Source organism: Oncorhynchus kisutch, linkage group LG10 (genome assembly GCF_002021735.2).
Source record: "Oncorhynchus kisutch isolate 150728-3 linkage group LG10, Okis_V2, whole genome shotgun sequence".
Taxonomy (NCBI): Eukaryota; Metazoa; Chordata; class Actinopteri; order Salmoniformes; family Salmonidae; genus Oncorhynchus; species Oncorhynchus kisutch.
Window position 1 is genome coordinate 38,686,979 of NC_034183.2, and position 72,089 is coordinate 38,759,067.

A 72,089-nucleotide genomic window follows, 5' to 3' on the forward strand; every position below is an offset into this window, starting at 1 on the left:
TCACTTCCCCCCTAATCCCCCCCATCAGGTTCCATAGAGTCAGGCTTCCCCATAGTATCACACTGGCAACTCAAATATATAATAACTATAGCTGCAATACAGGGTGTGGAGGGGACAACCCAGGAAATGTGAATATGAAAATACTACAAGCATGTGGCTGTAAGAATGTGTGTGACACTGATCATTTTCAAGCCAGAGCAAAACAATGCGTATGCCAGACTCCAGATAGAGCAGAGGTTTTTTTCTTCTGTCACTGTGGTCTAAGAGTCAAATATGTTTGTGTGTGTGTGTGTGTGTGAGGGACTGGGAGGAAGGCCAGGCAGAGTTACGGTTTGGCCTTAGAGACGAAGCAATACCGCGGGCTTTCCACACACAGTACATCCAAAACAAAGCACTGTCTGTAACTATTGAGCTATTCTCCACTGTTCTGGATTGTGGTCCTCTCTCCCCTAGGAGTACTACGTCAACATTGTAAACATTTCTTGCAGAGGGAGACCAAAAGGCTCCTCTGGTGTTGATTTGTGTTCATTTTAGATGAATGTTGGATCCCCTGCTTTTTTGGTCAGCATCTGTGATGGAACCCCCCCCCCCCCCCCCGTCCTGATGTTGTCTAGCCCTGTACTGAAGCTCTTTTCCCCACTGTGTCTATGCTCTTTTACTGCCTCACAACAATCTGGGTACAATGGGTAATACCCACCGCTGTGGTTGGAGTCTGATGGTTAGATCCCCAGGGCCAACACTTGCTGACACGCAGACGTCAACACAATCCACATGTGTTTAGCCTAGAGCTTTAACAGTGTGTGGGCCTTCTTGTTCTGTACTAGCATTCTTTATTAGCCCAGCACCTATGTTTTTTAAGGTGACCACAAACGTTTCTATAGTCTGTAGTTATACCACACATTATCAGATTCAGACACAACCACTCTGTCTCCAGATAGTTAAAATAAAAGGCCCTGAAATTACACCAGAATCAGCCAGCGTCAGGCATCAAAGTGACCCGTCACGGCTGTATCACTGCCTGGTATGGCAACGGCACTGGCTGCAACCGCAGAGCTCTCCAGAGGTTGGTGCGGTCTGCCCAATGCATCACCGGGGGTACACTGCCTGCCCTCCAGGACATCTACAGCACCATTGTCACAGGAAGGCCAACAAGATTATCAAGGACCTCAGCCACCCGAGCCACGGCATGTTCACCCTGCTAGCAGGTGGAGACAGTACAGGTGCATCAAATCTGGGGCAGAGAGAATGAAAAACATCTTCTATCTCCCGGCCATCAGACTGTTAAACAGCCATCACTAGCCTACCTCCGCCCAGTACCCTGTCCTGCACCTTAGACACTGTCACTAGTTGGCTACCACCCGGTGCTATACCCTGAACCTTAGAAACTGCTGCCCTAGGTACATAGATTCATTGAACACTGGAAGCCTAGTGGTTAGGGCATTGGGACAGTAACCTAAAGTTTGCTGGATTGAATCTCTGAGCTAACAAGGTTAACATCTGTCATTCTGCCCCTGAGCAAGGTAGTTAACCCACTGGGCGCCGTGGATGTCGATTTTGGCAGCACCCTGCACCTCTCTGATTCAGAAGGGTAGGGTTAAATGCGGAAGACACATTTTAGTTGAATGCATTCAGTTGTACAACTGACCAGGTATCCCACTTTAATAATGTTTCCATAATGTTCATTGTTCTGAAATCGTTTCTGTAGTTAGATACAGATATGATTAGCATTTCTGCAACATTCTGACATTTCATTTGATCTGAGAAATTAAGCTAATTGATTACTCACTTTATATGTACATACTGTATTCTCAACATAGCTCATCCTATATAACAACTGTACGTACCTTTTTCCTCCCTAAAAAGTGTCCATACTGTCTATGCACGCCACATATTTATCATTGCTGGTTCTGATATTGTTCGGATATATCTTAATTGCTTCCTTCTATTTTGTGTATTACTATTGTGCTGACATTTACTGCACTGCTAGAAACACAAGCACTTCGCAGCACCAGCTTTAACATCTGCTGATCTGTGTACGTGACAAATCAACTTGGATTTGATCAGTGACTGACAAGGCTGCATATGCTCTGTTTTTCTATAATGTGGCGTACATTCATCCCCGTTTACATACACAGATCACAAGCTCACCCTTGTCATCCCCCTAGGCATAATCCGGATGAAAATGTGATTTATAAACACAGTCAAAGAGCAATACACAGAGGTGCTTATCAGAGCTGATACAGTCTGTTCACTAAAAGCTACTCTCAAACGGATTAAACAGTCTAGTGACGCTATTACTGTAACCTCAATTCATATGTGCTGTAGGGCTAGAGGAAGGCTATAGTGCAGTATCGCTCTATCAATTCACTTTTCTGAGGTGGAAGGTCAATTCAGTTTGGTGGAGTGTAATGATGAACCCTTATAGTATGTAGCTATGGCATTGAGTGTCATGGTTGCCATGGCACTGTAAAAAGAGAAGCCTAAGCAGAAAGCTCTGTAAATATTTTAGTGATTAAGTGATTTTCTAAAATGTTTTTGATAACTTGTTAAGGGGTTGAGCTGGGATATATGTAAGGGATATATGCCAATGTTCTGTACATTACCTTGCAAATAATGGACAACACAGCGGGACAAGGCTGAGCCGATCGGATGTGTTTATGCAGCTTATATCACAATATTAAAGCACACATTTACCGGTAGAAAAATAGTGTTGATATTGTATCGAAGACGCAGGGGGTCAGGAAGCAGGTGCAGATGGTGATCTTAATAATAACAAACATGGAGATTTACAAAACAAGAGAAACATCTGGAAATAAATCAGAACCAATACTGCATCATGACTGAGGTTGGTGAGGGCTATATGAAGGGAGAGTAATTAGGGTGGTGAAGAAGTCCAGGTGTGTGCAATGATGGTTGCCAGGTGTGCACAATGTGGGTTGCCAGGACAGGTGGTTAGTAGACCGGCGACATCGAGCACCGGAGGGAGGGAGCAGGATTAGGCATGACAGAGCACTTCTCAAGACCATACCCGTCCCAGTCCACCAGGTACTGGAGCCAACCCCCATGATGTCGGGAGTCCAGGAGGGACCTAACAGCATAGGCGGGGGTCCCCTCGTTGTCCGGGGGGGCGGAGGGGTATCGCGGGAAACGGCATCAGCCGGGGGACCAGCAACCACTGTCCTGAGGAGGAAAACATGAAGAGGGTGAGATGTTGGGGAGTTCTAAAGGTTACCTCATTGACCCTCCGGAGAACCTTGAAGGGCTCCACAAACCTGGTGCTCAGCTTCCTGATGGGCAAGTGGAGCAGGAGGTTCCTGGTGGAGAGCCAGACGTGAACACCAGGATGGAACACTGGAGCCTCACTGCGATGGCGGTTCACCTGATCCTTCTGACTGCAGATGACACTCTGGAGCCTCATGTGGGCGGAGTGGAAGGGAGTCAGACCGATGGAGGAGTGACGAAGAGAGTTCTGGACGTATTTCGCCCAAGGAAGGAACCAGGCCCACTCCCCCTGCTGAACCTGGCAGTGACTCTTTAGGAACCTCCCCAGCTCTTGGTTGGTCGTCTCCACTTGCCCGTTAGACTGAGGCTGGTACATGGATGTGAGGCTGACCGTGGCCCCCAGCTTCTCCATAAAGGCTTTCCAGACACGCAACATGATTTGGGACCACGGTCGGGAACTATGTCTTACAGAAGGCGATAGTGCAGGATGACCTGCTGGAATATTGCGTCAGCAACCAAGAATTAGGTAGGTAGACCAGAGAGAGGGATAAAACGGCAGGATTTGGAGAATCTGTCAACAACAACTAGAATAGTGGTAAAACCGTCAGAAAGGGCACAATCCATTATAAAGTCTACGGACAGATGTGACCAAGGCCACTGAGTCACAGAAAGGGGAAGTAGTTTACCTGCTGGAGTGTGTTGGGGAGATTAGGATTGAGTACATACCGAACATGAATTGACATAGTGGGCGACATCCTGCACCAAGGTGGGCTACCAGTATGGATTGGATGGTGCGGGGGATACCTGGGTGTCCCGCGGGGAGGATGTGTGTGCCCAGGTCAACAGTCGATCTCTCACCCCAATGGGGACATAGATACGCTCTGGATGGTAGGTGGCAGGAGCGGGTTCCCTCTCCAAAGCCAGGTAGATGGCCACATGTACATCCCAAAACACAAGGCCAACAATACAGGAGGACCACTTGATGGGCTGGAGGACACTCACAGGGCCCTCCACCGACATGGAACCACAGGGTGCTTGAAAGCATGTCCTCTGCATCCTGGCCCCAGGCAGGGATTCTCATCTTTGACCAGAAAATGGTGGGGTTATGAAATTGGAGCCACAGGAGGGTAAGGTTGACCTTGTGTGCGGGTGTGGTGATGATGAAGGGAAGGCTTTCCTGGTGCTTGGGTTCCACGGTGAGGGTGAGTGGTGCTGTGACGTGAGTAATTGTGCCAGATCCCAATGGTCACATATCCAGGGTTTGGACAGGAAAGGAGCGGAGAGCGGGTATGAGGTTAAGTTCAGGGAGGAGGCGAGGGCCTGGTCGATAAAGTTCCCTGCGGCACCAGATTCCACTATAGCTGTAGAGACAACACTTGAGAGACAGCCGGCCAGTGACATGGGAACCAGAAAGGGTTTGGTGGAAAACAATGATAATGGAATACTCAAGCCTACCCAGGGAGACGGAAGGTCACGGGGCCGCCCCTCTGCTCAAGTGGACCTCGGGTTAGGACGCACCAAACACCACTGAAGGATCACCTGGAATAGGGACTGAGCCAAAGCTGTCTCTGGCGACGCCAGAGGTGGACACCGGCCCCTACCTCCATGGGTTCAGGCTCAGCCAAAGGAGGGAGGTGAGTGGCGAGGTGGACACCAACCCTCCTGAAGAAGGTTATCTGCCGCAAAAAAGGTGTTTGGCCCCTACCTCCATGGGTTCAGGCTCAGCCAAAGGAGGGAGGTGAGTGGCGATGTGGACACCGACCCTCCTGAAGAAGGTTATCCAAACGGATGGCCATCGAGATGAGAGAGTCCAAGGATATATTGTCATCCCAACATGCCAACTCCGTCTGGACCTCTTTGAGCAGTCCACTGCGGAATAGAGTGCGGAGCGCTGGGTCATTCCATCCGCTGGAGGCTGCCACAGTCCGAAAGGTAAGGGTGTACTCCGCAGCGGTGTGGGCACCTTGCTGAAGTTGGACAAGTTGCTCATCTCCCTCTCTGCCCTCTGGAGGATGGTTGAAGACCACCCTGAACAGAGCCCTGAACATCTTATAGGAACCCAGATCCTCCTCTCCCCTCTCCCAGATGGCCGTAGCCCACTCCAACACCTGTCCGGTCAGCAGGGAAATGACCGTGGCAACTTTGGACCTCTCGGTGGTGGGGCCTACCATCTCTGATAGGCGAAATAGAGGGAGTACTGAAGTAGAAAGCTACCGCATTTCGATGGAGTGCCGTCATACTTCTCCAGAAAGGATACTGGGGCATCGCTGACTTGGGTGGACAGCTGGGTAGGCCGGGGGACTGGCTCACTGTGACGACCATTGGTAGGAAGCCCTCTGTCAGAGGTATGGAGAACCTCGCTGGTGGTGTCGAGGCGGTGGAGAACGAGGAGGAACTCCTTCTTGGTCGTACCCAGTAGAGCCAGCTGGTCGTAGTGTTGGTAGAGTAGATGACCCTGTTCCTCGACCGTCTGGAAGAGGGCATAATCATCTGTTGCTTCCATTGTTTCTTGAGGCAGTATTTTATAAGAAGATGCAGGGAGTCAGGAAGCAGGTGCAGATGGTGAGTTTAATCATAACGAACATGGAGCGTTACAAAACAAGAGCAGCATTTGGACATGAAAACAGAACCAATACTGCCTGATGACTGAGGTTGGTGAGGGCTATATGAAGGGAGATTAATCAGGGTGGTGATGAAGTCCAGGTGTACTTAACGATAGGGAGCAGATGTGCTCAATGATGGTTGCCAGGTGTGTGCAATGTGGGTTGCCAGGATCAGTGGTTAGTAGACCGGTGACGTTGAGTGCTGGAGGGAAGGAACAAGGAGCAGGAGTAGGGGTGATAGTTTCTCATCTTTTGGTTGCTAGAGATGCGACCCAGTCGTCCGTTCGATTAGTTTGATATTTATGGACGCGACCCAGCCGTTGCTCGCAAGGTTCTTGTCCCTTGCTTGCTAGCTATCCAACTAGCTATGGCTGACACACTCACAACCTCTGCAACCAGAATAACAGCAAAGTAGCGTCATTTTCATTTGTATAAGCTGTTTACTATTGACATTCATTTGGATACATCCATAACAATGAGCTGATGATGCCTGATTTTGCATGTCATAGCTAGAAAAGTTTGTCGTCTCGTCAGGACAATGTTCATTACGAGGAGATCACATTGCATATCGAACACTAGTGTGAGGATCGACGCTGGAGACAGGAAGCAGGTACACATTTAATAAATTACGTACATGAAATGGGACAGGAACAGCGCCTGGACTGGGTACAAAGTAATGACATCATTGCAGACAAGGGAACAAACAGAGGAGACAGACAGATAATGGGGAGGCAATCAAATAATGACAGAGTTCAGGTGGGTCAAATGAAGCGCAGGTGCGCGTAACGAAGGGGACAGGTGTGCGTAATGATAGGCAGTCTGGCACCCTCAAGCACCAGAGAGGGAGAGCGGGAGCAGGCATGACAGCTAGGCTAACATTAAAAAATAGCTAAACAAGTTTGATGCTAGCAAACCAGCCAATATGGCAGCCAAATAAAAAAATACCTGGTCAAACTAGAAACATGGGTAGAATTAAGAGCATAGCGTTGGTTGTGTCAAGACTGTAACAGTAAGCACAAGAGAAATTCATGTTCATCACATTTGGTCCTCAGATGCTACAAAAAAAATATGTCTCTGCAAAAACAAATCAACGCTAGCTAGCTAGCTACGTTTTTCCTCGTTGGACCTGCGTTTATCAAATATAAAATATATTTTGATATGTTTAACACATTTTTGGTTACTACATGATTCCATATGTGTTATTTCATAATTTTGATGTCTTTTATATTATTCTACGAAGTAGAAAATCATTTTTTTAAATAAAGACATACCCTGGAAAAATTAGGTCTCCAAACTGTTGACCAGTACTGTACATCTTCAGTGTCATTCAGTCTATTTCTTCATCCTTTGCGGCTGCTCAAATGGACTTCTTCCCTTCTCTCACTTCCTTGGCTGCTCTCTCAAGCTACCAGCTCTCACAGTATCCCTCAGAACTAGAATCATCCATGTTTCTCAAACGTCAAATTTCAAAGTTGTTCCAAACGTCAATTTTCAGTGTTTATGGTTACGTTTAGGCATTAACTGTACATTTTTAAGGTTAGGGTTAAGTTCAAGCATTAACTCCAAATTCTTTAAGGTTAAGAATTAACTCCAAAGGATTATGGTTTGGGATAGGCTTAAATCAAAAATATCAAAAACAACTTGGAATCAGAGGGAGATACTTACTTTGGTCACATTATTAATTTTGTATATGGTTCCTAGAAACAAGGGGTGGCTCAACTAGCCTTTTGGCTAAACTTATCCCACTCTCCCCTATGAGTATAATACTCAAATATTGGTATTTCATATGAGCTTGGTCACTGACAGTAGTCTACTAGGTTGTAAGACATTTTTGCATTTTATTATCAGATGCCCAGTATTGTTTGTTTACTTATACAGGTGTCCAGTGTATAATGTTTGGTTTGACTCCAGGTGCCAAAAACTCATAATCTATTCAGAGCAGCAGGCAAACAGAACATAATTGTACACAGTAACAGATATCGACTCAGTTACCATGGGAATGATCCCAGGTTATACATATTAGAATATTAGTGGCTGTAATGTGTGTATATTGACTTTGTGCTACTAAACAAGACAATGCTGTCGTGCCCAAATGCACAAAATAATGTATTCCCTATCCTAGTAAAGTACAGTTTAAGGAAATGGAGTTGTCTTCATGCTTGCCTCCTGGATGGTCTTATCAGTGACGTTGCCAACAGGTTGTCAGAAATGTTCACACCAACCATCATTCTATGAACCTGTAGCAGCTCGTGGAAGATATTATCATCTCTGTCATAGGGGAAGCGTTTAACCAGTAGCCTTTCAGCATCGGGTTGCATACAGTATTTCCCACATTCCAGATTAGAAATCCAGGCTGTGTTTCAAACACATAAAAGACACACCCTCCTCCACTTACCCTCACCTTATGCCCTTTGGGGAATCCCCGGGGCCATCTTTGCCGTTGGTCCAAACAATTAGCCAAGCAAGGGAAGTTGGCAAAGTAAACCCCTCAGTCCTCGTTTGCGATCGAGTGTGTGAGTGTACAATTATTTTCACTCCGGGGCCTTGAAAGCCCCATAATTCACTTCACGATGATTGTACATCTGCTAAGAAAAGTCAGACAAAATTGAAAACCAACATCAATATGGAGAACTCAACATACAAGTGTAAGTAAAAAGCAATGTAAATGAGTTCTAAATTGTGCTACTAATGCACATGACGGCAAAAACACGTATCGTAAGAGTAATGATGAGAAGGAATCTGATGACGGACCTTTGGTTGGTGGATGATCATTAGAAATCAGAAACAAACGGTGAGTGACGAGTGAGAGACAAGGGGGGAGTTAACATAGAAATACTCCTAGACGTATGCCTATTGGTTGAATGAACGGAAAGGGATTATTTCACGAGTAAGTTATTCAGGAAGCGTGGTGGAATTGCCTTAGTGCGCCATGCTCATAGGCTGAAGTTAATAGGTGAATGACATTCTGCACGCTTGCTAATAGTGAAGGAGGAGAGACGTGATGCTATGCTGACGAGGTCACATTAATATGTAAATGCCTGCTAAGCTGATTAGGCAATGTTAGACACTACCATAAAAATACCTGCTATGCTGATGAGATAGCATTATACACTACCATAAACATACCTGCTATGCTGATGAGATAGCATTATACACTACCATAGAAATACCTGCTATGCTGATGAGATAGCATTATACACTACCATAAACATACCTGCTATGCTGATGAGATAGCATTATACACTACCATAAAAATACCTGCTCTGATAATGAGGTAACATTACAAAAGCTACCACATGAATATCTGTTATGACTGTGCGATACGAAGTGATGTGAATTATGTGAATTATATTGTGCTTACTAGACAATTAAAAGTGACGAGCCATTCAGAACAGCCTTACTGATTGAACATCCGTAAACGACATTTATTGTGTTCATCTTAAGATAGCTGGGTGAGACAGGATACGAACATTCCATTCCATCCAAACAATGGATATATAGCATTTTGCAACAAACCTAATTTTAATGCACATCTAAAATCTATTCATAAAAAAATCTAAGAACAGTGATATTTTACACACATTAAGGTAAGCAAATCATTTCTGATGAAAAAACACAAATGTGAAAAATGTGTGTGTATATAGCTTTTTGGAACTAAACTCTTCATATATATTCTTACAGTGGGTCTTGTCTCAGTCTGTAATACAAGTTAAACCATTAGGAAAATATCTGGTATTTATATATGATCTGACATGTTTGATGATCATGTGCTCCTACACTAAGAATCTGTTTCCTCCATTTGGGGTGGGCTAATTTGAGAAGAAATCCACAAACTAGGAGGGAAACACTGACTCTTTGGCATGCCATGACTTAGTACCAGCCAACCCATCTGTTAAATACCATACATAACGGGACACCCAACATCTAACCATGGTCAGTCTATTACTTTACTTACAGGCATGCACATTCTATTTCTTACCATAGGCCCAGACAGAGAGAGAGAGACAAAGGAGACGATAGGGATTTAAATGATGCAGTCATGGGTCTGTAAGGCAAAACATAAATTTGGAGGCCAGTTTTGGCATAGTCCCCCCTCCTCATCCCCAGGATTGAGTTATGGCCATTGTATCCCCCTTCCAGTCCTTATCGTACCATGGCCCTTGAGTAGACGAGCATAAATGTGCATGTTGGCACTGGACATGTATTTCCAGCAAGTCATTGTGGTGGAAAGCAGGATGAAAAAAACTGGAGGAGGAGAAAGAAAAACACAGTTTTAAAGTGAAGGGGGTGGAGTGGGGGGATGGAAATAGGGACGGGTGGGTGGATGGAAGTGTGGCCAGTGACGTGTGGTGAGGTCAGCGGCTGGGTAAGGACTGGCTATTATCAAAGCCAGATTTACTCACAAATAAACCTTGATGAAGCCCAAGTTCACCATACAACATATAGCTCCAACAACCAGAGTGACATTGGTTATTAACCAAAATTGACAAAACAATTTTCACCAAATGTAGCCAAGGTACACAAGCGATAGTCTCCGATGGCGGCATATTCAAATTACATTCGATAAAACGACACACTGCTCAACTCAGCTCAGCCATAGACCGATGTAGCATCCACAGTTACAACTGAAATGTGGCACTAAAATACCAATATTGGCACATTTCATCAGAATAATTTGCAACACAAACTCCATAGTCTTTCACAATGGATTTACAATTCTTCCAATGCACGGCGTGCGCAAACACACACACACATAATAATATTATTATGTGAAATATTATTACACACACATATAAAATAAACAGGGTTCTAACGAAATGTCCATATCAACAATCGAAATGACTGAAAAATGCAGTTCAAAACATTTAAAAAGTGTCTCATCAAAACAAAACTCTAGCTTGATAAATCAAATGCACTCAAATGGATGTTGTCTATTCTCATGATTCAACAGTAGCCTAACCTGCAAATTGCAAAGGAAAATAAATTTAGTCCTACCTTGTAAATTAAGTACATATGTCTGTCCTTCAACATGGAAAATAGTTTGAGGTGCAATAGTGTCCATCTGTCAGGTAACATGTTGTTTTTGTTAGCTAGCTAGCTTTGTTCGGGGGAAGATGCGAGTGCCAAATTATGTAGATGTGACCGGTGTAGATTGTCTCTGCGTTGTGTTTTGATTGGCATACATATGACCAAAGGATCAAGGTTGATGTTGATCTTTTATTCTCTGATAATGACAGGAAATTGTATATTGTGATATGTACACTACCGTTCAAAAGTTTGGGGTCACTTAGAAATGTCCTTGTTATTGAAAGAAAAGCTAAACAAATTGTCCATTAAAATAACATCAAATTGATCATAAATACAGTGTAGACATTGTTAATGTTGTAAATGACTATTGTAACTGGAAACAGCTGATTTTTTATGGAATATCTACATAGGCGTACAGAGAAACTGAAGATCTCGTACAACACTGTGTACTACTCCCTTCACAGAACAGCGAAACACTGGCTCTAACCAGATTAGAAAGAGGAGTGGGAGGCCCTAGTGCACAACTGAGCAAGAGGACAAGTACATTAGAGTGTCTAGTTTGAGAAACAGACGCCTCACAAGTCCTCAACTGGCAGCTTCGTTAAATAGTACCCGCAAAACACCAGTTTCAACGTCAATAGTGAAGAGGTCACTCCGGGATGCTGGCCTTCTAGGCAGAGTTCTGTCCAGTGTCTGTATTCTTTTTCCCAACTTAATCTTTTCTTTTTATTGGCCAGTTTAAGATATGGCTTTTTCTTTTCAACTCAGCTGTGCTAACATAATGGCAAAAGGGGTTTCTAATGATCAATTAGCCTTTTAAAATGATACATTTTAAATTAGCTAACACAACATCCTATTGGAACACTGGAGTGATGGTTGCTGATAAATGGGCCTCTGTATGCCTACGTAGATATTCCATTCAAAATCAACCATTTCCAGCTACAATAGTCATTTACAACATTAACAATGTCTACACTGTATTTCTGATTAATTTTATGTTATTTTAATGGACAAAATGTTTTGCTTTTCTTTCAATAACAAGGACATTTCTAAGTGACCCCAAACTTTTGAACGGTAGTTTACATATCACAATATATTGGTGGAAGACCATTATAATACACTGTCAGTGAACATATAAACTCATTAGAAGTGTTTTAACATATACAATTGATAATGATTTCCATGGGACAGTTTTACAGTAACCTAACTCTTCTGCATACAGTTGAAGTCAGAGGTTTACATACACCTTAGCCAAATACATTTAAACACTCAGTTTTTTCTGACATTTAATCCCAGTAAAACTGCCCTGTTTTAGGTCAGTTAGGATCACCACTTTATTTTAAGAATGTGAAATGTCAGAATAATAGTGGAGAGAATGGTTTATTTCAGCTTTTATTTCTTTCATCACATTCCCAGTTGGACAGAAGTTCACATACACTCAATTAGTATTTGGTAGCATTGCCTTTAAATTGTTTAACTTGGGACAAACGTTTTGGGTAGCCTTCCACAAGCTTCCCACAATAAGTTGGGTGAATTTTGTCCCATTCCTCCTGACAGAGTTGGTGTAACTGAGTCAGGTTTGTAAGCCTTGCTCACACACGCTTTTTCAGTTCTGCCCACTTTTTTTATGGTATTGAGGTCAGGGCTTTGTGATGGCCACTCCAATACCTTGACTTTGTTGTCCTTAAGCCATTTTGCCACAACTTTGGAAGTATGCTTGGGGTCATTGTCCATTTGGAAGACCCATTTACGACCAAGCTTTAACTTCCTGACTGATGTTGCTTCAACATATTCACATAATTTTCCCTCCTCATGTTGCCATCTATTTTGGGAAGTGCACCAGTCCCTCCTGCAGCAAAGCACCCCCACAACATAATGCTGCCACCCCTGTGCTTCACGGTTGGGAGGGTGTTCTTCAGGTTGCAAGCCTCCCCCTTTTTCCTCCAAACATAACGATGGTCATTGTGGCCAAACAGTTCTATTTTTGTTTCATCAGACCAGAGGACATTTCTCCAAAAAGTACAATCTTTGTCCCCATGTGCAGTTGCAAACCGTAGTCTGGCTTTTTTATGGTGGTTTTGGAGCAAGCTTCATCCTTGCTGAGCGGCCTTTCAGGTTATGTCGATATAGGACTCGTTTTACTGTGGATATAGATACTTTTGTACCTGTTTCCTCCAGGATCTTCACAAGGTAAATTGCTGTTGTTCTGGGATTGATTTGCACTTTTCGCACCAAAGTACATTCATCTCTAGGACAGAAAGCGTCTCCTTCCTGAGCAGTATGACGGCTGCGTGGTCCCATGGTGTTTATACTTGCATACTGTTGTTTGTACAGATGAACGTGGAACCTTCAGGCGTTTGGAAATTGCTCCCAAGGATGAACCAGACTTGTGGAGGTCTACATTTTTGGGGGGGCTGATTTCTTTTGATTTTCCCATGATGTCAAGCAAAGAGGCACTGAGTTTGAAGGTAGGCCTTGAAATACATCCACAGGTACACCTCCAATTGACTCAAATGATGTCAATTAGCCCATCAGAAGCTTCTAAAGCAACAACATAATTTTCTAGAATTTTCCAAGCTGTTTAAAGGCACAGTCAACTTAGTGTATGTAAACTTTTCACCCACTGGAATTGTGATACAGTGAATTATAAGTGAAATAATCTGTCTGTAAACAATTGTTGGAAAAATGACTTGTGTCATGCACGAAGTAGATGTCCTAACCGACTTAGTAACATTATAGTTTGTTAACAAGACATTTGTGGAGTGGTTGAAAAACGAGTTTTAATGACTAGTTTTTTTGAATGACCTAAGTGTATGTAAACCTCCGACTTCAACTGTGGATACAGTAGACAGGGAAGAGGTAAGGGGGGCAGGGGATGTTGAGGGGGAATGCAGAAGTAAAAGGAAGTGTGAGACATTTAAAAATCCATTACAACGACACATGGAATGTACACTAATATCAGACATGGGAACTTTTCAGATTTTGTGTAATTATATAAGATGAAATGTAACACTCATCACATGGACATGGCCAAATATGCACAGCTTACCCCAGGGCAATACCCACACAACATATTGAGGCACTACGCACGCACAAAATATGACATCTGTCTTCAATGAAGCTACTTCAAACTAGGCAAAGCTGAACCTGTCCATTAACAGTGACTGGGATGGAATCGTGAAAGGCAGTGCACGTCAAGGATTTCAATGGTTTTGATGGATGGAAAAGCATGGATACCCTGGTTCCTTTCCTGAGGTTTTGATGCAGTTTTAGGAAGTTATTTGACTTTTAAGCGTGTATAATTATTTCGCAACAGCTTTTTATTTTATTAGACTATCACAGGGTAAGCACTGCCTACCCTCGCTGAGGTCTTTAAGTGAAAACTCATCTGAAACATATTAAAAGGTTGCTCTGATAGGAGTGCTGAGTGGTACAGTACTGGAGCCACGCAAGCAAAGACATCACACAGAGACAGACACCCTAAAACCATAGAACTAAGACAGCCAACAAGGAAGTAAAGGCATGAGTATACAGAATTCAAAACATCACGAAGGGAAATCCTAACTTAATTCAATTGAAAACACTCCTTCCTAAATTGAATTGTTACACTAATCACGTTCCATGATATGCAGAATAGATCTGATAACATTCACAATGCCTATGCAATACACAAACCTTATCTGGTATCCATTATCTAACAAATACAGTGCATTATATGACTAATGGCGACAGGGTAGAATGGGATGGGATGGGAGAGGGTGATGGGGTGAGACAATTACTATTCATTTCTTTTACATGTTTGATTCTTACATACAACAGATAGGTGCAGTGAAATGTGTTGTTTTCCCATGATGAAAAAGAAGGGGATAGCCTAGTAAAGAACAGCCCCTTGAGACACCTCCATCCACATCTAAATCTAGCAGAGCAGCTGTGCACAGCAGCCAGTTGTAAACACACACATGTGCACACACACACATCAATGCATACACGTGCACTCACACGGACACACGCAGACATGTACACACACACATCAATGCATACACGTGCACTCACACGGACACACGCAGACATGTACATACACACGTGAACTCTCTCTCTCTCACCCTCTCTCAGTTGTCCTGGCAACCCCTCCCGTGGAGTGTTGAGATATTATTAGCTTTCAGTGGTGATGGTTCTGTGTGAGAGTGGGTTGTTTATAACCGAATACAAAAGGCTTCGAGGGAATATCGCTTTCCTTCCCTGATGATTGTATTAAGCTTTTCACACATTTTTCATGGTGATTTTTTTTTTACCAATAAACCAGTCAGCACATGACATGCAATTTTCACCCACCCAAATTACTGTAATAATTTCACACCACTCAACACTGAGTAAAAGAACAGAGACAGTTGGACTCATTAAGACAGCAGAGTACTGAAAGAGGGCAAATCAGTCATTTAAACCATAAGGATTATCAGAAAAAAAGTGCAGTTATCTTGGAATGGGAGATACAGGCATAATAGTTTAGGATTACACCGATGACAACATCTGCTTTCCAAATGAAAAATACTGTATAATCCACAAAATAACAACACTAATACTCAGCCATATTGACACATTTTAACACATCCACCCACATAAGAACCTGATGCACAGATTCATTGCATTGCGATTCACTGATTATACATATTGCATTGACTGGTTAAGTACTTTAGGTAGTTTTAGGACATCCACAATAGCAATCATGTGCAAACAGTAGGAACATTCTAGATGCTCTTTGCATGCTATGGTATAGTATGTATGAGAAGGATTCAGGTATCTATAATTCATAGATAGGGTGTTTTACAATCATTTTGACATGGGATTGATCAGTAAGGGCAAACTTTGGTCATTAACTAGGTTCTATAGATGTGTATGTGTAACAAATACATTTTATTTTGGAAATTGTTCATCTTCTATGGTACTGTATATTACAATGCACACAGGAAGAGAGGGTAAACAAAATATCAACTTTATCCCAAATATAATACTGTCAATGTTCTAGAAAGTTAGTGCAGTCACATTTAGAGTGAATAGAACATAATGTAATGGTGTTGTACTCTCCTACTCATCCACACCTGATGTCTTGCACAATGGCAATGGTAGAAGTTTGTATAATAATTGCAATCAACCACAACACCAGTCCAAGACCCCTTTCTCTTAACCTTTGACCTGTTTGGTCATCATATGGGAGCAGGCTAAGCGTCTTTAGTGGCGTAATACATCCACCTCACAGAAATGTAACATCATCCTGCGACTGCACCCATCGCCAATGGGCGTCATACTCCAGGTGCATTGTGCCGTTCATCTTGCAGCCATCCAGGTCTATCTTGCCGTTCTTATAGGGTTTGAGTTTGGGGCTCTGGTTTTTCCCCAGCTTCTCAGCCAGGCAGGCCCGGGCCGAGTCAGCAAGTCCTCCTGCTTGCCTGACTGCCTTCTCCAGGACACCATTGCTCTTACTGGGCTGCTGCATTTGGTTGGAGTCCTTGGTGTCCTTGGTGATGGTGGTTCCTTTCACTACCTTTTTGGCCTTAGTCCAAATGGGAGGCTCTTCTTTGGGGATCTCTGGCTTGACTTGGGGAGCCCCAGGCCCAACAACTACCTTGACCCCTGTGCCCGGTCCTAACTCAGCTCCTGCCCCTCCTGTCCCAGCCAAAACCCCTGCCCCAGACACTGCCCCTGCTCCAGCACCTCTCCCCGCCCCTACCCCAGCACCTGTCCCTCCGCCAGTCCGAGTGGGCATCTCAGTCCCCAGTGGAGTAGAACACAGCGCATACTCAGAACTAGAGGGGCAGTACTCATCCATGTCGTCCGCCAGGGTGTCCAGGTAGCTACCTATAGAGATGTTATCCAGCTTGTCGTTGAGGGGGTCCTGCAGGCTGCTCCAGCTGTCTCTCCAGGAGGTGTCTCCTCCAGGGCCCTCTCCCAGGCTGTACTGGCTGCTGGTCAGGCTGCTGCAGCGGCTGGCCAGGGTGCCGCGCTCCTCCAGGAGCCACTTGCATGCCTCGATCCCCTCGTGCACCGCCAGCAGCTGCTGCAGGATCTTCACATCCACCGAACGCAGGTGGGCCTATGGAGAAGAAGATGACTGTACTTTATTGATCCAGCAGAGAGGAGAGAGGGTGGGAGAAAAGAGGAGAGGGGGTGGGAGAAAAGAGGAGAGGGGGTGGGAGAAAAGAGGAGAGAGGGTGGGAGGAAATCAATGGACCCAGGAGAGAGGAGAACCCTTAAAAAGAAAAGGTTCCTGGAGGATCCTTTACGTGTTCTTCAAATTGAAACTAGGGGGAACCCCTATAATTTCTTTGAAGAACCCCCATTAACAGTTCCAGAAACAACCTTTTTGGGGTTCCTTTTTTAACCACCCTCTCCCTCCCCCGTTATTATTATTATTAATAATCATAACAATCAGCACAAAAATAACAACAATAACACAATGTTTTACTTGTCAGTGTTTATTAGGATTTTAGTGGCAAAGCAGAATCTAAAAATCTAAAAATGAGGTACACTGCCAGCCCCAAGTCCAATTGGTATATCCTCTGGCGTGTTGATGTTGATGTTCTCTGTAGGCTATCCATAGCCAGAATGATTTTGCAGTGCATGGTGATCGAACAGGTTTCATGTTATATTCATCAAAGGTGTAGGCAGGGTGAAGTCTGTGAATACAAAAAAAATATCCAATTACACAGATGATTAACAAAATGTGCACATGACAGTAGTAATATCTTGGTTTTTGTAGTTAAAAATGATGCGAATGAAAAAATGGTCACGGTTTTCGTACACATACCTTGTCCATAATGTGAAGGCCTCTGGGATCTTCATTGAAAAGGTAACGGAGGAGGAAGATGGCTGCTGTGACTGAGTCCTATAAGGTTTTAGAGAAACCATTCATTCAAATTAATTGTAGATGATACATGTGCATAACATTATCAGACAAACCAATACCAATTGTTCATACCTTTGTGTGCCTCCTCGTCAGTATACCTGCAAACAGACACACAAATAAGTGAGCAATTCAGTCATCTGTGCTATAGCCTTCAACATATTCTTACCTCTTTGTTGAGTCATATCCATTGAATTTTCTGGTTTAGAAATAAAAAAAATTAAAGGGAGAAAGTCTCGAATAACACAACCATCTGCACAAATATAAAAAGATAGATGGTATCATCATAAAACAATATACATTTAGATCGTAAAGGGAGGAACCTTACCTGAAATTGAGGAGATCTTAAAATTTTTGTGCCTGCACCTGCAGTCCTTCAGTTGGGCAGTTAGGTTCCAGCAAGAATCCCCACCTCCTATGGGGTTCTTGGAAGGACTTTTTGGGGGCATTTTTCAGTGCCAAAAACAAAGGTTTTACAAGGAAGTTTGAGGATTTTAGAAGAACCGTTGTTGAACCCCTACTTTTTTTTGAGTGAGGGAGCAAAAGGCCATGTATTCACTTGAGTTGCTTACCAAGAAGACATTGAATGTTCCTGAGTGGCCTAGTTACAGATTTGACTTAATCGGCTTGAAAATCTATGGAAAGACGTGAAAAGGGCTGAAGGGAGCTATATGAGGACGGGCCCATTGTAATGCCTGGAATGGAATCAATGGAAAGGAGTCAAAGATGCTCCTCCCACCAGCCTCATCTGATCTGCCCTCCTGGCTTCATCTGTTCCTCCTCCCCTCTTCTCTCAACTTTGAAAACACTTGTTTGACACCGTTCGATTCATTCCATTCCAGACTTTATAATGAGCCCTTCCTCCTATAGCTCAACAGCCTCCTCTGGGGGAGATATACTTTTTCTTAATAAAAATAATGAAAAAAAGGTATAACGTGAAGGGTGGAAGATGAATGTAGTAGCAGGGTGATGGGAGCAAGAAGAGAAAATATAATTAGGGGTAAGTTTCATTCCTCACAGACAAAAGCAGTTGCCAACAGCAGTAAATTGAATTTTTTTTAAAGGGTTTATTTTACGAGTCTACTTATGGAAATAAGGAGGCACCACTGCTTTTTTAATGCATGTAGGAGGGATGTTGAATAAGCGAAAGGGAGAGAGAAGAGAAAAAGCAGTGCAAGATGGGAAATCCAACAGAACACAATAGCAGAGATGTGCTCCAGTCCAGTCAGGAGCTAGGGCCTCTCTCTCTCTCTCTCTCTCTCTCTCTCTCAATAAGTTACATGTATAAGAGTTGTTCTGCTGATGGCAAAGTCACACTGACTTTGCTGTAGTAATGAGTGCCTCCCTGTCTCTGCAGACCCTCCAAAGTATACTGTGCTTTCTGGACTGGCCCCAGGGATAGCAGAACCAACTGAATACATCACACTCTTAGAATGCAACTGTGAGTCTCATAGCCTAAAGTCTACAGTTCCAGGACAGTGGATTAAGCGCGCACACATAAAGCACACAAGATCTCTGATCTTTTGCAGTCTTTGTGTACCCCCCCCACCATGACCCTGCAGGTCAAGTCAATGAAAAAGCCTATTGATGGATTTCTAGAGCCTTAAAACATGGTCACTACATAGTATTAACGGCTGTACCTTCAGGTCTCTGCATCCCTTAGACAGAGCAATACATCGATCATGTGGATATAGATCCGCCATTCATCTCGGTCAGGCTGCATCATCATAACTAAAACCACAAAACACTCATTTGGAAATAAGAGAAATGTGATCATTAGAGTAATATGGGAAGCACAGACGTAATAGAGGACAATGTTGTTTATCAAATCCAATTTCTTTGGTCACCTACACAGGGATGTTACTGCGAGTGTAGCGAAATGCTTATGCTTCTAGATCTGACAGTGCAACATTATCTAATAGATAATATCTAACAATTCCACAACAAAACCTAATATCTAACAAATTCCACAACAAAACGTAATACACACAATCCAGTAAAGGAATGGGATGAGAATATACAAGTATAAAATATATGGATGAGCAGTGACAGAATGGCTAAGATGCAATAGATAGTGAAGGACACAGTATACAGTATATACATATGGAATGAGTAATGCGAGATATGTATACATTCTTAAAGTGGCATTATTAAAGTGACTAGTGTTCCATTTATTAAAGTGGCCAATCATATCAAGTCATCATCTCTCTGTACTAGTGGTGGCTGTTTAACAATCTGATGGCCGAGAGCTGTTTTTCAGTCTCTCGGTCCCAGCTTTGATGCACCTGTTCTGACCTTGCCTTCTGGATGAACAGGCAGTGGCTCGGGTGGTTATTGTCCTTGATGATCTTTTTTGCCTTCCTGTGACATCGGGTGTTACAGGTTTCCTGGAGGGCAGGTAGTTTGCCCCTGGTGATGCGTTGTGCAGACCGCACCACCCTCTGGAGAGCTCTGCGGTTGTGGGCGGTGCAGTTGCCGTACCAGGCGGTGATACAGCCCGACAGGATGCTCTCAATTGTGCACCTATAAAAGTTAGTGAGGGTTTTCAGTGACAAGCTACATTTCATTTTTTCAGCCTCCTGAGGTTGACGAGGCACTATTGCGCCTTCTTCACCACACTGTCTGTGTGAGTGGACCATTTCAGTTTGTCTGTGATTGTACACTGAGGAACTTTAAAAAAAACTTTCCACCTTCTCCATTGCTGTCCCATCGATGTGGATAGGGACCGTCTCCCTTTGCTGTTTCCTGAAGTCCACGATCATCTCTTTTGTTTTTCTGACATTGAGTGAGAGGTTGTTTTCCTGACACCACATTCTGAGGGCCCTCACCTCTTACCTGTCTCGTTGTTGTTGGTAATCAAGCCTACCACTGTAGTGTCGTCTGCAAACTTGATGATTGAGTTGGAGGCGTGCATGGCCATGCAGTTGTGGGTGAACAGGGAGTACACGAGAGGGCTGAGAACGCATCCTTGTGGTGCCCCAGTGTTGAGGATCAGCAAAGTGGAGATGTTGTTTCCTACCTTCACCACCTGGGGGCGGCCTGTCAGGAAGTCCAGGACCCAGTTGCACAGGGCGGGGTCGAGACCCAGGGCCTTAAGCTTAATGAGAAGTTTGGAGGGTACTATGGTGTTGAATGCTGAGCTGTCGTCAATTAACAGAATTCTTACATAGGTATTCCTCTTGTCCAGATGGGATAGGGCAGGCAGTGTGATGGCGATTGCATCGTCTGTGGCTCTATTGGGGCGGTAAGCAAATTGAAGTAGGTCTAGAGTAACAGGTAGGGTGGAGGTGATATGATCCTTGAATAGTCTCTCAAAGGACTTCATGATGACAGAAGTGAGTGCTACGGGACGTTAGTCATATAGTTCAGTTACCTTAGCTTTCTTGGGAACAGGAACAATGGTGGCCATCTTGAAGCATGTGGGGACAGCAGACTGGGATAGGGAGAGATTGAATACATTTGTAAGCTCACCAGCCAGCTGGTCTGCGCATGCTCTGAGGACACGGCTAGGGATACCTAGCGAAGGTTAACACGTTTAAATGTTTTACTGACGTCGGCCCCGGAGAAGGAGAGCCCACTGTCTTTGGTAGCGGGCCGTGTCGGTGGCACTCTATTACCCTCAAAGCGCGCAAAGAAGTTGTTTAATTTGTCTGGGAGCAAGACATCGATGTCCGCGACGGGGCTGGTTTTCCTTTTGCAATCCGTGATTGTCTGTAGACCCTGCTGTAACGGCAGATTTCCCCTTCGTCTGAAGAGGAGTAAGGATCGGACCAAGATGCAGCGTGGTAAGTGTTCATGACAATTTATTAAAAACTAACTGAACACTGAAATACAAAACAATAAACGATGTGATGAAAACGAAAACCGAAACAGTACCGTGTGGCGACAAACACTCACACGGAAACAAACATCCACCAACCAACAGTGAAACCCAGGCTACCTAAATATGATTCTCAATCAGAGACAAATAACGACACCTGCCTCTGATTGAGAACCATACTAGGCTGAACACAAAAACCAACATAGAAAAACAAACAGACTGCCCACCCCAACTCACGCCCTGACCATACTAAATAAAGACAAAACAAAGGAAATAAAGGTCAGAACGTGACACCTGTCACATACGTCTCTTGCGATAATATAAAACACAATGGATATTGTTTCAATCAATCAACCTTCCACTGAGTGACTGAGTGCCCTTTCAGTGAACTATTCTCCATCCAGGGAAACAAAGGGATTGGAAGTGGGATAACATTGCCTTAGACTCAACTTCTTTGGCCCTATACTTTCCAATAGAAAATGTATACACTCCTGCCAGCTCAAGTGTAGACAGCAGGGCTGGGTTTTGTTCAGGACTGAGGTTTGGGGTTTTAGCTGGCGGTTTCTCTAGAAGCTGAGTGATAAACTGCTGAGCATAGCTGTAAATATTATTCCCATGGCTCGGCACTGAGGCCCTCCAGGACATCTACAGGACCTGGTGCCACAGGAAGACCAAGAAGATCATCAAAGACCCCAGCCACCTGAGCCACGGCCTGTCTCCCCCCCCCCCCCCCCCCCCCCCCCCCCCGCTTTAGTCACCCCGCTACCATCTAGAAGGCGGAGACTGTACAGGTGCATCAAAGCTGGGACCCAGAGGCTGATGAATAGCGTCTGTCTCCAGGCCACCTTCGAGACCACTGCTCTATGAACAGAAGAGTCATAGAACACTGGTCACTTTAATAATGATTACATACCGTTTCCCCCACTTTCTTTCTATATAGATTATTTTAGTCTTGACTCATCCTATATAACTACCGCGTTGTCGTTCCGACATTTCTTCATTTCTTTCTTTTTACCTTTTTGGATTATGTATTGTTTCTATTGCTAGGTTTTAGTGCACTGTTGAAGCTGGAAACACAAGCATTTCGCTGCACATACAATAACATCTACAAATCTGCAATAAACTTTGATTTGATTTGCAGTGGCAGACACACCATGCCATGTCGCTGAAGAGGCTCAGGTCTGGCTGAGTGTCCATCTGTATGCTCTCTCAATGCCCGCCTGTGTGCCAGTACTTCCTATAGGGCTGTCTTACGGACAGTCTGCAGTAGGATGGGGAGAAGGGAGTTTATTGCCTTTTGGAGTTTAGCCCTCAGCGGCCTTGAGGATTGTAGAGGTGTTTTCACAGCCAAAAAGACTCCAGTTTTCCGAAGGAGGCGCTGGGCCAGACAGCTCCCGGCTAATCCACAGGATTCTGGAAATTCTTTCACCGGCATTCGGCTTGTATTTCATGCACCATGCCGCGCTCAGCTGAACTCACACCGAATTAACAGCACTCTGTGTGTGTGTGTGTGTACGCGCGCAGCACTTTTAGCACTCTAGTATCCTCAGCCTTCATCCCAAAATGACAAGCTAGCGCTCGATGCTTCTTGAGATGGAACTTTATCGACAGGGCCAGGGATAGAGCCTCTTACTCTAGGGGAAAATCAGATTTCCAGGCTTGATGTGCCATTTCAACAAGCAGAAATCTAGACGCGCACGCCACTCACACACAAACACACACAGTGTTATGATTTAGCTTGAATGCACACACAGCTGACCCTATAGACCAATGAACCATAGACACGCTCCAATGCTGAGACCAGTCTGGCAATGTCACACTGCAAACAGGCGCCGTGGCGCACTGCTGTAGCCCTGCAGGGGAATAAAACAACAAACTCAATCTCTCAGGCTTTATTGGCATGGGAAAAATATGTTTACATTGCCAAAGCAAGTGAAATGTCAATAAACAAAAACAGAAATAAACAATCAGAAATTAACAGTAAACATTGAACTAAAAAAGGTTTTAAAAGAATATAGACATTCCAAATGTTATATTATTGGCTGTGTACAGTGTAATAATGTTCAAATAGCTTAAGTATGATAGGGAAAATAAATAAACAGATAAATATAGGTTGTATTTACAATGGCTTTTGTGCACAACTGGTTGCCCTTTTGTTGTTGCAAAAGGTCACAAATCTTGCCGCTGTGGTGGCACACTGTGGTATTTCACCCAGTAGATATGGGAGTTTCTCAAGATTTGATTTGTTTTCAAATTCTTTGTGGGTCTGTGTAATCTGAGGGAAATATGTGTAATATGGTTTTACATTTGGCAGGAGGTTAGGAAGTGCAGCTCCGTTTCCTCCTCATTTTGTGGGCAGTGGGCACATAGCCTGTCTTCTCTTAAGAAACAGGAGTGCCAGTGGCGGCCTCTCTCAATAGCAAGGCTATGCTCACTGAGTTTCCACATAGTCAAAGCTTTCCTTCATTTTGTGTCAGTCACAGTGCTCAGGTATTCTGCTACTGTGTATTCTCTGTTTAGGACCAAATAACATTCCACTTTGCGCTGTTTTTGTTGTTGTTGATTCTTTCCAATGTTACAAGTAATTCTCTTTTTCTTTAGTTTGGTCTAATTGTATTGCTGTCCTGGGGCTCTGTGGGGTCTGTTTGTTTTTGTGAACAGAGTCCCAATACCAGCTGACTGAAGGGATTTTGATAATTAATGGGAATCATCCTAATTCTGCTCTGCATGTATTATATGGTGTTCTACGTTGTATACGGAGGATGTTTTTGCAGAATTCTGCATGCAGTCTCAATTTGGCGTTTGTCCCATTTTGTGAGTTTGTGGTTGGTGAGTGGACCCCAGAAATCACAACCATAGAGGGCAATGGGTTCTATAACCTACTCAAGTATTTTTTGCCAGATACAATTTGACACTCCAATTAGTATGTTCCTTTTGATGACATAGGCCTTTCTTGCCTTCTCTTGTAGCGGCAGGTAGCCTAGTGGTTAGAGCTTTGGGCCAGTAACCGAAAGGTTAGAAGATCAAATCCCCGAGCTGACAAGGTAAAAATCTGTCATCTACCCCTGAAGAAGGCAGTGAACACCCTGTTCCTAGGCAATCATTTATAATAAGAATTTGTTCTTAATTGACTTGCCTATTAAAATTTAAATGTACAGCTTTGTGGAAGTTACCTGTGGTGCTGATGTTTAGGGCGAGGTAGGTACAGCTTATTGTGCTCTACTCAACAGTGAGTATGGTTAAATGCACACAACCATGTGATTATTGTGGATAATCAGATGAATATGATAGTTTGATTGAAACGTTTACATGCTTTGCAAGAAGAATGACTTCCCTAATAATCCTGTTTACCTGGACACATCTGAAATAAGGCACTCTGATAAATGCAGAGAATAGCCAATCAAAATAAACGTTCTACCACAGCAACCCTGTTATTTTTGGGAAGCATATTTGATTCTGAGTTCAGACATACAAAGTTTGTATGTGAAAACCACTTCTAAGATGCATACATTTAGATGTTCTGAACTCACTTTACTCAAGCTAAAGAGGAAGCTTGCTCGGTTGGTGCTAGCACGTGTGCTGGGACGCCGATTAAGGTGTTTACATGTCCTAATAATTAGAAAGATTGCTCAGATAATTAGGTGTTTTAATTGGCCTATGCTTACTTCGATTTTGACCTTACGCCAAATAAGATAAGCAGAGTAAGGTGTTTACATGACTTTTGCATCATCTGCCTGCTGCCACAATCAGTTTATTATCAAATTATTACTGTGCATGTAAAACATAATTATGGTCATTGTGGAATTTGTGATTACGGTCCTGGCAAGTGGACTTTTTTTGGAACACCATTATTTTTGTCTTACTGAGATTCAGGGCCCAAGTCTGACAGAATCTGTGCAGAAGATCTAGGTGCTGCTGTGGGCCCTCCTTGGTTGGGGACAGAAGCACCAGATCATCAGCAAACAGTAAACATTTGACTTCAGATTCTAGTAAGGTGAGCCCGGGTGCTGCAGACTGTTCTAGTACCCTCACCAATTCATGGATATATATGTTGAAGAGGGCTCTTTCACTCTGTCGCCAATTCGTTTATATATACACTGCTCAAAAAAATAAAGGGAACACTTAAACAACACAATGTAACTCCAAGTCAATCACACTTCTGTGAAATCAAACTGTCCACTAAGGAAGCAACACTGATTGACAATACATTTCACATGCTGTTGTGCAAATGGAATAGACAACAGGTGGAAATTATAGGCAATTAGCAAGACACCCCCAATAAAGGAGTGGTTCTGCAGGTGGTGACCATAGACCACTTCTCAGTTCCTATGCTTCCTGGCTGATGTTTTGGTCACTTTTGAATGCTGGCGGTGCTTTCACTCTAGTGGTAGCATGAGACAGAGTCTACAACCCACACAAGTGGCTCAGGTAGTGCAGCTCATCCAGAATGGTACATCAATGCGAGCTGTGGCAAGAAGGTTTGCGGTGTCTGTCAGCGTAGTGTCCAGAGCATGGAGGCGCTACCGGGAGACAGGCCAGTACATCAGGAGACGTGGAGGAGGCCGTAGGAGGGCAACAACCCAGCAGCAGGACCACTACCTCCACCTTTGTGCAAGGAGGAGCAGGTGGAGCACTGCCAGAGCCCTGCAAAATGACCTCCAGCAGGCCACAAATGTGCATGTGTCTGCTCAAACGGTCAGAAACAGACTCCATGAGGGTGGTATGAGGGCCCGACGTCCACAGGTGGGGGATGTGCTTACAGGCCAACACCGTGCAGGACGTTTGGCATTTGCCAGAGAAAACCAAGTTGGCATATTCGCCACTGGCGCCCTGTGCTCTTCACAGATGAAAGCAGGTTCACACTGAGCACATGTGACAGACGTGACAATCTGGAGACGCCGTGGAGAACCTTCTGCTGCCTGCAACATCCTCCAGCATGACCGATTTGGCGGTGGGTCAGTCATGGTGTGGGGTGGCATTTCTTTGGGGGGCCGCACAGCCCTCCATGTGCTCGCCAGAGGTAGCCTGACTGCCATTAGGTACCGAGATGAGATCCTCAGACCCCTTGTGAGACCATATGCTGGTGCGGTTGGCCCTGGGTTCCTCCTAATGCAAGACAATGCTAGACCTCATGTGGCTGGAGTGTGTCAGCAGTTCCTGCAAGAGGAAGGCATTGATGCTATGGACTGGCTCGCCCGTTCCCCAGACCTGAATCCAATTGAGCACATCTGGGACATCCTGTCTCGCTCCATCCACTAACGCCACGTTGCACCACAGACTGTCCAGGAGTTGGCGGATGCTTTAGTCCAGGTCTGGGAGGAGATCCCTCAGGAGACCATCCACCTCATTGTAGGGAGGTCATACAGGCACGTGGAGGCCACACACACTACTGAGCCTCATTTTGACTTGTTTTAAGGACATTACATCAAAGTTGGATCAGCCTGTAGTGTGGTTTTCCACTTTAATTTTGAGTATGACTCCAAATCCAGACCTCCATGGGTTGATTTGATTTCCATTGATCATTTTGGTGTGATTTTGTTGTCAGCACATTCAACTATGTAAAGAAAAAGGTATTTAATAAGAATATTTCATTCATTCAGATCTAGGATGTGTTATTTTAGTGTTCCCTTTATTTTTTGAGCAGTGTATATATATGTTGAAGAAGGTGGGGTTTGTTCACAAAATGGAACAAACACCAAATTGAGACTCTGCATGCAGAATTCTGCAAAAACATCCTCTCGCTCTCTCTTTCTCTATTGTCCTGCAAACAGAGTGAAGTGGACATCCTTGAGCAGGGGGATACTACCTCTATCTAACTCCATCCATCTCTCTCCCTCTATTTCTTTCTAATAAGAGCACGTTCAGATACAGCAGAAGGGTGACCTCTCAACCCAGCCCCCCCCCCGCTGTTCCATCTGTTTGCATACTCCCTTCCGCTCTGTTTCTTTCTCTCCCTCTATCGATACCTCCCACTTTCTCTCTGGCATGGAAAAGTACATGTCAGTCTCCACAGACTTGCACCCCTCGATATACATTGACTCTCTCCCTTCTAAACACTCTGGTTTCCTGTGAGTCGGTCTGTCCTGCCATCACTCTCTCTCTCGCATTCTTTCGCTCCATCTCTGTGAAAACCAGTGGCTCTTAGAGACTGAACAGGCCTCTCGCCACAGCCAACCTTCTGGTCTGCACAATGTCACCCTATCTTTCCATCTCTCTCTCGCTCTCTCAGACAGACAAAGGGAAGAGAAAAACTACAGTATACCTACCTCGGTCTAAACATCAGCACCACAGGTAACATCCACAAAGCTGTGAACGATCTGAGAGACAAGGCAAGAAGAGCCTTCTACACCATCAAAAGGAACATCCCAATCAGGACCTGGATAAAAATATTTGAATCAGTTCTAGAACCCATTTCCCCCTATAGTTGTGAGGTCTAGGGTCCACTCACCAACCAAGAGTCCTACGTGTACAACTTAAAACACAAAAGAATGCATGCAGAGCAGAATTAGGAAGATTCCCACAAATGATCAAAATACAGAAAAGAGCAATTAGATTCTTTCAGCCACCTAAAAAGGAAGTGATTCTCAAATCTTCCATAACAAAGCCTACACCAACAGAGATGAACCTGGAGAAGAGTACCCTCAGCCAACTAGCACTGGGACTCTGTTCACAAACACAAACAGACCCCACAGAGCCCCAGCACAGCAACACAATTAGACCCAACCAAATGATGAGAAAACAAAAAGATAATTACTTGACACATTGGATAGAATCAACAACAAAAAAGAGCAAACTGGAATGTCATTTGTCCCTAAACAGAGAATACTCAGTAGCAGAATACCTGACCACTGTGACTGACCCAAAATGAAGGAAAGCTTTGACTATATACGGACTCAGTGAGCATGGCCTTGTTATGGAGAGCGGCCGCCATAGCCTGTCTTCCCTTAAGAGCCAGGTCTGCCTATGTGCCCACTGCCCACCAAATGAAGTGGGAAACGACCTGCACTTCCTAACCTCCTGCCAAATGTACAACCATATTAGAAACACACATTTCCCTTAGAATACACAGATCCACAAAAATTTTTGAAAACAAATCCTGTCTTGATAAACTCCCATATCTATTAGGGATATGGCTGTTTAATCTGTTTAATCTGCCTGCAGACCGTCTCTCCCCTGTGACTTCCATCTGTGCAGCACAGCAGCAGTCAGTGAGAGGGAGAGGCAGGGAGTGAGTCATCCACTGGGCTATGACAACGCTTTGTAGCAATCACATTCCAGGACTTGTCATTTTAATAGGACACACACAGGTACAGTTGGCAGACAGTAGCCTATACATGGACATAAACGTTGAAATAAGTATTTTTTATTTAATTTATAAAAATTTTAAGTATTTTATTATTGAGCTCCAGACTGAAAATACAGTCGAAGCCAAACAGGCAGCTACGTAGCTGTCTGATATATAGACAAGAGGCTCGTCTATATGTCTTAGTCCCTATGACAGGGAGCTGGCTGCCCGTCATTGAGGACGGAGCGTCCGTTAACTTTAACTCAATAAAGCTGTTCAGAAAGACAGCTGAGATTCGGCAGCAGCTGTGGACCTTCTGGAGGGAAAGTAGTCCGACAGTAATCAGACAGCCTGACACTGAGCACATAACAGTCTCAGACCAGACTCTGAGAATGATCTGCGTCTCGGTCTGTCTTCACCTTCCAATATGTCGCAGTCTGTCTCAACTAAGCCATGTGTCTGAACAATATGATCAACTGATGACGTACGTTCAAAATAACTATTGGACTGAAGTGGAGGGGGGGAAAAAGACTCACATGGTAATATATCGCTCGTGTTGTGTCTAAATTATTGAGACATAACAGAAAGTTTGCACGTAAGGAATGTAAATATTTATGGAGTGGTATTCTCTTACTGTCCTAGCTAGCCTCCCTGTGACCTCCAAACGAAACAGACAGACGCTTCGTCTCTGCGGGAGAGGGTTACACGGACGGACGGACGGACAGACACACGCCGCATTTCTAATCCTATCGTGGAAACAGGCCATTTCAGAGTGTTTAACTGAAATCCATCATGGAGAGACTTTTAGGAGTCTCTCTGATACTTGGGCTAAATAAACAGAATAGTCTTTATTAAGGAAAGATTCCCTAGCTGTCTGCTCATAACAGAGCCCTGTGTTAAAGTGTTAGCAGTTCTCACTCTGCTCTGGTGGTAGTATCTGGTGAGTCCTCAATGATTGTCCATCTATCCCTGTGTTCTGTCCACGCACATGCCCGAGCAGGCACGCACACATGCAGTGAGACAGGTGAGATTCAGTGACAGCCGGCTCCCTGCGTTAAATCCGGGCACATAATCAGAGGGCAGTTAGAGAAGGTGAGAAAACGCAACAAAGGACGGCGCTACCGCCCTATGAGTGGGAGTGTGTGTGTGTGTGTGTGTGTGTGTGTGTGTGTGTGTGTGTGTGTGTGTGTGTGTGTGTGTGTGTGTGTGTGTGTGTGTGTGTGTGAAAAGACAATCAGCGGGCAGGGGCATAGGTGAAAAATGGCGACAAAGGACACCGTCGCCAGTGAGAAGGTGAGAGTGTGACAGAGCATGTGCAAGCAGACATGTGTGTAGCCTATTCTGTGTACGCAGAATTCTGATGAAAGTGCAATGTCCGGTACCCCTCTGTTCTCCTGCTACCCAACCCCGCTCAGAGAGATGAAATACAGGTCCAACACAGAGCAGCCAAGCCCTGTACTGGCTAAGAGGTACGCTAGCTCTTAATCACTCGAGCCTCTGGCTGCATCCCAAATGGCATCCTTTCCCTATATTGTGCACTACTTTTGACTGGAGCTCTGGTTAGAAATAGTACACTATATAGGGAAATGATGCCATTTAGGACACAGCCTCTGTCTGCATCCTCTGGCTCAGCAGGGCTGATGATATCAAGGGGTTGTTATGTGATGCTGGCCGCCCATAGATTTATGACCCTCTTCATGCCCTCTAACCTCCAAACCCTCCCTATTTAGTTTGATCAAACCACTCACTATTGGTCCACCATGTCAGCACTGTGTAAAGTACCATCAGCACTCAAATCATACAATGGCTGTCTATTCACTTTAGGTAGGCCTATCGAATATATTGCTGGCAAAGCAAGAAAGTTTGGATTAACATTATAGACTGGATTGTTATGGGTACATTTCCTACAACATATGGTATTTTATGATGTTTTTTTTTAAAGTATCTTGGCGGTAGTCTGTGATCATTGTCAGGCCGGTCAGAGCAGATGACAAAATGACACCTGAGGGAAGACCAGTCTGTTCATGGGGGGTACAGATGTTAATTTGACCAGTATTGTTGGAGCAAAAAAATCCTGCAGCAACAGGATTTGAAGGTTTAGTCCATAATGTTGCTTGATCTTTGGTTAGGCTATTAGCTGCCAAAAATCAAAAGTGCAATACTGTTAATATAGCCTTGTGTCACTGCAAATTTTCAGTAAATTTATGTAAATCACGAAGCTCTGCTCTGCTTTTCCTGTGGTGCAGGAAAACTCTCGGCAACGAAAGATTGATCAAATTAAGATCCTTTGTATATGTAAACTGCTCTGTGTGTTTTCAATTCAAACCAAGGCGCCAAACGTGTCTTGTTTCGGTTTTTAGAAGGACACATCCATCGGGGCCTTTTGTGTAAAAGCTTTCCAATGCCACATTGATGTGCTGTCAGAACCAGTGGTGGCCACTAATTGGTTGAATACCCGGGGCGCAGGGTGGTTGAAGTTGTCAACAAAGCAGCATGACAGAAATATGACACCACATTTTTGAACTAATGGTAGTTTATTTGAGAACATATATAAAGCAATCTGTGCATTTGAACAAGAGCTTAAATACACCAATTTCACTGGCTGCCGCTGGTTTAAAACAGATTAGATTATACTATTCAGAATGAGCAGCAGGGTCACGAAAGAGCACAGCCGTGGGAATTAGGGGTACGGAGGGGGCTGCAGCACCATTAAAATATATATATATATATTTTTGTAAACATTGAGCCTTAACTAGTCCTCTATTAGTGGACCAATGCAGCCCTCTGTTTTTGTTTTAGCTATCTACTTATCAAAGGTAGATAACTGGCAAATTGGAAAAAGATCTACCAAACTATTTCTCAGTATTTTTCAAAATTACTGTAGCTGGCTAATTAATTTGATTGTGCTTTATGATACACACGGTTTTATGTTGTTTTAGTCCACACAACATGTCGCCCTGTAACCTACAGTGGAACCTGAGGGAAACGATCAAATTGGCCAGTCAACGTCATGCTTTTTTTGTCCTACCAGATCCATGATGAGAAGGTTCTAGCTATTGTATCGCTTTGTCCGACTCTTGTTGGATGGAGATGTCCAGTTTATCAGCTCCCAGGCTCCCATGACTATTATAATTCTTTATTTACAAGTTAATTACAATTTTCTTTTAGCTTTAGCGCTATCTGTACCTGTTAGAGCAGATCGAGTCTCATTTTTGCTAAAATAATATTATTATATTATTGATCGATTGACTATGACTTTTCAGATCGCCCAGTAATGCTATCTGCAGGGTTAGCTTCAGGAAAAAATATTGCAATTCTTCAGCCATTCCTGGACTTGTGACCAAAAACAGCTACATATGGACAGTACCAAAACAAATGATCTAATGATTCTGCCTCTTCGCAGCAAAATCTGCAGAGCTGGTAAGGTTGTATCTGTCACACCATGATCTGTTTCACCTGTTCCTGTGATTGTCTCCACCCCCTCCAGGTGTCGCTTATTCTCCCCAGTGTTTTTATCCCTGTGTTTCCTGTCTCTCAGTGCCAGTTCGTCTTGTATGCGAGTCAAGTCAACCAACGTGTTTTTCCTGTACTCCTTTTGCTATTCTCTTTTTGATAATCTTCCCGGTTTTGACCCCTGCCTGACGCTGGATTACTTTCCCACCTGCCTGATCATCCTGCCTGCCCTGACCTTGATTCTGCCTGCCCTTTGGTACCTGTTGGACTCTGAACTGGTTTGGACCCTTTTGCTTGTCCACGACCATTCTCTTGCCTTACCCGATTGGATTAATAAATATTGTAAGACTCCAACCATCTTCAGCTGGGTCTCGCCTTGTGTCATAATAGTATCCCCCATATAAATAACATTCTGTTGGTTGCAAAAATTGTGTAGAATAATTTAAGTGTAAAAATCCCAAGTTTTGAATCAGGCGTCGTTTTGCATATCGGTGCCATGGAATCGGTAAGTCAAATGTCTTCCAACTATTTTGCAATCTATATGGCACGGCTATCAATTTCTTTGTCCTTAGAAGCCCTTTTAACCAACAATGCAGTTTCAAGAAAAAAAAGTGTTAAGTAACATAATTAAAGAGCAGCAGTAAAATAACAATAGTGAGGCTATATACAGGGGGTACCGGTACAGTCAATGTGCAGGGGCACCAGTTAGTCGAGGTAATTGAGGTAATATGTACATGTAGGTAGAGTTAAAGTGACTATGCATTCCTCATGAAGCTGGTTGAGTGAATGCCAAGAGTGTGCAAAGTTGTCATCAAGGCTACTTTGAAGAGTCTGAATTATAAAATATATTTTGATTTGATTAACACTTTTTTGGTTACTATGTGATTCCATATGTGTTATTTCATAGTTTTGATGTCTTCACTATTACTCTACAATGTAAAATAAAGAAAAACCCTTGAATGAGTCGGTGCGTCCAAACTTTTGACTGGTACTGTATATACACACTGAACAAAAATCAAAACGCAACATGTAATGTGTTGGTCCCATGTTTCATGAGCTGAAATAAAATATCCCAGAAATGTTCCATATGCACAAAATACTTATTTCTCTCAAATGTTGTGCACAAATGTTCTTATAATCCCTGTTAGTGAGCATTTCTCATTCACCAAGATAATCCATCTATCTGACAGGTTTGGCATATCAAGAAGCTGGTGCACCTTGTGCTGGGGACAATAAAAGACCACTCTAAAATATGTAGTTGTCACACAACACCATGCCACAGATGTCTCAAGTTTTGAGGGAGTGTGCAATTGGCATGCTGACTGCAGAATGTCCACCAGAGCTGTTGCCAATGAATTTACTCTTAATTTCTCTACCATAAGCCTCCAACATCATTTTAGATTATTTGGAGGTACGTCCAACCGGCCTCACCACCACAGACCACATGTAACCAAGCCAGACCACTGCCTGGCTTCTTCACCTGGCAGTCACCCGGACAGCTGATGAAACTGAGGAGCATTTCTGTCTGTAATAAAGCCCCTTTGTGGTGAAAAACTCATTCTGATTGGTTGTGCCTGGCTCCCCACGGCTGCGCCCCTATCTAGTCATGTGAAATCCATAGATCAGGGCCTTTTGAATTTATTTAAATTGACTGATTTCCTTAAATGAACTGTAAAATTGTTGCATGCTGCGTTTATTTTTGTTCAGTAAAATTTCTACATTTGTTTTTGCCATGTTTAATTTAGATACTAAATGCTTTTACGTTACATTATGGGAGCTAAACATACAAAAAAAAAATATATATATATATATATATATATATACATACACACACACATGTATAAAAAAAATCCTGAAAGTATATATTTTTTTGAAAGTACTAAGGACTAATGTTACATGTAATTTTGTCTTTGAAACATTCATTTGAAATACTGTAGAATTCCATTAATTCCTATGGAGGACTGATTTTCTGAGGAGTGCCAATATGGCCGACCAGTAGCTTAAAAGCCTGTCATTGGCCAATACATAGCATCAACATTCCAGGGTTTATATACATCATTGGTCCACTGGCATCCGGTTTATACAGGCCAACATCACATGCGCGCACTTGCACTCAGTGCGCACAGGGAGAAGCGCGAGCAACGACGACGTCCACACGTCATCCAAAAACATAGCAGACATTGGATGAATTTAAAATATCTTCAGCTGTGAGTGATGAAGAAAAACAAATCGGCCTCGGGGACAATTATTTGAATAGTTCAATTGATATTTTACGCACAAAAGTGATGACCAAAATGTCTTATTAGGAATTTCCAAATCTGCCTTCTCCATGTGGCCTTGTATGGAAATTGTATTTTTGGACCGGGCGTCAGATAAACTGCAGTACCGATGCAAAACTATAGGACCGGAACCCTGGCCCCTTACCATAGGAATGCAAGACAGGGGAAAACAACAGCAAGCCCAAAATTCTCCGCTGGAGTCCTGTTTTGCACCGGGGGGAGAGCTGTGAAGGCATCTGTTATGGTAAACCAGGAATGTATCCTATCAATGAAAGATGGCTGGCCAGGCCTGTAATAAGCTTGGGAGAAATAGGCTAAGTAATCGATAGTTCGATTGTAATTTAAATAGAATGACAGATGTTTGCCATTATCTAATAGAATAGTAATTCACCAGGAATAAAACTTGGACCTATTAACAGGTCAAGTCTCAAACAATCATGACCTGTCAGCAAGAATGAATAGAACCACAACTTCATGGTTCATAGCAGTATGTAGGTCTGTAGCCCAAGGGCCAAGTTATGCTTTATTTCCTCGCAACTTCAGCCAACTGCCGCTGTTTGCATGGTGAAGGGCCACTCTCCTCAGTCGTAATAAAACGGATTGTTTCCGGGTTTCAGGGATACAGTATTTACAACCTAACTTCCGTTTACAGTGAAAACGTATTTGGGGTCTCCACTCAGGTGACGTTAGGTTAAAGACCAGCTGAATTATTGATTGGATGGATGCCTTATTTTCAGAAAGAGGATTTAGGACTAAGATGAACAGTAATACATATATTGTTCACCGTAGGCCTACTGACCACGAACAATATACTTGAGTTATTAGGGGATATTTAATATTACATGCCCAAAAGCAGAGCAACTGTTGGAGCCTGCTCATAATCTTTCTAACAGCAAAATAAAACAGGTATATAACTATATAGGTAGGCCTACAAAAGTCATAGCCCCCATACAAATCCTTACCATATCGACTTTTAGTTTTCGAATCTTCTCATCTAGGCTCTTCCTCTCTGTGATGTCTCCGTCTTTGGTCTCCGGCGAGTTCAACTTGGCATCTCCGCGTTGCGTTGACGCCTCTTCCCGCATCCACTTTAGCAAACCCTCCGGTGTCTTCCGTCCGATTTTCAACTCCAAATCTTTTAAATCTGGAACAGAGTCGTTGGAAACTGTGCCTTCATCCATAATCTTCCGTTCTTTGTTAAATCAAAAGTACACTACGTCCTCAGCTGTGTTTCTTGGATATCCTTGTCTGTTAAACTGCAATAACAGAAATCTCTAAGTGTAATGTCTGGCATCCTATGACCTACACAACTCCTCCACAATCAATGCGCCAGAGAGATAATAGGATAAAAAATGCACCAGGTCCTTTTATAGTTTTTTCAAATATGCCGAACACTGGGAAACATTAATAGACTATACTGCTGTTGAGCTCATGTATGTAGAACATAACCGATTACCATTGCAAACACGTCGATATGGAAGTTAGTGCGCTGTTATAGCCTATTCCCAGTATGCAAAATGACGTTCCAGAACTTTGACATCAAGTGCATTTCAGATGCTGAATTAAAGGTTAGAAGACCTATTTTCCAGACGTTGAAAATATGTAATCTACAGGATATTGAAAATAGTATTTTTGCATAATTGATCATATGTCCAAATTTGAACTACTATACATTCTCAATTATCACAACAATCATTTTTTATACTTAATATCAAAGAGAACCCAATTGAAGATTGCTTCCATCTATTTGCACTTATGTTAGCTTTTTCAAAACCTTTGAAACGTGCAGCAATTATTTTCAGATTAGTCTATACAACAGACCAAACCAACAGACCATTTCAAATACAATAACATTCTGAATAACGGTTACAGATTTGTTTTATTGCCATGACTGACATGTTGTTATTTATTTAGCTTAGTTGAATGCACTGACTGTAAGGCACTCTGGATTAGACCATCTGCTGAATTACAAAAATGCAAATGTGTTTAGTTTATTACTAGCAAAGCATGCTGGGTATTATTCTAATGTATTCCGCCCCCAAATAATTACAAATTTGGCTGTTGCGGACCAGATCCAAATCTGAACTAATCATAGACCTCGAGTATGTTTCACAAGTTGGAACATCACTGTACAGCACAGTTTAGTACAGTAGAGCATAGTAGAACACAGAAGACAATGTACAGTACAATACGGTACAGTGGTTGCTCAACTAAACGTTTTGAGATTATGCTGCGGGATTCAGAGGAAATTTGTGGTTTAGTACGGTACCCTTCGTCACTGCTTCATTGCTCCAGACCAGCGCAAGGGGGAGTTAGAGCACTGATTATGCTTTTGGGTCCCAAGGCGCTAATATGTCACTAACTGACAATGAATGGGCGACATAAACCAAATAGAAACTGATAATTGTGCACAACTTCAAAATGTAATTTCGCCTCCCGGGTGTACTGCAGCGCCAGTACAGCGCCAGAGACTCTGGGTTCGTGCCCAGCGACTCCTGTGGCAGGCCGGGCACAGTGCGCTCTAACCAAGGTTGCCAGGTGCACGGTGTTTACTCCGACACATTGGTGCAGCTGGCTTCCGGGTTGGATGCGCGCTGTGTTAAGAAGCAGTGCGGCTTGGTTGGGTTGTGTATCGGAGGACGCATGACTTTCAACCTTTGTCTCTCCCGAGCCCGTACGGGAGTGGTAGCGAAGAGACAAGATAGTAGCAACTAAAACAATTGGATACCACGAAATTGGGGAGAAAAAGGGGTAAAAATTAAAATAAAAAAATAATCATTTCAATGAACTGAATGATGAGGATGAATAAGGTGATTGAATTTAGAACAGTTGTAAGAATTGCTATTCCTCTGTCCTGCACGCACACCCCAGGAAAAATACAGTTTTTTTTGTTTCTACTTGTCAGTAACACTAAGGTTTTTATACCCAGAGAAACTAAAATGTTCAATTATATTCCATGATATTCTTTTAGTTGATGGTGCAGTAATAGCCATGGCACTTACATAAAGCTGAGTGACTCACTCATTCATTGCTTTGGATCAAAATAAATAAGGATAAAGATTCTTTCTGATATTCTTTAATAAAGAAATGTTTTGGTTATCCTGACCTGGACACCATGTCTCTAAAAGGAAAAATATTACCACCGTCTCTTGCGCATGTCACTTTCCATATGGATCCATAACGAATTACTATGGGAATAAATATCCCTGAATGACAGAAATATTGGAACAACGTAGGCTAATGAAGGTAAACAAATTGTTGCTTACTGGAAAATACTCTTTCAAAATTATTGGAAGAGGCAAGTGGAAGGGGGAAAAGACAGCATTCAGAGGTCAAGATAGCGCTGTTCTGAGACAAGCATGGGGACTGGTCTTGATAAATTAACCAGATTTTTTTTATTTTCACTGAATCTCCGTTTGGGTATTGGTTAGACTACAATTAGGGTGTGGAAATATTATGATTATTTTGGTCTTACTGTAGTACTGTAGCCTACTCCCGACCGGTCACGTTGTACAGCGCCATTATGGGCTATTAGCAGGACAATGGACTCTTGCCAAGAAGGAGGGTATGGGGAAAATTGTCTCATAAAATGTATGTCTTAGTTAGGTTGGCTGTATCACAACCGGGCATGATTGGGAGTCCCTTAGGGCGGCACACAATTGGCCTAGCGTTGTCCAGGTTTGGCCAGTGTAGTCCGTCATTGTAAATAATAATTTTTTCTTAACGGACTTGCCTAAAGGTCATGTTGTACAGCATTATATTTTCCTAACAGAAATCTGAGGGTTTCATTTTTAGTTGTTCTTGGAATAGAAACACCATAATATTAATCAAATTAATTAAGCTACATTTCTTCAAATCAATCCCACATACTATGTTCTTACAAAAAGGGTTTCTGAAGCGACGGTGGGCTTTTGTTTTTTCTCCCTCTAAAAACAGAAATAATTCTAAATACCAAACAGACTTTATTTACACTATTAGTAAGAATGTCTCACCTCATGTTTAAGAATGGCCTTTTTCTCACTCACATTCGGTTATTTGAACACCAAATAATCTCCAAAATATCGTTATTTTTTAAACAAACCATAGAAAGTTGGTTGCAATTTCAGTTTAATCCACTAGAAAAGACTAGAAAATAATAAACAAATATTGTGGTTAAACTCAAATATACAAGTTGATAAAAAAATATATAAATTGGAACCTTTAACAAGTGGAAGGGGGGAAAAGTATTATTAACCCTGTTTTTCACAAGCATAGCAGGCTGTGAATTCTGGAAAAAAAAACGTTTCTAGGAGTAGGACAATATATATTGGTCATATTAGTCATGGCTCCTGATTGGCACAGTGGTCTAAGGCACTGCATCTCAGTGCAAGAGGCGTCACTACAGTGCCTGGTTTGAATCCAGGCTGTATCACATCTGACCATGTTTGGGAGTCCCATAGGGCAGTGCACAATAGTCCGGGTTAGGGGAGGGTTTGGCCAGCCGGGATGTCCTTTTCCAAAAAATAGGCACGGTGGGCTTTTGGTTTCTCTCCCTCTAAAAACGGAAATAAATATTTTGGCCTTTAAAAATATTATTTTGGCCTTAATTCAGATTACAATCGCTCACTTTCGGTTATTTGAAAATGAAATCTCCAAAATATCGTCATTTTTTAAACAAAGTGATTATTATTATTAATTAATTTAGAATTATATAAAAGCGCCTTAGATATTGTCACAGATCAGATTTGCCCTTACAAAAAATGCCCCTTAGATATTCATTTAGAATCCTCCATTCTCTAAATGTAATTATTGGCGGAGAGTCACATCATTGAAAAAAATATTTTTACATATACTGTAGGCCTACCGTAGGCGACATGAGTCTCACTAGTGTTGAGTAATATGCTGTTAAAAGTGGTGTAGGTCTTATTTATTTAAAAAGCATATTGAAGTTAGAAGCAATAGGATTTGAAGCAATAGCCTACCCGCGTGGAGTCAACTATTTCAGCACCGTTTCACGCTGCTTTGAGACAAGCATGGGGACTGGTCTTGATAAATCAATGAGATTTTATTTTCACTGAATCTCCATTTGGATATTGGTTAGATTACAATTAGGGTGTGGAAATGTTATGCTCTTAGTACTGTAACCTACTCCCGACCGTCATGTTATACAGCGCCATATTTTCCTAGCGGAAACCCTGAGGGGTTTGTTTGTCGTGGAATAGAAACACCATAATATTAATCTAATTAATTAAGCTACATTACTTAAAGTCAATCCCTTAAAATCATTCCCATTCTTACAAAAAAGGTTTTACATTTTCTAGTACAGCCAATATTGAAGACTATCAAATGATTCTCAAAGATGCCCTCTGGTGTTCAAACTAGCATTAATGGCAACAATGGCTGACAATTAAATAACGTGCCATAGAATTCTGCGGCAGCCCGCAAGGTGTGATACAGTATGACGCAACTTTTACAGGAAGAACCACTGTATGATACGGTACAGGACAGTAGTTTTATTCATTAGAGCACAGTATTGTACAGTATAGTTGAGTTTAATTTAGTACAGTAAAGTTTAGTTCAGAAGAGTACAGTACAGTAAACTCTACTTTACTTTTATTTACTGTACTCTAGTGTTCTCTAATGTACTATACTCTATACTTTTCTTTACTGTAATCTGCTGTTCTCTACTGTACTGTGCTGTCCAAACTTGTGAAACATAATGTCTATATTTGGCCTAAATCAAGGCCGGTTCTAATCGCACCCAAAAATATGTCCAAAAGATGTTGCCTGAAGTCAATTGCTTAGTGGGTTGAATTGATGTGCCCATCAGCTGAAATAAATACACTTTCACTGGGCTGTATTATGTTAAATTCTCACTGGAATTGGTCAAAAAGTACATTGCTTCTCGGTGGAGGTATATCTATAATAATGTGAAGCTTTCTCAGAAAAAACAGTTGCATAAACCTATGAAATAATAGCATGCACTTATCTGTAGTCCAGACGATTGGTTTTGGTTCAGTTCTCACTATGGAATAGTCCTTTCTGGGTAACGCTAGTAATTAGTTACGCTATTCATGAAATATGCAACAGAGAGCTGAATCCAGGAGTCCAGATTCCACCTGCATGATGACATTGACAGCCGCAGAGAGAAGGGAGCGCACAATTTAGCTGCCATAAGTAGCCTACTGTAAAACATCTTTATTGAGTACCACAGTATGAGTCGTAATACCCATAAAACCTAGCGGTAAAACTCGGAAGTAGTTCCAATCATTTTTTCACCATTCATTTTTTTGCATCTGAGATGTTTTAACTACTTCATATAAGGTCTGTGTTTCGTGTAGGCTTACCTTGTAGTGAAGTATTGATAACCGTGCAAATCTCTCTCGGACAAGATAACTTATATCAATATATTTGTCTGTAATTGTCCCACAAATGTGGCTATCATACAGTACTACACATCCTGTCGCATATTTCACCATGCAGTAACCTGTCAAGTAGATATTATAGCCTTTAGTTTGATATCCTGTATTTCTTATGTATATTCTTGTTTAGAATTTTTCAAATTACCTAGCTAGCTACCTTAAATACATTTAATTACTAGAATTACCATCTGGACTTTGTAGCGAACTAGCTAACCTTAGGTCTCTCCGTCGATCTGAACCCAGCTAGCACAGTGGATCTCGGCCGATTCCGGCTGAGATTCAGGGCACTCGACTGAGAGTCAGAATCAGCCGACGTTATGTGGCCCGAGTCTTGTCCACCCTTGGCAGTATTACCTACGGCTAGGATGCGGGGAATGAGCTCGGAACGATTCTGGTGTAAGTTATCTGGCCCAGATGTATTACTAGGGGCTCGGGACGATTCCGGTGTGAGTTATCTGGCCTCGAGCCGATTGTGGCTACTCTCTGGCAGATGATTACAAGGGCTGCTTTATATAATTAACATTTCATTATTTATTTTTCCATATTTTCCTCATGGTTTCCGTGATCAAATAAAAAATAAAAAATACATGTTTAAGAGTCCTGTTTAAGTAGTATTTTGATACTTTGTGCAAGGCAAATTGATAAGCATTGAAAACTTTGTGGATGGGGCCTCCTGAGTGGCGCAGTATTATTCTAACCTCATAGTGTGGAAATACATTTAAAATGCAAGAAAATCAAGTTGACTGCACTGGACCTTTAAAACTGCAACATTCTCTACGCCCATGGCAAAATGTGTAGAATTGCAGGAAATGTATTTTAAAACATGACATTCTCTCCACTATCAAGATGGGGGCCAGTAAAATGTTTTGTAGCGATGTGGGGGGCCTGTCATGCCAAATAATGTCCCCAGGCCAAATAGTGCCCCACTCTACGTCACAATGGATTTCGGTAAACTGTTAGCGTCCATTGCTATATCAACGGTGTGATGACCTAATGATTCAAATTTTGGAGATCGTCATTTAGACTGAAATGACGATCTTTTCATCGTCGCTATGCAAACAAGGCTGATTTCTGCGACAATTTCGCTGTTTAACAAGTTTTGTTAAGCTAATAAAATGGAAACATTAATTCAAACAACTTTTGGGTACCTTGTGAACCTTACAACATGAAATCCATGTCTTAAACATTGCTACATTTCGGGTTATGGCAAAAAAAAACGTGTCATCTTTTTGATACATTAAAATAACTTACCTTACAGATCAGGAGTTCAGCTAATTTCCACTCCATCCATATGCAAATCTGTTAGAATCATACATTGGCTTGTCTGGCTGTCATGTTTTAATTTTAACCTATCCTTCCCTTATCTACACTGAAATAATATAAATTGTCGTCCTCTATTATGATAAAAAAAAAATCTGTCTGGCATATCTCATTAGTATGAACCTTGTGGTTGAATATATATGTATCTATTGTAGGTCCTAGGATACAACAATGAATAATGTGGAACAAATAAATACCGTCAAAGGATACCATACAACTTACAATAATGAACACCTTGTGAAATAGCTGAGAAACCAACCTGACAATATTTAAGATTTAAATACATAAACTTTGATCGTTTTTTGGTGAAGTTGTGTCATTAATATTGTTGTACACTCACATGGCAATTGGACTGAAATACTTTATTCTGGTGTGTGGAATAAAGAGGTGGGTGCTGTGTGGGTGGGAGGTTCTGCCTGTCACTTGTTCTCAACAGGCAGCCAGTCTCAGAAGGGGGACTTGAAGAGGGAGACTGCAAAGTCCAGGCGCGGCTGCTCTCTTTGCTCTGAGTGTTTGCAGTGCTAGTGTTTTTAGATAATCTGTTTCTCAAATTTTATGTGCCCAGTATGATAGTTTTCTTGCTCTTTCTTAGCAGATAATGACAACAGTAGCTGTACATGATGTAATGAAAAGTTGGAGGGTGGTTGGTAATGGAGGACATCAGGTGGATCCACATCTGGGTGTTGGGCAGAACCCCTAGCTCATGGAGAACAGGAGCAGAGTTAAAGGGAACAGGGTAGGAGACAGAGACGTAAACAAGGAAACACACAGGTTACACTTTACTGTGAGAGAATTTGATGGATTAGTGCCGTGTTATAAATGGGAGATATGTACTTTTCAACACATTTGGAAGGTATAGCCTACCTCAAGCTGGTCCCCCTCTGACTCAGAGCACAGAGAATCAGACTGATCCAAACTCACTGGTTCTGGTGGAAGGGTTACCTCCTGAGGGGCTCGGACAGTCGATGGTCCTAAAGTCATTTGGAGAAGTAAATTGAAGAGGTATATTTTTATAAGCTTAACTACCATTTCTTGCTTTCTCAAATGTCAACCAAAGCTTAACATACTTTGTCTATTGGGCTTCACCGAAGTGTAGGGCGTCAGTGCTTCCAGTGGTCGACCGTCCAACTGCTCCAACTGTAGAAGATTGTTGGCTTTCACCGAGGTAACCCTAGGAAGACGAAGAGAAAAATATCAGTGTTAAGGAAACTGAAACTAGCTTCAGGTTATTGTGTGCAAATGCTTATAGTTATTATCAAGATTTTTTTATATTCACTTTAACAGATGGTGACCTCAGCTAGGAGAGAAAAAGCAGCGAGATTTCCCAGGTCTCGCCTTCCTTTCGTCCTTCTTCCAAACCATGAATTCGCTCGGATGTCGTAGCACTTGGTCCCCTTCTTGATTCTGCTCCGGTAGCTCTCCTTTTGTTTCTCCTACGCCTTGTCCATGTTCAGTCTCACCTTGATTGATGACAGGAATACATGCAATTATATTTCATGTTACAAATACATTTCTTACATATCTCTTGGAGGGCAAGAAAATAAATGAACAGCGGGCAATCATTTTTACCTGGTCAAAAACCTCCACATCCTTCTCAGTCCGTGCCTGAAGGTAGTACTCGAACGTGTTCTGATCAACTTTGACAACTTCCACTATCAGGTGGGGTTTCAGTGATCTGAAAGTACGTTATACAAAAATAGCAATAGACAAACAACACTAAGTCGATCACAAATTTGAAAGACTTCAGTGTATACAATAATTGAATATACTATCACATTTTTTTTTGCCTCAGTCAACAGCTGCGGCTCCCGTCCGTACACGGCATGGATTCTGCTGTTGTGTGCAAAAGGAATTACCTTCAGGTTGTTCTCCCACCCTTCTTGGAACCAATCAAGAGACTTGCCATTGGCAGTCTTGAGGGTCTGGTTGGTCCATTCACCAAATCTGGAGGAGGGGGTAGAAAAGCGATATTTATTAACAATGTAAGATATTGAAATATGTCTGATTATGTACCATGGAAAAACAAATTGTAAAAAATTAAAAATAAAAACATTGGTGACAGAATAACATAACATCCTTACCGTGTTCCAGCGTTAGAGAGATTACTTTATTCTTACCCGTATCTGTGTCATACAGTATACAGATTTTCATGTGTGTAAGGATACTGACACACACACACACACACGCACATTATATAATATTGAGCTGTGGTCAAATAAAGAAACCATTACAACATTTTAATGTGGACACTTGTGCCATGGTGAAACAACTTTGATGGGCTTCAGCCCGTCTTTACCTTCTCAAACTTCTGGCAGGCTAGACGGGGTACTGGCCTTTAAAACCTCTTAAGGACCGTACCCTTTTTTTCAATCTTCACATAAAATGACATTCCCAAATCTAACTGACTGTAGCTCAGGACCTGAAGCAAGGATATGTATACTCTTGATACCATTTGAAAGGAAACACTTTGAAGTTTGTGGAAATGTGAAATTAATGTATGAGAATATAACACATTAGATCTGGTAAAAGATAATACAAAGAAAAAAAACATGCGTTTTTTTGTTTTGTTTTTTTGTTCCATCAACTTTTGAAATGCAAGAGAAAAGCCACAATGTATTATTTCAGTTTAGGCACAAGTTATATTTTGGCCACTAGATGGCAGCAATGTATGTGCAAAGTTTCCGACTGATCCAATGAACCATTGTATTTCTGTTCAAAATGTATCAAGTCTGACCAAATGGTAAAGAAAGTGTTAAATTTTCAGTCGTTTCGGCCCTCTGAAGCAGCAGGTAGTAGGCAGGTTGTCACTGTCAAAAACACCGTCCTTGGAGAGCAATTCTGAGGTAATAATTTTGTGTGGACTGAGCAAGCGTTTATGGGGTGAAATAGAACTAAAACTGCCCGCATTCTCCTTCCTTCGCAACCACTATGAGGTAAAATAGAGCCAAGCAACCAGCATAGCAACGGACAGTTTGGTTCATTACGTAATCCGGTCAGAATGTTGCAAGTTCTAGCAACATAAGCTAGAACTCATTGAATCCCATTGTGACTTAGAGGGGGACACTATTTGGCCGGGGGACACTATTTGGCATGGCCCCGCCAACCAAATCTCACTTAGGGCCCCCTAAAAGGCTAGAGCTGGCCCTGTCTGGCTGTTTAACTTTTTCAGGAGTAGGGCCATTTGAGGTTTTTATTCGGCAGGTGATGAAATACCAATTTCAAAAAATAAATGAATTTGATATATTTCACCTCCAAGTCATCGAATTTGCTAGGTCAATAAAAGCTCAAATCTGTGACAGTCTGAGGTCCTATAGAGATCAGAGATGGTCCCTAATTTAGAGAGTCTCCGATGCTATAAATGCTTTTATTACAGGCTATGGCAGTGTTTTTCATTGTTGCAGTCCACCCCATTGCAAAGTGCACATTCACTTCCATAACATTGTTCTAGGCTACCAGAATGTAAGAATATCATCCACAATAAAACTGCAGTACAATGAAATAATGGTTGTTTAGTTAATGGTATCTGGTAGCTTTCTGTGTGTGTTTGCTTCTAATGGTAATCCTTCGTCTGTGTTAGTAAATTGCATTGTTTATTGTGCTGCACATTTTCTTCTGTTCTACTGAATGCTTGTTTGATGTTCTACTATGACTAACTCAATTTGTTTTGAGAATTTGACAAATACCACGTAGGCCTTCAGTATGTAATTTATTATAGTCTATTACAGTCCACCAGGTTTTACAAACCTCAATTTCTCATCACATGTATTTCCATCAATAATTATTCAAAAATGATTACACCTGAATTTTACAGTTGAAAATATTACCAGTATATTTTCCCTTAAAGCTTTTAAGCAACTAACATAATGTGTGTAGTAATTGTATTTTTATTTCAGTAGCTAAATAAAGAGGTAGGCATATCAGCTCCAGCTAAAACTTGGATTGAAAACACGGAGCAATAAGATCTGTGTGCAGGCAGCCTGCTTGTTCAAGTGCACTGGTCAAAATACCATACAACAGTTTGGACAGAGCGCCCAGTAGTCTACACAACAGTGCTGGAAAACAATGACAATTTCTCTAAACTTCGAAAAGATTTTTACTGCTAAGTGGTAGTCCCTGTTCTCCTTCATTCATGTTTTACTTTTGTAAGTAAGGTGGTGTTTTGTTGGGGAGAAGAACGTCAAGGAATTTTGGGGGGGCTAATTTTATCTAGCTAACGTTAGCTCACTGGCTAATTCTCCATGGACATCCGTTTTCAATTTGACCTGTTGTAGCTAGCTAGCTAACGTTTTGAAATGTTGATATCTGTTTAGTTAATGACAGTAAGTGTGTGTGTGTGTGTGTGTGTGTGTGTGTGTGTGTGTGTGTGTGTGTGTGTGTGTGTGTGTGTGTGTGAGTGAGAGAGAGAAAGATGGCTGGATGGAGAGAGAGAAAAACATTGATTAAATTGATTTTGATTTATTAGTTTTGTGCGTAAATGAGCAAGCGAGAGAGAGAGATGGTTGGATCCTTATATTTTTGTGTATTTTGTATTTGACAATCCAATACATTCTGCCTGTCTGCTCCCCACCAACATTCATTCAACATTAATTCTAACATTACAACTCTCAACTGCTTTTTTCAATTTTTTTTTCAGGGATCTTCTAGCTTGGATGGAAGATTGGAGGAGGGAACAAATGGGAGTACAGTAGTTATCCAGCCTGCTGACTAAGAAATGTAAATAGTCTGTATTTTGCTGTCTATATCTCTCCGAATGTCAGCCTGACTGCCAGATTGCTGAGGGGCAACATAGTCAATGTCCTTGCTATGCTAAGTCTGACTTAGTGAAGACCTTAGGTAATGGTTAATCATGATTTGTTTCTTTCCTTACAGTTCTTGAAACATGTCAATGACCTCTATAGCAAGTACTTGGCCAAGTTACCAGTGACCTATTCCGCCACATCGCAGGGAAAGGAGAGAGCAGAACCACCCCTCCTTAAATCCAGAGTCATTGACTAAGTTTAGTGTGCAAAAGTTGTGTGTTTTTTTCTCCATTTGATCCTCTTATCTTCAATGTGTATTGAATCCTTCTAACCAGCTTTGTGAGAGCTAGGTTTGTACAGCTATGCTGATGATCATTAATGTTTTTTCTCTGCATCAGGTCTCACTGAGACTGGATTCCTCAAGATACATGATATTCAGCTTCCCATGATTGCCTGATCTTACACTCTTAGCCCCTTTCTTGCTATCTAGAACCTAAAAAGCTTCATCCGCTGTCCGCATAGGAGAACCTTTTTTGGTTCCGGGTAGAACTATGGGGACAGCCGAAGAACCATTTCTTCTAAGAGTGTAGTGTAACTAGATCCAATTGAAACAGCACCACTTTAAATAATATATCCTCTTTCTTAAAATGTTTGAGATTGATGACCAATTAGTTAATGTCCCACTGTAATATAAGGGACAGAGGCGCAAACATGCCTTTGCTACCACTCGTGTGCTCCGTTGTAGTTGGTAAGGAAATCTGAGCAGTTGAGACATAGCCAATGACAATGACACATTAAGTAGATTCTGACCGTCAAATATATGTTACTGTTCTGTCGTGTCCTGCATGCCCACATTATGCCAACTGTTAATTTAGTTTCTTCTCTTTTTAATGTTTCCAGTATCAACTAAGGTTGATCAAAAAAGAGAAATATCACAGTCAAAGCAACTAGAACATTTCTGTAACCGTGACAGAGTTTTGTTGTAGTTAAACAGGCTACTTGCAATTTTATTGTAGTATTACAAAATACATGAATTGAACTTCAGGCCAATGAAATGCAAATGACAAAATAGGGTATTGAAACTATTGAAATACCTTCATCAAATACATCCCAGTGGGCAAAACCTGGTTGAAAAGACATCAGCATGACTTCTTATTCTGGTCACAAACTAGTTGAAAAATGACTTTTTTATTTTATCTGCAACATAACAACATGTTGTTGTTGATAAGGACACATTGGTCTTCAAGGCATTTTGTGTTTGTAACAAGATACCTTTTGATGCATCTCTGCCCATCTCTTGCTAGTGCAAAGTATGTTACTGCACTATTCACAGTAATTTACCACCAGCTTGCTGTTACTGTAATACCAGAGCAAAGATACAGTACAATACCGCAAAATGTGCCTACTATACTGTAAGAAAGTAAATGCTACTGTAATCCTAATATTGATATTTTACTTGAATACATGGGATTGGTGCAAGCAGGTTGGCTGCTAGGTATTTGTATATTACAGCATATTTATATCAATTGTACTGCTACAGGCCTAAACAAAGGCTTCCAAACTGGCAAAACACACCAAATGGCAAAATACTCAACCAGTAAAGATTTAAGACTTGCTGCCACAGTGATCTGTCCCCTATTCAAATTAACCTGTTAAGGCACTACTATCGCATATCAGTTCAATTGGTACAGCATTCTCACTAACGGGATGCAAAAAATATAGCTAGCCATTTACAAGGCACACCTCAAAATATGTTAACAAGCAAATTACAGTAGCTAACTGTAATCGTTTTGCTGAAAATGTACAGCAATTTGATACAGTGTGGGAGAGAGGGTGATTGGGTCTAATCTAGTGGGACATACAGTATTTCAATGTAATTTAAGACTGACTCAGTCATTCATCTGGTTTATCTTGATCTTTCTCTTCACCATCTGATATGCCATACTAAATCGGACCATCAAATCACATCTCTCAATCACAAGAATGTGTGCACTCACAAATGGGCTACACCCACAAATGTGCAGTATTTGTGCGCACACACACACACACAGCTGCTGGCCAGATGACTTCATGCCACTAGCTATACAGTGCCTTGCGAAAGTATTCGGCCCCCTTGAACTTTGCGACCTTTTGCCACATTTCAGGCTTCAAACATAAAGATATAAAACTGTATTTTTTTGTGAAGAATCAACAACAAGTGGGACACAATCATGAAGTGGAACGACATTTATTGGATATTTCAAACATTTTTAACAAATCAAAAACTGAAAAATTGGGCGTGCAAAATTATTCAGCCCCCTTAAGTTAATACTTTGTAGCGCCACCTTTTTCTGCGATTACAGCTGTAAGTCGCTTGGGGTATGTCTATCAGTTTTGCACATCGAGAGACTGAAATGTTTTCCCATTCCTCCTTGCAAAACAGCTCGAGCTCAGTGAGGTTGGATGGAGAGAATTTTTTAGTTCTTTCCACAGATTCTCGATTGGATTCAGGTCTGGACTTTGACTTGGCCATTCTAACACCTGGATATGTTTATTTTTAACCATTCCATTGTAGATTTTGCTTTATGTTTTGGATCATTGTCTTGTTGGAAGACAAATCTCCGTCCCAGTCTCAGGTCTTTTGCAGACTCCATCAGGTTTTCTTCCAGAATGGTCCTGTATTTGACTCCATCCATCTTCCCATCAATTTTAACCATCTTCCCTGTCCCTGCTGAAGAAAAGCAGGCCCAAACCATGATGCTGCCACCACCATGTTTGACAGTGGGGATGGTGTGGTCAGGGTGATGAGCTGTGTTGCTTTTACGCCAAACATAACGTTTTGCATTGTTGCCAAAAAGTTCAATTTTGGTTTCATCTGACCAGAGCACCTTCTTCCATATGTTTGGTGTGTTTCCCAGGTGGCTTATGGCAAACTTTAAACGACACTTTTTATGAATGGCTTTCTTCTTGCCACTCTTCCATAAAGGCCAGATTTGTGCAATATACGACTGATTGTTGTCCTATGGACAGAGTCTCCCACCTCAGCTGTAGATCTCTGCAGTTCATCCAGAGTGATCATGGGCCTCTTGGCTGCATCTCTGATCAGTCTTCTCCTTGTATGAGCTGAAAGTTTAGAGGGACGGCCAGGTCTTGGTAGATTTGCAGTGGTCTGATACTCCTTCCATTTCAATATTATCGCTTGCACAGTGCTCCTTGGGATGTTTAAAGCTTGGGAAATCTTTTTGTATCCAAATCCGGCTTTAAACTTCTTCACAACAGTATCTCGGACCTGCCTGGTGTGTTCCTTGTTCTTCATGATGCTCTCTGCGCTTTTAACGGACCTCTGAGACTATCACAGTGCAGGTGCATTTATACGGAGACTTGATTACACACAGGCGGATTGTATTTATCATCATTAGTCATTTAGGTCAACATTGGATCATTCAGAGATCCTCACTGAACTTCTGGAGAGAGTTTGCTGCACTGAAAGTAAAGGGGCTGAATAATTTTGCACGCCCAATTTTTCAGTTTTTGATTTGTTAAAAAAGTTTGAAATATCCAATAAATGTCGTTCCACTTCATGATTGTGTCCCACTTATTGTTGATTTTTCACAAAAAAATACAGTTTTATATCTTTATGTTTGAAGCCTGAAATGTGGCAAAAGGTCGCAAAGTTCAAGGGGGCCGAATACTTTCGCAAGGCACTGTAGCTACATATCTTCCTACAACACCCACTGCCCAACATTTTGTGGGTGAGGTGTTTAGGCAGTTTAGTGCCTATTCCTCAACATAGTCATATTCATTAGAGCACACCATAGCAAAATGTTTTGCAATGGAAAGTGATAACAAGCCTTTCTTAATGGACCAGTTTAGGTAGTCCCATACTTAAAGGTCCAGTCCACGAACAGGCAGCGAGCCAGTTGGCACTAGAGAGATCTTTAGATCTCTAATCTGCAGTCAGCCAGTGCCTCTGGAGAGCTCCGTGTGTGCGTGTGTGTGTGTCAGGACAGACCTAGTTACGATTGATAACTGGGCTAACTGGGGCTTAGTTTCCCAACATCGGTCATTAACATTTACAGTGTTGGACACACGTCATAATCCTCCAATACTGGGAAAGTCTCTTGGGATTATTAGGGGTCAACACAGGGTCTCCCAAACTCGGTCCTCGGGACCCCAATGGGTGGACGGTTTGGTTATTGCCTTAGCACTACGCAGGTGATTGAAATAATCAAAATCATCAAGCTTTGATCATTTCAACCAGCTGTGTAGTGCTAGGGCAAAAACCAAAACGTACAACCCTTGGGATACCGAGGACAGAGTTTGGAAAATTCTGGGTTACCATCTCTCCTATCCTCTGCCATTCCCATTTGTCTCAGTTTGTAGGAGGCCTCTTTGGGGCTGATGAAGTATAAAATCTAATGTTAAAACTGTACTGATGACTCAAAAACTATAATGTGCAATTTTTGTAATTGCACTGGCACTCGAGGACGGGTGAATACGATGGAAAGTACAAAGAAAGTAGAACATGTAAAAGTGTACAATTCAACCCCACACCGTCACAGTTACAAATCTGCCCACCAAAAAAGCTGTACCTTTGAGGTTTTACAACTGTACAACAGACATACATTTAGAAACCCAAGATAACTCTGTCAGATTACACGACTAAGTAAGGAACAGAAATGACTTCATGCACATCTGTTCAACAGACTAATAACAGGTAAATTACAGCAGATCGCTACAGTACACAAATGATCCCCATGAAACCCTGACTCCAGTTACATGACAGACTAAGGATCAAACTGACTTCAGAATGACTTCATGCACACATGCCTCTGGGCAAACACTGGTTGAATCAACGTTATTTCAAAGAAATGAAATTGAAGCAATGTGGAATAGACGTCGAATTTACTTCTGTGCCCAGTGGGATGCGTGTTCCCATCCTTCCCCATCCCTTCTATCCCTCTTCCTTCTCTTCCTCCTTCCGCTCATCCTCTCTGAATCTCAATTGCATACTCCTTGCGTCCTCTCTCCTCGCCTCCTTGTCAAAACCATTGGAGGGGACTTTGACTTTCTCATCCAAATGGGTTTTGAGATGGAGGCCGAGGAGAGAGAGGACGTGAGCATGCAATTGAGATTTTCTCGCTGTCAACACTCACCTTGGTGTTCTCCCTGGTCCTTGTTCTGGGCTGATGACGTCACCAAGCAGCTGCAGACAGCACAATGGTGGGTTCCCTCCTGTTAGTCATTTATGGAGGGAAAAAGAACATAAAAGGCAAAAATAAGATGGAAAAAAACCACAATAGACTCAGATTTTCCAGCTGAGGTGAGCATAACCATTTGGCGGTATAGGGAGTCTGACTAAAGATAAAATGTCTGACCAGGAGAGAAAGGGCTCCGATGTGATGTCTGTTAACACACTTTACAACCTTGGCCTCTTAGAAATGGTACCATTACAAATTGTACTATTGTCTCAAAGGGTTCGCAAAGATCACAATTCCTGCTCTTGAAGCAATTAAAGGATAAAAGAGAACTTCCAAAATATAATCTAAACTTTTATCCCTTTTAACATTTAATTAATCTCTATAGTCAGATGTTTCAGTTTTACGTCAGTGTTGTGTCACAGAACACAGTCAATCTGAGTTTGTCACACAGTATATTAATACATGTTCACCCTCTGGTGGTGAGAAGAGGACTCTCACATAAATGGTTGAGAAAACAACTGGTGGTATCATAAGGAAAAAAACTCCTAATCTATACTGGACAGATCGTAATACAACAAAAAAATATTATCAGTGTTGAGAGAGAGATTATCATGTTTATTGACAGTTGGAGGATCTGCACACTGTTCTTGATCTCAGTGTACGTGCCAAGTCCAAGACCTCTCATGCCTTCTCATACAGCTGCAACTGTATATGCAGTCGTAAATCTAGGCCTTTCTTGAGTTGGGCTCTGGGATGGAACAACTGTTGAGCATCTGAAGTGTATGGTTGTTTGTGGAGGAAAGGGGTTGAGTGTGTATGAGTGTATGTATGTATGTATGTATGTATGTATGTATGTGTGTATGTATGTGTGTGTGCATCCCACAACTGTTGCTAGGGAGTAAAGATGTTTAGAACAGTATAGGATGAATCACATAAATTTTTCGCAAAAATAATAATTGCTTGGCAAAATGTAATTTTTGGAACGGCAATACTGGTAAGTGGTAACAATCCTTTGCATAAACTACCTACGTTATTACAAATATTAATTGTTAAATGAGGGCGATGGAAATGCTTTTGGCGGCTGATCTGCTTCTATTCTGTGGGTGGCACTAGCTGTGTGCTCTTTTCAAAGGATGGGTCCCGTGCTCTCGGGGGCCATGGGTTCCGGGGTGGTCGGGGGTAGTCTGCCGGTCACTGGGATGACAACCCAACTCAGGGTGAGGTGGAATAGTTTGGACCAATTGGAGTTGTACTTAGTAGCAATGCAAATATCATGGTATATGGACACTCAATCACTATGGTACTTTTAAAACGGTGAGTTTACAAACATACACTGCCGTTCAAGAGTTTGGGGTCACTTAGAAATGTCCTTGTTTTTTTAAAGAAAAGCACATTTTTGTCCATTAAAATAACATCAAATTGATCATAAATACAGTGTAGACATTGTTAATGTTGTAAATGACTATTGTAGCTGGAAACAGCAGATTTTTTATGGAATATCTACATAGGTGTACAGAGGCCCATTATCAGCAACCATCACTCCTATGTTCCAATGGCACGTTGTATTAGCTAATCCAAAAGATTAGCATTTTAAAAGGCTAATTGATCATTAGAAAACCCTTCTGCAATTATGTTAGCCAGCTGAAAAATGTTGTACTGATTAAAGATGCAATAAAACGGTCCTTCTTTAGACTAGTTGAGTATCTGTACCATTTGTGGGTTCAATTACAGGTTCAAAATGGCCAGAAACAGAAACCAGTCTCAACGTCAACAGTGAAGAGGCGACTCCGGGATGCTGGCCTTCTAGGCAGAGTTGCAAAGAAAAAGCCATATCTCAGACTGGCCAATAAAAATGAAAGATTAAGATGGGAAAAAGAACAGACACTGGACAGAGGTCCTCTGCCTAGAAGGCCAGCATCCCGAGTCGCCTCTTCACTGTTGACGTTGAGACAGGTGTTTTGCTGGTACTATTTATTGAAGCTGCCAGGGCTTATGAGGTGTCTTTTTCTCAAACTAGACACTAATGTACTTGTCCTCTTGCTCAGTTGTGCACCGGGGCCTCCCACTCTTTCTATTCTGGTAAGAGCCAGTTTGCGCTGTACTGTGAAGGGAGTAGTACACAGCGTTGTACGAGATCTTCAGTTTCTTGGCACTTTTTGCATGGGAATAGCCTACATTTCTAAAAAAATAAAAATACTGACGAGTTTCAGAAGAAAGTTATTTATTTCTGGCCATTTCGAGCCTGTAATCGAACCCACAAATGCTGATGCTCCAGATACTCAACTAGTCTAAATGTAACAGTATAGCTTCCGTCCCTCTCCTCGCACCAAACCAGGGACCCTCTGCACACATCTACAACTGCCTCCCACGAAGCATCGTTACCCATCGTCCCACAAATGCCACAATCCTTGCAGAGCAAGGGGAACAACTACTTCAAGGTCTCAGAGCAAGTGATGTCACCGATTAAAACACTATTAGCGCGCACCCCGCTAACTAGCTAGCCATTACACATCGCTTACATAAAGGCCAGTTTTATTGCTTCTTTAATCAGAACAACAGTTTTCAGCTGTGCTAACGTAATTGCAAAAAGGTTTTCTAAATGATCAGTTAGCCTTTTAAAATGATACACTTGGATTGGCTAACACAACGTGCCATTGGAACACAGGAGTGATGTTGCTGATAATGGACCTCTGTACGCCTATGTAGATATTCCATAAAAAGATCTGCCAGCTACAATAGTCATTTACAACATTAATGTCTACACTGTATTTGTGATCAATTTGATGTTATTTTAATGGACAAAACAAAATTGCTTTTCTTTCAAAAACAAGGACATTTCTAAGTGACCCCAAACTTTTGAATGGTAGTGTATATGATGATAAATAGATTTTAAACTTGTATTTCATTATGGTAAATGGTGAAATAAGTATAATTTGCCATGGGAAAGACATTCAAAAGGGGTGATGATATTAATGAACAGTAATTTTGATCCAAATTGTCCAAACAGATCGTCAAGGTAGATGGATGATTTTAAATATGTTATTGGACTATAAACAGATATGGCTTACGAACTTACACGGTCCAAATAATGATGATCCACACTTCTTTGAAAATGTATATAATTATTTATCAAACCTACAAGCAACACAAGACTATTATTATGGTGGGAGATTAACACAGTTTTAAATATGGACCATAAAGGAAATCACACTACAAACTATAACTCTCATGCACTTAATGAAATCATGAAGAATTCATGAACATTTTCTCTTACATACACATACACTGCTCAAAAAAATGAAGGGAACACTTAAACAACACAATGTAACTCCCAAGTCAATCACACTTCTGTGAAATCAAACTGTCCACTTAGGAAGCAACACTGATTGACAATACATTTCACATGCTGTTGTGCAAATGGAACAGGTGGAAATAGGCAATTAGCAAGACACCCCCAATAAAGGAGTGGTTCTAGGTGTGGGGACCATAGGAACTTCTCAGTTCCTATGCTTCCTGGCTGATGTTTTGGTCACTTTTGAATGCTGGCGGTGCTTTCACTCTAGTGGTAGCATGAGACGGAGTCTACAACCCACACAAGTGGCTCAGGTAGTGCAGCTCATCCAGGATGGCACATCAATGCGAGCTGTGGCAAAAAGGTTTGCAAAAATCGCTGAAGTTGGAGACTTATCTCCCTCACCAACTTCAAACATCTGCTATCTGAGCAGCTAACCGATCGCTGCAGCTGTACATAGTCTATCGGTAAATAGCCCACCCATTTTTACCTACCTCATCCCCATACTGTTTTTATTTATTTACTTTTCTGCTCTTTTGCACACCAATATCTCTACCTGTACATGACCATCTGATCATTTATCACTCCAGTGTTAATCTGCAAAATTGTAATTATTCGCCTACCTCCTCATGCCTTTTGCACACAATGTATATAGACTTTTTTTTCCTACCGTGTTATTGACTTGTTAATTGTTTACTCCATGTGTAACTCTGTGTTGTCTGTTCACACTGCTATGATTTATCTTGGCCAGGTCGCAGTTGCAAATGAGAACTTGTTCTCAACTAGCCTACCTGGTTAAATAAAGGTTAAATAAATAAAAGAACAATTTAAAAGTAGTGTCCAGAGCATGGAGGCGCTACCAGGAGACAGGCCAGTACATCAGTATACATGGAGGCCGTAGGAGGGCAACAACCCAGCAGCAGGACCGCTACCTCGGCCTTTGTGCAAGGAGGAGCACTGCCAGAGCCCTGCAAAATGACCTCCAGCAGGCCACAAATGTGCATATGTCTGCTCAAACGGTCAGAAACAGACTCCATGAGGGTGGTATGAGGGCCCGACGTCCACAGGTGGGGGTTGTGCTTACAGCCCAACACAGTGCAGGGCGTTTGGCATTTGCCAGAGAACACCAAGATTGGCAAATTCGCCACTGGCGCCCTGTGCTCTTCACAGATGAAAGCAGGTTCACACTGAGCACATGTGACAGACGTGACAGAGTCTGGAGACGCCGTGGAGAACGTTCTCCTGCCTGCAACATCCTCCAGCATGACCGGTTTGGCAGTGGGTCAGTCATGGTGTGGGGTGGCATTTCTTTGGGGGGCCGCACAGCCCTCCATGTGCTCGCCAGAGGTAGCCTGACTGCCATTAGGTACCGAGATGAGATCCTCACTACTTGTGAGACCATATGCTGGTGCAGTTGGCCCTGGGTTCCTCCTAATGCAAGACAATGCTAGACCTCATGTGGCTGGAGTGTGTCAGCAGTTCCTGCAAGAGGAAGGCATTGATGCTATGGACTGGGCCACCCGTTCCCCAGACCTGAATCCAATTGAGCACATCTGGGACATCATGTCTCACTCCATCCACCAACGCCACGTTGCACCACAGACTGTCCAGGAGTTGGCAGATGCTTTAGTCCAGGTCTGGGAGGAGATCCCTCAGGAGACCATCCGCCACCTCATCAGGAGCATGCCCAGGCGTTGTAGGGGGGGTCATACAGGCACGTGGAGGCCACACACACACTACTGAGCCTCATTTTGACTTGTTTTAAGGACATTACATCAAAGTTGGATCAGCCTGTAGTGTGGTTTTCCACTTTAATTTTGAGTGTGACTCCAAATCCAGACCTCCATGGGTTGATAAATTTGATTTCCATTGATCATTTGTGTGATTTTGTTGTCAGCACATTCAACTATGTAAAGAAAAAAGTATTTAATAAGAATATTTCATTCATTCAGATCTAGGATGTGTTATTTTAGTGTTCCCTTTATTTTTTTGAGCAATATTATATATATATATATATATATATATATACATACACACACACATCTGAAATATGTCCTATTCCAATGAGTGAGGTATGAGATACAGTACAGAACTGCATGCCATTCCTTATTCCTTCCCCTCCCTAGTCCCTAACCCAATCTGTATTACATGTCTGTCCCTGGGGGAAGAAGACAGCCAGTCAGTTGACTCTGCCAGTTTGAAGTAGTGTAAGGGGACAGAAGTCACAGGCCGTTACTATAAAATGATGCATTCTCAATGAAATACCTGGTTAAATAGGAAGTAAATAAATGAGGAAGCCAACACACAGGAGGACATAAAGTCCCTCACCGAGGGCATGGAGTACATCCCAGGCCACTTCCACCTGGACCTCAACCTGAACTGTGACCCCAGTGGGCTGGGGGAGCTGCGGAGGAGGGATACCCAGTTGAAGGTGGACTCCCTGGGGGCAGAGCTCGAGGCAGAGTCTGGGTACTGTAACATACAATCTTATGGTTAAGAATGGAGGTTGGGATGTTTTCCATATGCACATAAAAGCTTATTTCTCTCAAATGTGGTGCACAAATGTTTACATCCCTGTTAGTGAGCATTTCTCCATTGCCAAGATAATCCATCCACCTGACAGATGTGGCATATCAAGAAGCTGACTAAAAAAGATTACACAGGTGCACCTTGTGCTGAGGACAATAAAGGCCACTCTAAAATGCGTAGTTTTGTCACACAACACAATGCCACAGATGTCTCAAGTTTTAAGGGAGTGTGCAATTGGCATGCTGACTGCAGGAATGTCCACCAGAGCTGGTGCCAGCGAATTTAATGTTAATTTCTCTACCATAAGCCACCTCCAATGTAGTTTAGAGAATTTGGCAGTATGTCCAACTGGCCTCACAAAAGCAGACCACTTGTATGGCGTCACTTGGGCGAGTGGTTTGCTAATGTGAACAGAGTGCCCCATGGTGGCGGTGGGGTTATGGTATGGGCAGGAATAAGCGACGGACAACACAATTGCATTTTATCAATGGAAATTTGAATGCACAGAAATATCGTGACGAGATCCTGAGGCCTATTGTGCCGCCATTTTTTTTAAAGGTATCTATGACCAACAGATGCAGATCTGTATTCCCAGCCAAGTGAAACCCATAGATTAGGGCATAATGAATTCAATTCAATTGCCTGATTTCCTCATATGTAACTGTAACTCAATAAAATCATTGAAATTGTTGCATGTTGCATTTATATTTTTTGTTCAGTATAGGAAAGGAAAACATTTATAAATGATTATTGCTCTCTCGTTCTCTTTATCTGAACCCACAAGATGAGTGATGTGTCTAAGTGTATGGATTCATCATTCAGTATCTTCCTACCTGCCTCCCCCTTTCCCCCACAGCCCTAGCCGTGAGTGGTTACCGAGCACTAGAACAAGCAGTAAAGCCACAGCAGTAAAGCCTCATGACACATTTGTATAATGCTTAGCTGAAATAAGAGCTCATTTATCTGCCTGCTTCCTGAACAAATATAAAGGGCTATAGACTTGGCGCCAGCTCCTGGGAGGGGTTATATTCTAGTCCCCCTTGTGTGGGGTTGAAAACTTTCCATAACCTCTAGTTGCGTCTCGTAGGTTTTTATGCACCTGCCAGGTTTTACAAGAGAGCATCCCCGGTCATTATTGAAGTTAATGTAAAAGAGAACGTAATATTGACTGTTTGACTGCAGGGCATAAAACTAGCCACGGACAATGTGTTCATCCTGAACAGGCTGGCCAAGGTTCTCTATCTGCTGAGGAAACACAAGACGTCCACGGGGATCTGTAACATGGCTCTCAACTTGCTGCCCTGACCCTGAACTCAACTGGCAGGTCTACTGAACCCGCACCAAGGTACAGTAGGCCTACCGCAGTAACCCTAACACATCTAAGCACAATGTTCAACTTAGTTTAACACACTTGACACTATTGTTATTCCAAAGCAATGCCACTTCACTAATGTCAATGTCACTAAACCAAATAGTTCATCTAAGCCAAGAGAACATGACACTCTCAGGGAGAGATGCATGACAATCACAGGATACACACAAAATGTACAGAAAAGGACATGTGTATACTCTCAGATCAAGATGGCATACCGTGGGGCAAAAAAGTATTTAGTCAGCCACCAATTGTACCAGTTCTCCCACTTAAAAAGATGAGGCCTGTAATTTTCGTCATAGGTACACCAACTATGACAGACAAAATGAGAAGAAACAAAAATCCAGAAAATCACATTGTACGATTTTTTATGAATTTATTTGCAAATTATGGTGGAAAATAAGTATTTGGTCAATAACAAAAGTTTCAATACTTTGTTATATACCCTTTGTTGGCAATGACAGAGGTCAAACGTTCTGTAAGTCTTCACAAGGTTTTCACACACTGTTGCTGGTATTTTGGCCCATTCCTCCATGCAGATCTCCTCTAGAGCAGTGATGTTTTGGGGCTGTTGCTGGGCAACACAAACTCCCTCCAAAGATTTTCTATGGGGTTGAGATCCGGAGACTGGCTAGGCCACTCCAGCACCTTGAAATTCTTCTTACGAAGCCACTCCTTCGTTGCCCGGGCGGTGTGTTTGGGATCATTGTCATGCTGAAAGACCCAGCCACGTTTCATCTTCAATGCCCTTGCTGATGGAAGGTTTTCCCTCAAAATCTCACGATACATGGCCCCATTCATTCTTTCCTTTACACGGATCAGTCGTCCTGGTCCCTTTGCAGAAAAACAGCCCCAAAGCATGATGTTTCCGTCCCCATGCTTCACAGTAGGTATGGTGTTCTTTGGATGCAACTCAGCATTCTTCGTCCTCCAAACACGACGAGTTGAGTTTTTACCAAAAAGTTCTCATTTGGTTTCATCTGACCATATGACATTCTCACAATCTTCTTCTGGATCATCCAAATGATCTCTAGCAAACTTCAGACGGGCCTGGACATGTACTGGCTTAAGCAGGGGGACATGTCTGGCACTGCAGGATTTGAGTCCCTGGCGGCGTAGTGGGTTACTGATGGTAGGCTTTGTTACTCTGGTCCCAGCTCTCTGCAGGTCATTCACTAGGTTCCCCCGGGTGGTTCTGGGATTTTTGCTCACCGTTCTTGTGATCATTTTGACCCCACGGGGTGAGATCTTGCGTGGAGCCCCAGATCGAGGGAGATCAGTGGTCTTGTATGTCTTCCATTTCTAATAATTGCTCCCACAGTTGATTTCTTCAAACCAAGCTGCTTACCTATTGCAGATTCAGTCTTCCCAGCCTGGTGCAGGTCTACAATTTTGTTTCTGGTGTCCTTTGACAGCTCTTTGGTCTTGGCCATAGTGGAGTTTGGAGTGTGACTGTTTGAGGTTGTGGACAGGTGTCTTTTATACTGATAACAAGTTCAAACAGGTGCCATTAATACAGGTAACGAGTGGAGGACAGAGGAGCTTCTTAATAAAGAAGTTACAGGTCTGTGAGAGCCAGAAATCTTGCTTGTTTGTAGGTGACCAAATACTTATTTTCCACCATAATTTGCAAATAAATTCATAAAAAAATCCTACAATGTGGTTTTCTGGATTTTTTTTCTCATTTTGTCTTTCATAGTTGAAGTGTACCTATGATGAAAATTACAGGCCTCATCTTTTTAAGTGGGAGAACTTGCACAATTGGTGGCTGACTAAATACTTTTTTGCCCCACTGTATATGAGGGAGAGAGATAAACAGGGTCAGGGAGGGCTCCCTGACAGACATAACCTGACTGAGTCCAAGGTGGACTTGGAGAAGGTGCTTAGTTTTCACCCGTTTACACACACCTGGAGATGGGACAGGTGAGTGGGGATTGTTCTGCCGGCTTTCTGCTGTTTGACAACACACTGCAAGCACTACGACAGCTGTCACATCGGGTGTGTAGAAATACGGTGTGTGGGTGGAAAAACAGAATGTCTAGTGAAACAATGTTTCACTGTGTTTCCGATAGGCAAACATGAATGAATGCAGGTGTTACTACAGGTACATCACCACACAAGTATAACAAATCTGTGTGTATCTTACCAGGTGTATTACTACATGGGTGTGGATGTCCTCCAGGAGAGCCGAATGGTGGATGAGGTGGCGTTGAACAGAGCCCTGGTGTCTCTGTCAAGGCCCTGTAGTGTGACCTGGGGGACAGCCTCCCAAACCTCCACCAGGGGGTGCTGTCTCCTGCTGAAGGACGATGAGCAGAATGCAGCTGACTGCTTAAAGAGGGCACTAGAGCTGTGTTCCCAGTCTTGCAAGAAGACAGCCATTTTACCGTTTCCTTGTTCCAATTAAGATTTTGGCTTGTGTCAAAAGACTTCGCACTAAACATGCCATGTTCATATTCTTCAGGAACCCCTGTTTCTATCTATTTTCTCTTGAATCAACCCACAAACTGAATATGCCTCAGTCATTCAAGGAGTTATAAGACAAACTGCTGATTACATCTGATTCATTCAGTAAGCAATGAGGACACACTTAATACTTTAGTGATGAACCATACCTTCCCGACAATGGTGATAATCACACAGCTAATTTTGACTCAACGATAATGCTGGGCGATTCAATGGTTTATTGATTTAATCTGTCCCAGGGGCTTTTACAGACCTATAAATAAATCTTCCCATGACAATTAAACGCGATTATTACCCCTCTCTGTGTAATCACGTAACGGGGAAAAAACAATAAGTATTTTCACAAGGACAGACAGTTTATTGGGTCGTACTGCTACTGAAGTTTGACAAGCGCACGTGCAACTACATCTTGTTGTGACAGTGAGAAGAAAACGACAGCCAGAAACTTTGTGTACATTCCATTAAGGCCTTTTAGTTATAGTGACAATATTACAGATTGTATGACAGGTTACACCCACTCTAAAATACAATTTGATCTCTAGGTACAGTATGCACAGCTCATGAGCACCGCAACATTCTCAATCCCATGGGGATGCTGCTTGCAACACTGTCTCTTCTTCTATGTAATTTAACTCAATTTGTGTATTCACTGGTGAAAGAGAGAGTTCGTTGTTCATTTGATTGACAGGTCTAGGTTGACTGATGAAGAGAATGTGTTAAAAGCTGTGTTTTCCTTTCTGATAAGAACTTCTCGCAGAACGGTGACCCCTTTACCAGAATGACGAAGCTGGGAGTTCCTGCCTTTATAAAAAACCTGTCAAATAAGCAGGGAAGAGCCGTGAGAAAACAATCAGCAAGTCACAGTACACAAGTGAGTTCAAACTGAGAAAAAATACATTCTGTACCTTTTATGCTGAAGAATTGTAATGAGAGGCTTCTCAGGGTTGACTTGATGTAATGACTCTTTCTCATGGTCTTCAAAGAACAGCTAAGGAATAGAGGTTTCAGAATGGCAAAATAGTTGGAACCAACTAAGGGAAACAATTTCAGAGACAGTATAACTCAAAAACTGTTGAATGAAACCAACACAAAGTAAAATATACTAACCTGAAGGTTTTGGGGAGAGTACTTCCTGTTAATGTCCCAGGGTGGGAGTTCCTCTCCAAACATGAGTGTCAGGTGATCTAGGAAGCTGAAAAGCAAATGTCATGTTCATTATGCTACGTTACATATTATTTTGAGTAATTTGTTACTTAGCAATGTAATGTTGGTCTAATTTAGACACTACTTGTAGTCATATTTGGGTTGAGTTGGGATTGTAGAGTATTGGATGATTTATAGAACCAACATACCTACATGTAATGTCTGCTTTTATGTAGACCTTACCAACCCGACCTTCTGTTTAGAGAGAGAGAGCGAAGGGGGGATCATACCTGGAGGATTCGCTGAAGGCTGAGATGAAGTCTGTTTGTTGGTATTCGGGGTACAGGAAGAGAACTGGCCAGTGCATGATTCCCTGTTCGTCCAGGAACACCTTCACACCTGTGGCCTCGGTAGAACACAGACCATCCAGGTCCAGCCCTGCCATGGCTCTACAGGAGCCTCCATCATCCTCACTGTCAGTCCTGCGCTTGGGACGCTGATGAGTCATTAGTAACTGGATGCCACGCTCCTGTAAAGCAAATACAAGGCAAGTTAAATGATGAGCAGCTGTTTCCTCATCAACTTATACAGGAATGATGAGATACGATGCAAGTCTTGTGATTTTTACTTTCTACCATCCTACTCACCTTGATGGCAGCCAGTAGGGCCTCTCACTGTGCTCCTTCTCTTTGACCTTTGCCTTCCTTGCATCTCTCCCTGCCGCTCTCTTAAACCACAAATACAACAATTTCAGCATAGGTTTATATAAAATATGGACTCCATTTACAAAGATCCACCAAACTGCTTTGCCCACCTATAATCCTTTCAGACTGTGGTGACAAAAGAGTAAAAATGAAGGTCATAAAGAGCACTGGATCATAGCCTCGGTCATGCCTTATGTCTGTAGCTCTCAGCTCCAGCAGCTTCTTGTCTGTCGGCTGCAGCTTGAGTCCCTCTTCACACCACTGCAGGGCGTCTGTGTATTTTTTCAGCTCCGTGCAACACGTGGCACCTGGGAACAGTCAAGACAGGACATGGAGGATGAAAGGAGGAGTGAAGGCAGAACTGCTAAAATTAAATACAATTCAGTGTTAGGGTCAATCCCCATTTCAATTCCAGTCAATTCAGAAACTAAACCAAATTCCAATTTGTCCTTATTGAAAAGCATTGAAGAGAATTGGAATTTCACTGTACTTCCTGAATTGACTGGAATTTAAATGTAATTGACCCCAACCCTGACACACTTGCCTCATAATAAATGTGTTGTGTCTACATGTGTCTTCCAGTAGAAAGGTAAAATGTGATGTTTATCCTATAGACAAACCTCTGATTAATGCTTTGAGGTGGTCTGGTTTAAACTTCTTTGCTGCGACAGCATCATTCAGTGCAGAACGCATGTTACCTGCAAGGCAAGAGTATGCGAGTGAACGATTGCAACAAACATCCCAGAACAAGCTTTGGAAGACTCACAGACTATAAGACCAGTGGTTCCCAACAAGGGGTACTAGGACCCCTGGAGGTACTTGTCCTATCCACAAGGGGTACTTGAGAAGAGTCACGAGACCATATGCCTACTGGTAAAATGCACATGTACTCTGGGCAGAGCAAAACTCAGTTGGTGGTACAGTAACTGAAAAAGGTTGGGAACCACTGTACTGGACAAATATCATGAGATCTAACGATGGAAAGATTCTATGAACAGTACCCAGGTGGAAGTGTGCCGCCGCCCGGTTAGTGTGCAGGATGGCATTAACATTATAGTCACTGCAGTTCTTCAGCCCAGCCGTATAGGACACGATAGCCTTCTTGTAGTTCTTCTCCTTGAAGTAGTCGTTCCCCTCATCTTTCAAGCTCCCGGCTTGCTCCGAGGAAAAACAACATTCCCCTTGATTCTAAGGTCTGGACTGCTGGTCCTACATCAGCACTGGGTAGAAAGTACAGTAATGGCTGTCATACCTTCTAGTGGTCTGTCATTGTCGTGTATAATGGACTGAATAGCAGCCAGCTCCGGGTGTTTCATGGGGTCGATCTCCTCAGGGGCTGTCTTCATGAACATGGGCACCTTATCAAACTCCTGCAGTGCAGTGGAATAAATGATGTAATTGAATTAGAAATAAAAACCCAAGGGGACAGTTCTGGGCATAGCAGTGTGCACTCAGTTGAGTAACGTTAACGTTACACACAGATATGGGCATTGCTGGCCTTTTCCTAACTAATAACCAACTAGCTAGTTATATAGCCAATACATGAGACTTGACAGTATCACAAATTGTAGAGAAAACTGTTTTAACTTAAGGGTTTGGCTATTTAAAACATCTTTGGTAGTATTCTAGCTAGCTAACGTTTGTGGTTAGCCTCCATCCACAGATACTGGTGGAGTCGGAAGTTTACATACACTTAGGTTGGAGTCATTAAAACTCGTTTTTCAACCACTCCACAAATTTCTTGTTAACTATAGTTTTGGCAAGTCAGTTAGGACATCTACTCTGTGCATGACACAATACATTTTTCCAACAATTGTTTACAGATTATTTCACTGTATCACAATTCCAGTGGGTCAGAAGTTTACATACACGTTGACTGTGCCTTTAAACAGCTTGGAAAATTCCAGAAAATTATGTCATGGCTTTAGAAACTTCTCATAGGCTAATTGACATCATTTGAGTAAATTGGAGGTGTACCTGTGGATGTATTTCAAGACCTACCTTCAAACTCAGTGCCTCTTCATCATGGGAAAATCAAAAGAAATCAGGAAAGACATCAGAAAAAAAATTGTAGACCTCCACAAGTCTGGTTCATCCTTGGGAGCAATTTCCAAATGCCTGAAGGTACCATGTTCATCTGTACAAACAATAATACGCAAGTATAAACACCACGGGACCACGCAGCCGTTATACCGCTCAGGAAGGAGATGCATTCTGTCTCCTAGAGATGAACGTACTTTGTGCAAAAAGTGTAAATCGATCCCAGAACAGCAAAGGACCTTGTGAAGATGCTGGAGGAAACAGGTACAAAAGTATCTATATCCACAGTAAAACAAATCTTATATAGACATAACCTGAAAGGCCGCTCAGCAAAGAAGAAGAAACTACTCCAAAACCACCACAAAAAAGCCAGACTACTATTTGAAACTGCACATGGGGACAAAGATCGTACTTTTTGGAGAAATGTCCTCTGGTCTGATGAAAAAAAATAGAACTGTTTGGCCATAATGACCATCGTTATGTTTGGAGGAAAAAGGGGGATGCTTCCAAGCCAAAGAACACCATCCCAACCGTGAAGCACGGGGGTGGCAGCATCATGTTGTGGGGGTGCTTCAAGACATCAGTCAGGAAGTTAAAGCTTGGTCACAAATGGGTCTTACAAATGGTCAATGACGACCCCATGCATACTTGCAAGCAAAGTTGTGGCAAAATGGCTTAAGGACAAAGTCAAGGTATTGGAGTGGCCATCACAAAGCCCTGACCTCAATCCTATAGAAAATTTGTGGGCAGAACTGAAAAAGCGTGTGTGAGCGAGGCCTACAAACCTGACTCCGTTACACCAGCTCTGTCAGGAGGAACGGGACAAAATTCATCCAACTTGTGGGAAGCTTGTGGAAGGTTACCTGGAACGTTTGACCCAAGTTAAACAATGTAAAGGCAATACTACCAAATACTAATTGAGTGTATGGAAACTTCTGACCCACTGGGAATGTGATGAAAGAAATAAAAGCTGAAATAATTCGTTCTCTACTATTATTCTGACATTTCACATTCTTAAAATAAAGTGGTGATTCTAACCGACCTAAGACAGGGATTTCTTACTAGGATTAAATGTCAGGAATTGTGAAACACCAAATACATTTAAACTCAGTTTATGTAAACTTCCGACTTCAACTGTAGCTTGCTGCCTAACGGTTAGCCAGCATATACGGTATAACAGCATAACGATTAGCCATATATAGCTAACTACAAATGAGACTGACAGCAATAGCTGTCAGTCGTTTGTGTAGAGATGCAGTTAACGTTACGTCTTACCTCTTCCCAGTTCTTTTCAGAAAAGGCATTGCTATATTTCTCTTTTTTTAATTTCTCCATAAAGTCATCCATGCCGTCGTCGCTATCATCGCCCTGTTGTACTAGTGGATCCATATTTGCTACAAATAAGGTGGATATGTTTGAAGATTAAACTAGTTGTTGAATTACAGTTTTAGTATGACTACTGAAGCGACACGTATGAAAATTTGCATTACAAAATCATACAAGTTGTTTACACGTGAATGTTGCGGTGCCACATCAAAATGCTTCCGTAGAGGGAACAGAAATATGACTCAATTGTTCCGTATCTGACTCGAGTGGAGAGATCCATAATTTGCACTTTATTTGTCTGTGAGTCCAGTTAAAACGTTAATTCTGCCTTGTATCACAAATGTGTTCATTGATTTTCACGACAGACAAACATGTATGGCTACTGAACCATATATTTATTGTCTCCTATTCCAACCTGCCCAACCATCTGCGTGTCCATCTCAGTGTAATAATATATTTCAGTCCAGCTCAGTTCTTATCAGACAAAGATTGGTGCTAGTAGGTATAGGCCTGTTGAACACTAGCCTCTTTGCTACTTGTCATCATCCCACCCAACCACAAGCATGCCCATTTCAGAGAAATGGGGGGGGGGGGGGGGTCAATGTAAATTGTCCGGTGGAGATTTTTATGAATTGTTCAGCAGTCTTGTGGCTTGGAGGTAGAAGCTATTAGTCCTAGACTTGGCGCTCCGGTACCACTTGCCGTGCGGTAGCAGAGAAAACAGTCTATAACTGGGGTGTCTGACACCGCCTATTATATAGGTCCTGGATAGCAGGAAGCTTGGCCCCATTGATGTACTGGGCCGTTCGCACTACCCTCTGTAGCGCCTTGCGGTCAGATGCCGAGCAGTTGCCATACCGGGCGGTGATGCAACCAGTCAGGATGCTCTCGATGGTGCAGCTGTAGAACCTTTTGAGGATCTGGGGACCCATGCCAAATCTTTTCAGTCTCCTGAGGGGGAAAAGGTTTTGTCGTGCACTCAATAGTCCAGTTCTATGTCAAGATCAGTGCAACTCAGTCTCCACACATCTGAGTAGGTCTACAAGTCCATCCCTACTGAGGAACGTTGTCTCACCTGTCTGCTGACAGATCACCTCAAACCTGGGCATCTCCTCGGCAGCCTTCTGCCCCACTACCAACACGTACGGGTATCCAAGCCGACTGGCGTCCTTCAGCCTCTTACCAATGGTCATCTGTGTCCGGTCATCCAGAACCACCTCACCTCTTAGCCTAGGCAGAGCCTCCCCCAGACTGAGGGCCAGCTCCTCAGCTAAACCAGCCACCTCATCCACCTTACTGCCCCTTTTAGGGGGCAGAACACAGACCTGATGGGGGCAAGCAGCCCAGGCCAGCGGATTGCCTCCTCCGTGGACATCACCTCGATGGCAGCAGCGAGGATCCGGGTCACACCCAGCCCGAAGCAGCCCATCTCAGTGACAGCAGGCTTGTTCTGGGTGTTGTTGAAGGTGGCGTTGAATATGTGGGAGTACTTGGTGCCTAGGTAGAACGTATGGCCTACCTCTATGCCCTTAGACTTCACCAGCGTTCCCTCCTGGCACTGTGGGCAGTCTGTCTGGCCTGGTTCCATGGTCTCCACATTGGCAGAGAAGGAGCAGCTACCACAGACCAGTAGCCTGTCCTCTCCAATGTCTGCGGGGAGCTGGAACTCATGGGAGAGTTTACCTCCAATGTTTCCTGTATCAGCGTGGACCTGGACAATGCACAGGCCTAACCAAGAGAAAAGGCGGGTGTAAGCCTGACACACAGATTCATATGTGTGGCATGCAGCTTCTTCGCTCATGTCAAATGTGTACATGTCCTTCATGTAGAACTCCCGCCCGCGTAGAAGCCCAAACCGAGGCTTCGGCTCATCACGGAACTTGCGGGTGATCTGCATATACAAATTAAACACATCAGTTTATTACCATTATAATATCAACCCAAGTGTATGAAAAGAAGAAGCCACACTGAATAAACTAATTAATCAGGCTTCATACTGTATCCTATACCTGGTAGAGTAGCAGAGGCAGCTGCCTGTAGGACAGGGTTCCCTGAGAGGCCAGTAGCTCTGTCACAGCCTCCTCATGGGTGGGGCCCAGGCAGTATTCTGCCCTGTGGCGGTCCCTCAGGCGGAACAGCTCTTTCCCCATCAGGTCCCAGCGCTCACTGCGTCTCCACAGCTCTGCCGAACACAAGCTGGGCATGTCCAGCTTCTGCCCACCGATCCCCTGCATCTCCTGGTCGATCAGCCTGCAGGTCATATCCACCTGAGCACTCTTCTCCTGGCCCACATCACGCAGGTTGGAGGGCTGGAAGAGATGGGAGACTAGGGGAAGGTGTGCGCTAGGGGGAAGGTGTGTGCTAGGTCAGGAGATGGAGTCAGTGGGGGCATGTCCAGCAGCACAGCTCAAATCGCTTTTACAGGGAGTGCTCATGGTTCTGGGTAGGCGGGGCAAGACTGCCAAAGGTGATGCATCAACACTTCCATTGTAGCAGACTGGTGTCAATATCCTTGAATTAAGAAAAATAATACATATAATTGCTTGGGTATAATTTGTGGAACGTTCCAACAGGAATATGTTCCAAAAACTTTGTAAATAACAAGGTTGCCAACAAACAACGCATACAAAGTTGTCTTTTTTTTTACCAGACAACGAAACTTTGTTCCAGTTCACTTGTCCTAGGGCTGCATTCCAGTACATTTTAGCAGAGGGAATAGTAACGTATTGACAGTTTCTATCTATCTATATATCTATATATATATATGCTGTTACATTTATAGTTTAAAATGTCAATTCCTTCTAATTGTATTGAGGCTACAAAATCCTCAATAGTTGCACTTGGAGTACTGTTATATTCTCCTAAAAGAAGAATAGCACCTTCAGGGATAGCTCTAACAACAATTTGATACTCCTCGGGAGTGAATGTAACATTATGTGTTCTCATGCTGGACAAGCATATAATCTGTAACGCTTGCCATCTGGGGAAGGAGAGGAGGACCAAGGTGCAGTGTGGTAAGTGTTCATATTATTTAATGAAATATGCAACACTAGACAAAACAACAAACATGACAAACAGTTCTGAAAGGTGCAACAAAAACACTAAACAGGAAACAACCACCCACAAAACACAATGGAAAACAGGCTACCTAAATATGGTTCTCAATCAGGGACAACGATTGACAGCTGCCTCTGATTGAGAACCATACCAGGCCAAACACAGAAATAGAAAAATCATAGACAAACTAACATAAACCACCCAACCAACTCACACCCTGACCTTACTAAAACAAAAGACAAAACAAAGGAACTAAGGTCAGAACGTGACATAATCATAATTCTGGATAATCATATAGTTGTCCATCATTATTTAATAATTGTTTAACCCAAATAATGTTGTCAAACCAGTTCTGGAAAAATAAAGTTTATTTTTATGTTATATCTTTATTATTCCAGATTGTATACCTATGTGGGGGAAAATGTGTTTGTACATGAGGTTCCAAGTTAGAAGTACCTGTTTATGAAAGTTTGCAAGCTTAATAGGGATTTTTCCCATATCAAAGTTGCATTTGAGTAAGAATTCTAGACCCCAATCTGTTGGAATATTACATTAGGGATGATTTTCCAAATGTAATCCTTATTTCTTAAATAGTTTTGTATCCATTTGATCTTAAATATTATATTAGAGATTTTAAAATCCAAAGCATTTAACACTCCCTCACTTTGGGTTCTACATATTACTGCTTTTCTTAAATAATGAGGTTTATTCCTCCATATGAAGTTAAATCATTTAGTATCAACCATTTTAGTTACTGACAGAGGAACATCCAAGGCAAGGGAGGTATAAACTCATCTGGACCTTCAGATTGTGATAAAAGTACACGTCCAGATGAAGAAAGATCTCTTAATAACCAGGAGTTAAATCTTTTTCCAATTTTCTCTACAATAGGAGAGAAATTTGAGTTGGCCCTTTGTCTGATCTTTGCTAACTTTAATATCAAGATATGTGATCACATCTTTTACAGGGATATTACATACTGGGTTTAAGTCACATCTTTTACAGGGATATTACATACTGGGTTTAAGTCACATCTTTTACAGGGATATTACATACTGGGTTTAAGTCACATCTTTTACAGGGATATTACATACTGGGTTTAAGTCACATCTTTTACAGGGATATTACATACTGGGTTTAAGTCACATCTTTTACAGGGATATTACATACTGGGTTTAAGTCACATCTTTTACAGGGATATTACATACTGGGTTTAAGTCACATCTTTTACAGGGATATTACATACTGGGTTTAAGTCACATCTTTTACAGGGATATTACATACTGGGTTTAAGTCACATCTTTTACAGGGATATTACATACTGGGTTTAAGTCACATCTTTTACAGGGATATTACATACTGGGTTTAAGTCACATCTTTTACAGGGATATTACATACTGGGTTTAAGTCACATCTTTTACAGGGATATTACATACTGGGTTTAAGTCACATCTTTTACAGGGATATTACATACTGGGTTTAAGTCACATCTTTTACAGGGATATTACATACTGGGTTTAAGTCACATCTTTTACAGGGATATTACATACTGGGTTTAAGTCACATCTTTTACAGGGATATTACATACTGGGTTTAAGTCACATCTTTTACAGGGATATTACATACTGGGTTTAAGTCACATCTTTTACAGGGATATTACATACTGGGTTTAAGTCACATCTTTTACAGGGATATTACATACTGGGTTTAAGTCACATCTTTTACAGGGATATTACATACTGGGTTTAAGTCACATCTTTTACAGGGATATTACATACTGGGTTTAAGTCACATCTTTTACAGGGATATTACATACTGGGTTTAAGTCACATCTTTTACAGGGATATTACATACTGGGTTTAAGTCACATCTTTTACAGGGATATTACATACTGGGTTTAAGTCACATCTTTTACAGGGATATTACATACTG

The 72,089-nt window shown here is 42.3% G+C and overlaps 3 protein-coding genes, 2 long non-coding RNA genes and 1 pseudogene across 7 annotated transcripts; 1 reads left to right on the forward strand and 5 right to left on the reverse strand.

The window, feature by feature from the left end:
- Positions 1-2,632: 2,632 nt before the first annotated feature.
- LOC116375739 (uncharacterized) lies at positions 2,633-5,863 on the reverse strand. 3 transcript variants are annotated; one of them, XM_031832797.1, is made up of 3 exons: positions 3,949-5,863; positions 3,273-3,714; positions 2,633-3,180 (listed from the first exon to the last, which is right to left on the reverse strand). In XM_031832797.1, exons 1-3 carry the CDS (start codon positions 4,301-4,303, stop codon positions 2,835-2,837), a joined length of 1,143 nt encoding a protein of 380 aa, XP_031688657.1. In that variant the 5' UTR covers positions 4,304-5,863; the 3' UTR covers positions 2,633-2,834. The 3 variants fall into 3 exon arrangements, with proteins under 3 accessions (XP_031688657.1, XP_031688656.1, XP_031688655.1); XM_031832796.1 differs by having other exon boundaries at positions 3,273-3,717; XM_031832795.1 differs by having other exon boundaries at positions 3,273-5,863.
- An 8,289-nt stretch (positions 5,864-14,152) lies between these two features.
- Positions 14,153-36,900, reverse strand: LOC109897532 (uncharacterized). The gene is made up of 2 exons (XM_020492038.2): positions 35,551-36,900; positions 14,153-16,941 (listed from the first exon to the last, which is right to left on the reverse strand). The coding sequence occupies exons 1-2, from the start codon at positions 35,767-35,769 to the stop codon at positions 16,102-16,104; spliced, it is 1,059 nt and encodes a 352-aa protein (XP_020347627.1). The 5' UTR covers positions 35,770-36,900; the 3' UTR covers positions 14,153-16,101.
- Positions 17,319-18,544, reverse strand: LOC116375825 (uncharacterized). Its single transcript, XR_004211225.1, has 3 exons — positions 17,827-18,544; positions 17,656-17,733; positions 17,319-17,524 (listed from the first exon to the last, which is right to left on the reverse strand). It is a non-coding gene; the product is annotated as an uncharacterized LOC116375825 (long non-coding RNA).
- On the forward strand, positions 34,415-48,741 carry LOC116375824 (uncharacterized). Its single transcript, XR_004211224.1, has 3 exons — positions 34,415-34,832; positions 46,943-47,022; positions 47,179-48,741. It is a non-coding gene; the product is annotated as an uncharacterized LOC116375824 (long non-coding RNA).
- A 13,483-nt stretch (positions 48,742-62,224) lies between these two features.
- LOC109897215 (tetratricopeptide repeat protein 4-like) lies at positions 62,225-67,163 on the reverse strand (annotated as a pseudogene).
- A 935-nt stretch (positions 67,164-68,098) lies between these two features.
- Positions 68,099-69,381, reverse strand: pars2 (prolyl-tRNA synthetase 2, mitochondrial). The gene is given in 3 exon segments (XM_031832799.1): positions 68,099-68,430; positions 68,433-68,991; positions 69,110-69,381. Coding segments are annotated over 3 exon segments (1,137 nt in total). The 5' UTR covers positions 69,362-69,381; the 3' UTR covers positions 68,099-68,104.
- Positions 69,382-72,089: the final 2,708 nt, after the last annotated feature.

Excerpts from the sequence above, each read along its gene's own strand:
- LOC116375739 (XM_031832796.1), bottom strand. The coding sequence starts at position 4,303 with ATGAGAATCCCTGCCTGGGGCCAGGATGCAGAGGACATGCTTTCAAGC. Across the intron at positions 3,718-3,948 it reads ACTATGTCAATTCATGTTCG|CAGGTCATCCTGCACTATCG; the intron begins GTATGTACTCAA and ends GCAATATTCCAG. Across the intron at positions 3,181-3,272 it reads ATCAGGAAGCTGAGCACCAG|GACAGTGGTTGCTGGTCCCC; the intron begins GTTTGTGGAGCC and ends TTTCCTCCTCAG.
- LOC109897532 (XM_020492038.2), bottom strand. The coding sequence starts at position 35,769 with ATGGATGAAGGCACAGTTTCCAACGACTCTGTTCCAGATTTAAAAGAT. Across the intron at positions 16,942-35,550 it reads GAAAACTAAAAGTCGATATG|GCCCACCTGCGTTCGGTGGA; the intron begins GTAAGGATTTGT and ends TCTTCTCCATAG.